This window comes from Alosa alosa, chromosome 10 (genome assembly GCF_017589495.1).
Source record: "Alosa alosa isolate M-15738 ecotype Scorff River chromosome 10, AALO_Geno_1.1, whole genome shotgun sequence".
NCBI classification, from domain to species: Eukaryota; Metazoa; Chordata; class Actinopteri; order Clupeiformes; family Clupeidae; genus Alosa; species Alosa alosa.
The window spans coordinates 20186362-20237638 of NC_063198.1; the positions used below are offsets into that span (position 1 = coordinate 20186362).

The following is a 51277-nucleotide window of genomic DNA, read 5'->3' on the forward strand; positions in this document are numbered from 1 at the left end:
AGAGCTCCCTCTGTTGGTGGGAAGTGGTAGCGCAGCAGAAGCAGAGCAGCAAAGACAATCCAGAAAACACCGAACTGAGGCCAAATCCCTGTCCCCCTCCACCCCCAGTGCCTCGGTCCTCAGTCTCTGCTCTTTGCAGCACTTTGCTGTGGGCTCACTGATCGAGCTGAGTGGGGGGCGGTGCAAGAGGGTGGAGGACCTGCAGACGGAGGACTTCCTGCTCAGCGCAGACACTTGCCCGGAGGTCCGCCTGCGCAGCTGTACCGTCAGGCACATCGCCCCCTCCCCAAGCAGCCCCGACCTCGCACAAGTGGTCATACTGCTGGACGACCAACATACTCAGGTATGCACACAGAGATATACACACACACACACACACACACACACACACACACACACACACACACAATTATACATAGGTCCAAACACATTCATAACCCAGTGGACATTTTTGGAATGCTTAATTACCATTAGGTTGGTACACTCTCCCTCTCTTACACGTAAACAGATGATTACAGTATGCACGCACATACAAATTCACACACAGATGAAAAACACTCACTACCAGAGACCCCCTCAAAAATGCTCCACACACACACACAACAGGTTCCACCAAAATACGAGGACATTTAAGCTTGCTAATGACAGTCTTACTTGTGTCTATTTTAGAAATCTCATACCATGAACACCAATCACTGGAAAAATATTTCTACTCTTGACAGCATATAATTGTCGTCAGACATGGGAAAAATTCACGGCTGAATGAAATTCAGGTCCATACAGCCTACATTCCACAGATCTGTTTGTATAGGCTGGTGGAAAGAGAAGAAGTAGGTAGTCATTTGACCCCGTCAGGAAAATGACAAATGGACAGCTATAATAATTCTGAATCCTAACTACAGAGAAGCTCTGTTGACAACAGACACATGTGAAGGACCAAACATGTTTGAATGACGCATGTAATAGTCTCTTCTACTTTGTGTGTGTGTGTGTGTGTGTGTGTGTGTGTGTGTGTGTGTTTGTCCTCTGTCTTGTGTGGCCTTGTAGGATTGTCTGGAGGTCTACGTGGGCTTTCCGTTCTTCGTCTGTGGGCGGGGCTGGGCGTCGTGCTGCCCGCAGATGACCACTCGTCTGTGCGGCCTGGGCTGCCACCAGCTGGGTGTGGGGGACGTGTGCCTGGCGCTCAGCCCGATTCCAGGCACCCGACTCCAGGCACCAGCCAAGGGCACCTCCTCAGGCCCCCAGGAGCTCCAGGAGCAGAGAGAGGGAGAGGGTGAGAAGAAGGAGATGTCCTCTCAGGGTATGGCAGAAGCGGCGGAGAAGGAACGTACCGGAAGAAAGCGGCACAGCTCTGCCCCAGAGTTATGCACCATGGACTGGTCAGAGCACCTCAAAAAGAGATGATGTATTGCACCTAATAATTTCCCTCACACACCACTTCTACTCATCAATCTCTCTCTCTCTCTCTCTCTCTCTCTCTCATTCTCTCTCTCCCTCTTTCCATTGTACATGACTGTACATCGGAACATCAGTCCTAACCAGCCCGTTCCTGTTTTGTGGGCATGCTGTAATTCCACTCAGGTTCCCTCCCTTACCACCTCACATGCCTCTCCCTGTATGACTGCCTCACCTCAGTCCTCCAGTGTCTGTCCCTCTGTGGCCCTCCAGTGGACACGTGCACACCGCAACCTCTCTCAGGGGACATTTTTAACCACCATTACCCAGGAACGTCATCAGTCAGGTCAAATTTAACAACTGATAAAAAAAAAACATCATCCATGGTCTAGAACTTGTGATGTCTATCTGATCCTTCTGAGGCAGTTTTGTTTGTGAGTGAGACATTAGACGTCAGCCTCGTGATCAGAGCTGACTAAAAATGGTGTCCATAAAGGAGTCATGATACACCGGTGTTGATTATAACTAACTGAAATATTGATCATATGTTTATAATACACATATGATAATACCAGCTCCAACACAATCATAGCGGGTAGTCTCCGCACACTGTTTGCCAGTGGAGTGTAATTCATTTGCCAAAAAAGAGACAGAACACACAGCAAAATTTTAAGATGAATTTGATATGAATTTGATGAAAATGATAGCATTACTATTATTATTTGTAAGATCTGTAGATATTGCCATGGTATTGTTACCATGAATTCTTTTGACCATAATAATTGCACAGTGGAAATCTAATATCAAGACAGCCCTGCCCAGCTCAACTGTGACAACTTTGATGAGGCATGACAGACTTGAGAATTTCAGTGTCTCGAGAAGCTTAGTCACTTTGTCTTTAAATAACTGTTGCTTTTTTGTAATGTTTTGACTAGTTATTGTATAAATAAATGCTGTGTGATTTTTAAGACTATATTATTATTATGAGACATAAGTTATAACCTACAAGTTTGAGTGTGTGTAGGTTAATGACTTGCAGTGTAGATACAGATGGACAGCCTGATGAATTCTGGTTCAGATGTAGCTATGCAAAGAATGTTCAGAGGTTGATCAGAATAAGCATAAACCAGATTTAACACCGTAATTTCCCAACTATTAGCCGAGGTTTATACATTGATTTTGCAAAATGTCTTCAGATATGAGGTTAATACACAGGGGCAGTTAATATGGTATTAATATGGTTTTGTTTTTTTAACTTGCATAAAACACCCTGTGGTTTGTACACAATGCGGCTAATACGCAGGAATACTGTATACCAAATATGTGCAATTATTCTCCAGTAGGAGCTGTATGGTGTTTTAGATGTATTGTGTTGGGGTTTTTTTATGCAAAAATAAGCCATTCATTATTGAATAGGTACCAAATAGGACAGGAAAGAGTAATATCACTGCAACAGTTTGCACCAACATAAAGTTTTATGTCAATTCAAATGATTTTATATACACAGTGCATTGTTCTACAATTACAATCCATTAAAGACAAAGTTTCCACATAAAATATGTTACCTCATATAAAATTATGTATAATTATTGGTTGGCAGAAGATTATGTAACATTTTTACATTTTCAGGAGAATAAATTTCAAGTTTACCTTGGTTGTCTGAATACTTGTGATAACTGAACAGAGTTAATTTACTATGGGATGATCCCAGAGAGTACACCTTCAACAGTGTTTACCACATCCAGCACTGATCATGTCCTTTCACTGTTTACTGTACTGGCCGTGCTTATTCATGAATGAGATAAAAATGTCTAGACTCTGGACTAGCCAATCTTGATCTACTACACCTGCAAACCGTTGGACGCCTTTTTTTATCTATCCATTTCTGCTTTCTCCTGATTTTGGTTTCTTCTGACATTTCGGCTCACGACCAAATGTTCTGTTCGTTCCACCACCATCTGCTATCCTGGAGTCGAATCAAAAGCGGGCTGACAGTGAGCGATCACTCACTACCTGGTCAGAACACAGATACTGGCCCTGTGCTGAGACTGTTAGCAGCATGCCTACCGGCAAACCGGTTACAGGAGAAACCGCTAACTGAGGACGTAAATGACTTAAATCCTCTGTTCTTATCGGTTCTCCAGGGACAGTCAGTACGCACAGAAAAAAAGCATAAGGCCTTCCATCCTGGAGATCCCTTTTGTGGTTGAGTTCACCCAACTTGCCTGAGTTTGCCAACTCCGCATTGCGTTGGTTGGCTCATGTTAGTGATCACATGATCCCTGTCTGACGCACAGTGACAATAAAACACTTTTTTAATTGTGTGTTTTTTTCTGTGTGTGTGTGTGTGCAACAGGATGCATTGTTTAATTATCGACATTCCTTCCAAAACAACGTTAAGCAAACTAACAAGAAGCAGCAGTCCCACCCTACTGCTCCTAACCCCCCACCGCCCACCCCCCCAATACACACACAACCCCCAAATCCCCCTCCCAGCATCAGCCTTTCCAGTCCATGGCCCAAACAAGCCTCCTAAAATAATCAGGGACAGCTGTTCCTTCTGGGATGAGAGATTCCCTTTCAGGGCAGTACTAATGCATCAGCAGGAGTGTACAGAAGGGTCCAGGAGAACAGGGCCAGCACTGGACCACCACTGTCCAAAAAAATTGCGCCACTGCGGTTATACGTCCGCATCCAACTTATAACAGACGGACTCCACTTTCTTCTGTGGGAACCACAGCACAATGCACATCCTGTTCAATACCCTGTTGTGCTCATCTTTGTAGGCTGGTACTCGATGTGCAGCATGTTGTTGGGTTTTTTTTTTTTTTTTTTTTTTTAAACTACACAGAGTTCATCAAAAAATGGCACCTGAAAAAATCCTCTCCTGTTCCAGACACCGGTGTCCCTCTTGCCACCTATCTGGCAATGATGCATCATGGGAAAGAGGAAGAAGAGGAGGAAGTGGTGGTGTCAGTGACATCCACAGGCCCTGACCACCATGTTGCGGTACTTCTTGAGGATGACGTTGGAGCTGTCGTCAAAGTAGAGCACGGAGATACCGTGGAGCTGGGTAGGAGCACAGCAGGGTTTCGGCACTGTGTCTGGGTTTATAAAGTGAACCTAAAACAGGATGGAGAGAGAGAGAGAGAGAGAGAGAGAGAGAGAGAGAGAGAGAATCTTGGGTTAGTGGTTGTGGAAACATACTGAAATCTCAAAACATAATCAAGTCTCAAATATTTATTAGAGCCAATGTAAGACTGCAAATCCATGTCTTGCCAGTGAGCCCTGTAGGTTGCTTATTAGATTCCATTCATATCATCGAATCAATGATACACAAAGACTATCAATAAAAAACCTTAGTATCTAACACTGCTGCATCTGCTAGAGTTTGCCTGCCAAAGCACTAAGCACAATTCTAAATAAGAGATAAGCTGTAGATGGGTAGACTAAAATGTTCCAGTGGTTCTCACCAGTGTTTGCACTATGGCGTGATTTGTGGCGTTCATGTAGGAGTTGAGGGGGAATGCGCACTCTCCATCGCAGTAATACGCTGCGTAGCCCTCTGGAGCGATGATCCAGTCCTGCAAGGCCAGCAAAGGAGACAGCTGTGTTAATAACTTACCATCACTAGCTTTTATTAGAGAAAATACAGCATTGAGAATGACATGCTTCATCTTTAGCAAGCTGGACATATGAAATAGTTAACAATCAATCAAATGTTTGAGAGGGAAAAACTTAAAAATAACTCTAATGACATTGTGTTCTCCTCACCTGCCACCCCAGGTCTCTGAAACTGACATAGAGCTCGTGCTTCTTGCAGCCCTGTTTCTGATCAGGACTCAGGCTCTCTGTGGAGAGGGGAAAGAGAGTATTATTAAAAACGTGGATTAAAAACAGATACCTCTGTCTCCTAGAAATCCGTTTATCACTTCAGATATGTGCTGATGTGTGGTGGACTAGAGTGGAGTAGTGCCATTGGCCTCTATGGACACCAGCTGCATCGCAGCATTGAAATTGACTGAGACAGGTACTGAGGAAAACACAGCTCTTCTCATGGCCTCTATGTGTTTCATCATGCAAAACAATCCTACAACTTGTTTTTACCTCCTGATTAAAGCACAAGGGATCATTCAGGGCTGTATGTATAGTGTGGCTAATTTGGCTTAGATGTAGCACTAACCATGAGAGTGCAGTATGGTCTGACAAATGGTATCAACAAATTCAAAACAGAGAATTGAAGCATTGCCATGAATGCTTTCAATTACTTAGTTATGTTATATGGCTATACTGCAACATTACATACACATATGGCATATGGCACATACGACAAATGTATTTGTATGTACCCGCTGCGGCAGCCTCGGCGAGTCTCAGAGCCTCCTGGCTGCCACTGGCACTGGAGCCAGAGCTGGAGCTGGAGGTCGAGGCCTTGTGGCCCTTGGAGCGGTTGCCGTGGCGCTGCTTGTGGCCTGAGGTGGAGCGCACACCCCGGAGGTGCACCTCTGTGGCCTTGAAGAAGGCCACCATGAAGGGCTGCTTGTTGCGGGGTCCGCTGCTGCCCACAAGGCCTGCACTGCGCAAGTTCACATTCTGGCCTGCAGGGGGAGACAGAGAGGCATCATTGTCAAATTTGTCCGCTTCTCTGTGTTCTTTTTTCTTGACAGTGGAAGCATTTTTTACTGATGTAATTTCTCGTCATGGTAAAAACTACAGCTTAAAAAAACACTGCCAGAACATTTGATTAATAACTCATTACTCATTGTTCAGTGACTCACACCATTTGAAATGACCAATTCATTATCAACATGGAAAAGTGTAGCTCCATGTAGCTTCTTTAAGACCCATGAAGCTCAGTTCTCTTGAGTGCTCTGTATAGGTCAATTCGACTCACCCTCCATCCCCTCTAAGACCAGCTGCAGGCCCAGATTCTGGCCTGGGTGCAGGACCCATAGGTTGCTGGTCACGGTGACGTCAAACACCAGCCACCCCTCCTCCGCTGCCCAAACCACCCGCGAGTCCAGCATGAAGAGATCCACCTCACTGTATGATAACAAAACAAATGTCACTCTGTTACCCTCACATTACAGACAGTGACCGAGGGCATGGCCTCTGTACTAGAGGACTAGGTTTACCTCCGGTTAATGCTGTTATACATAATATAAATGAACTTAATTTAGTATTACTGGGATAGCATGTCAAGTCACAAAAAAGAAATTCAAATGATCATGTGTTGCCGGGTTTCAAATTGCTGCAATCTGTGTCACTGTGTCATAGCCTAATCAGACAGGGTTTGTTTGGGACTATACCGCCATGATCTCAAGACCATCAAGATGAAACTTGTCACACGGAGGAGATTGGAAGGAGTTTGTCTGAGACACATATGATGTAAGAGTCACACACACACACACACACATACACACACACACACACACACACACACACACACACAGACCACCAGCCACAGGAGTGGAGTTGAGCAAGCAACAACTCGCACGGCTCCCAAAACAGATTGCCCTTATTAAATGCGCCGTCTCTTATCACAGATTAAAATTCCGGGGCAGATTCGAGGGCGATAGAACCCCTCGGGGGCAGATGTGGCAAACAATGAGTTGGTTTACAGGTTGAATTACAGGCCCCGGGGCCGTGGCGCTCAGACTGGGTCATTGTCTCCCGCCGTCTCATCGTCTGCGTCTCTGTGACAGGAGCATGGGTGTCTCTGAATGACAAAGGTGTCAGTGTGGGGTAGGCAGACGAATTGAGCGGGGTTGTTATGACAGGGTGTGTGTTACCTGTGTGTGTGTGTGTGTGTGTGTGTGTGGGTGTGAGTGATCTTGGGATGGGGTGGCATAAACTAATATAAACAAACAGATACTGATAAAAAGACTACAGAGAAATGAAATGCTAAAATAAATCAAATCAGTAGGGGGTCTAGCCTTAACCTCAAGCCCAAGAAATAATGATTTGAACATACTTAAATTGAGAGCACAAAGTTATGTTTTAAGAGGATCCTCCGACAGACTGTTCCAGAGTTGAGGACTCTTAGGTTGAGTAACAGGAAGTAAGAGTCTCTCTCTCCCTTCATCTCTCTTTCTCTCTCTCTCTATCCTTTCATGTCTCTCTCTCCAGTTTCCTTTCCCTCCCTCCCTCTCTCCCTCTCTCTCTCCCATGTGTGTGTGTGTGTGTGTGTGTGTGTGTGTGTGTGTGTGTGTGTGTGTGGTAGTGTTAATGGTGATGAAGTTTGGGGCTGTAAGTGAGAAGATGTGGGTAGTCTTCACAGATGGTGGAGACCTGAGTCTGCCTGCAGGAGCGCGTAGGCAGCACTTTGTCCTGGTAATTGACGGTAATGACTTCATAAAAACGCTGCTCGCCGTACGGAGAGACCACACTGTAAACCAGAGGCGGGAAGTCCAGGGGAGTGACGGGGGCTGTCAGCACACTGACGGCCAGTTCCGTCACTAAACGCACATCCCGTCCACCTCCAGACAAAACACTCAGCATGGGTGGCTCTGCTCTCTTAAACACTCCATTACACCAGTTTAAACAGCTTAAGTCCACAACGAGTGCCAAAAATATGAGATATATAGCATAAGAAAACAAAAAGAACCGGTGAGTGAGTGCTGGTTAAACCAAAATGGCACGAAACAGCTCTTTCAAAAAAAAATGAAATGATCAGATTACTGAAAGTTTACCTGTCTGGGTGTCGGTGTAACACCTGATAGACACTGACGTGGAAGGTCTCGTTCTCGTAGCGTTCCTGGACGAAATTCTTATAGATGCGGAACTCAGCTGCTGTGACGGCCTCGCCTTCAGGGATGCGGGACAGGTCAAAACGGAACTCCCTCTGGTGCCTTGGGCCAGGGAGGACCTCCAGATCAGGCTCCACTGAAACAGAGAAGAGAACAGAGAGAGAGAGAGAGAGAGAGAGATGTTATGAAACCACTGGTGAAAAACCAACATTTAAAACCAATCTAATCAGGCCATATCATCAGTTATAAAGTCACAATATGCCAGGAACACAACAGAGAGGGGCAAGGAAGAGAAGGCAACATGAAGAGAGGAGGAAAGAGTAAAGAGAAGAGAAGGGGTCTGGAGAAAAAGAGAGGCATAAAAGGTTGGGGAAAAAAGAGAAAATGAAACCACATTAGAGGAAGAAACAGAAAAGGGGAGCAAAAGTGTTCAAAAAAATAACAGAATGAGTATGTGGTGAGCAGGTGAGGAGAGTGAGTGAGTGAGGAGGGGTGATGAATGGATACAAGAAGAGAAACAATGTGGAGTGAAACTGCAGAAGAGAGCCATGAACATCACCATGAACATCACCATGAACATCACCATGATCATCACCATGAACATCACCATGATCATCACCATGAACATCACCATGAACATCACCATGATCATCACCATGAACATCACCATGAACATCACCATGAACATCACCATGAACATCACCATGATCATCACCATGATCATCACCATGAACATCACCATGAACATCACCATGAACATCACCATGAACATCACCATGAACATCACCATGATCATCACCATGAACATCACCATGATCATCACCATGATCATCACCATGATCATCACCATGAACATCACCATGAACATCACCATGAACATCACCATGAACATCACCATGATCATCACCATGAACATCACCATGATCATCACCATGAACATCACCATGATCATTTTCATCATTTTGATCATTTTCAAACAGCTGGCATAGACAAACTGGGAGGCCATGTGGAAAACAAAACACATCCTATTTCCACAGCACAGAACACTGTTCTCATAACGGATATAGCAGAGGACTGTGGGGAGCCTCTGGTCCTGTTCTGGCCCTTATTCGGGTCAGATCCGGGCTCAATCGGATTCTCTCTAGGAAGTCTCCTCTGTAATACTGCATCTCGATTCTTACAGACATTCCACTGCCTGAAACTGTTGAGCTGCTGTGCCCATTTTAACAATTCTCTGACACTGATTACTGTAGCCACATCAATGTGTTGAAAAAAGAAATGTTTGCCTCCACAAGAGCCTGATTGATCCCAGTAGCAGGGGACCCCCGTCCACATGAAGTAGGGCTCCAGTTGTGGGTGGAAACCGCACCCCCGGCTCAAACCGGGCCTGGACTTAAATCGCACACATGTGTTGACCACAAGAAAAGCTCTATTAAAACACTTGCCCGGAAGCTCCTGGTACTCTGCGCACAGACACATTGAATCGCTATGTTTGTGGCGGGTGAGGTGAAACGATGTGGGTTACAGTATAGTAGACTCAATAGAAGTCATGTGTGTGTGTGTGTGTGTGTTTAAGTGTGTAAAGGACTAGGCTTGCCTGCTCCCCCTTATATTTTGCGTTTTGGCCTAAACTGCACTCAACATAATTGCCGCTCTTTAAGTTGTGCTTGGGGAAAGAAAAACTCTGGGCTGACATCTCAATTGTCAGACCCCCGCATCTCCCCTGGTCACCAAGGAAATTAAGACCAACACTGAGTTTTCAGTTGCCTCACTCTCACTTCGCAATTTTCACCGCATATATATTACCAATCCTCGCTATTTACCTAATTAAGCCTTTAGATTGACTGGACCACCCAGCAAGAGCGCCGAGAATATACATTGTTTTGGACAGGACATGTGTGCCAAGGCTAAAGTGATATGCTTTGTGGTTTACAGCAGTGAGTTACAGAGCGAATGCAACAAATAAAAACATGATGTCAGATGAGCGTTCGGCAGACGCCCCGTCCCAGTGTGAGCGCTGGCACCTCGGCCTTCCCCTCCAAACAACCTGGAGCTCCTCGCGCACCCCGCGCGCTCTCAGACTTTCCACAGAGATGGCGACGCGAGCCTGAAACGTTTCCTGCATTTTTCCAGCGATGATGTTTTTATAGCGTTACCCAATCTGTTTGTCCTTGGAAAGCTCGCTGAGGTCTCCAACGCAACGGGGGTGACTTCCCACACCAGAGGTGTTCGAAGAAGGCCGATGATTACCCTCCCCCCTCGCTCATCCTGCCCACGAGTGGCCACCCATGACATCATATCCCGGTGATGCCACTGATGCGAGCATGTTGTTGCCCCGAGCTTCGGGGAGCACCCTGGCAATGAGGTGGAAGCGGGGGCTGGGGGAACCTACCATTCTGAGCTAAGTGCATTCTGAAGCCCGCGAGTCATTTGTTTGACCGCAATTAAACACTGGAAAGAAGGCATGGGGAGTTTTATGAAGGCAATAATTGCTTGTAAGGATTGGGAATGTTTATGTTGAGGACCATTAGCAGCAGAGATCAGCCTTCAGATATGCAAACATCATCCAGACGTAACGTTTCAATAAATTTCCTTCTACTCCGAACTTGGACCAGTGTGCATGTCGGAGATATAACGTAGGAGAGTGTCATCACTCACTTGCGGTAAGTCGCAATTGTTTCAGCAATGCGCCAGGTGGTTCGTTTTGTTGTTATCCGCCTTTACAGGGAGCAGCGCAATGACGCAATGACTGTGAGACTAGATAATAAAGGTGGAACATTTTAGGCCTGCATGATAGAAAACTTCTGTCCGTGTCCTCAGTAATTATTAGATATCAGTGAATAATTCAATGGGACATAAAATATCGTAATGACCGAAATGCACTTGGCCTTTATATACACACTGGCATTAAGCAAAATGCATACATTGTCTTAATTTTAATATAGGCCTATAATATAGGATAGCCTACTATATTATACCGTGCGCGTTGAAGAGCATAATTATTTGTATGAAAGTCTCTTAACCACATTGGACATGAAAAATGTGAGTTTTAACAGATCTTTTCTATATTGGGGAGGCTAACTGCATAGCCTGTAGCACGTGTTTAGCTGAAAACTGACTCAAGATTCTGTGCAGTCATGATGTTGGATGCAATAGATAACAAATAATTCTATTTTAAAAGACATTGTTGAGACAAAATGTAGTCGTTTTAGAGATGGAACATTTGGTGACCACAAAGTCCCTCAGTTTTGTCCTGCAAATGTAAAAATGTCACCCTCTCATTCAGACAGGCTAAGCACCATGTACACACTGAAACTGAATATTTATAAGTATATTTTGACAATGCTTGAGTGGATTTCTACAACATTACACACTTCCATCATAAACTAATTTAATCCAGGAGAAGTTAAGCCTTGTAGAGTAAACTTTGCACTTCCTTTTGCGTAAATCTCCCCCAGTATGTTCATTTAGCCAATTAAAGCCTACTGACGGAAAAATGGACAAATGCGCTCTCAGGAGAGGTTGGGAAAATAATTGGAGGATTAATCTGGGTTTAAAGAAGGAGGAGAAAATCTCCAGGGAGATCTCCTTAAACTCTGCTCAATCAGCTTAGCATCACAAACAGGTGGATTTTCGCATTGTTTACTCTTACACATGCTTTTCCATAACCAAGCAATAATGAACGTTGGTCTACATTTTCATTCAAAACACTCATCTCATACATCATTACAAATAAACTTGGAGCAGGAGATGGACAATTCTATCAAGACTGTTTCAACATCCCAAGTACAGTAGGCACTGCTATAGAGGAACAGGACATCAAGGAAGTACCGGTGGTGGCCTGGTATCCTACCTGACTGAGGTATACCATACCTAATGGACATACTTGGGATTTTAATAGCCAAATAATCAACAGAGAGCTACAATGTGTCACTTATGTCACTGTAGCACAGACTGCCATGCTCTAAAACTGCAGATGTAATCAAGGTTAAATCCAGGTCACAAAGCCACACTACTCAGGTTATATGACAGTCGGATCGCAGCAACCACAGCTATGTCTCCATGAACCCATTTATTACTGGGCACTGATCATTTTGCCTAGCAAGAGCAAGCAGTATGTGTGCATAAGTCAACATCTCATCCCCTCAAGAGGAAAATGAAATGAGGAAACGAGGTGGGTTGCAGCCCACACGGGTGTGACATATACCCCTAAAAACAAGAGCACAAACACAGCCAGACTTCAGGAAAGCAAAGAATGTGAGTACTGAGAGACCTAGAGGAAGTCTTTCGACGTTCCCTTCTGGAAGTTATGATGGCTAAGGAGGGAAATACCTTTAGTCAGTGTGGTCACTTCCAAGGCCTGTCAGCACTGTACAGTATACACTATACAGGCTTCAGTATAGCTGACACAGGGCCGTCAATCGAAACGGATGAACTCTCCAAAACCACTAACACTGCATAGCAACGGTTCGGTTTTTCCTCGCTCTGTTTGCCATCATTGTGACTGGTGGTTCACCATCACTGCAACATCTCTGCTGCCACTGCAGCTGAGGGGCAGAAGCTCATAAAGGAGCAGAGTCTACCACTGACCCAGGATCAGCTCAGAGCTAGTGGATTGGCACCAGACAAGGCCATGGATCTGTTTCAGAGTCAGCAGCCTTACGTGGGGTTGACAGTGGAAGAGGAGCCCCAGCTCACCTCGGTGTCTTGAGGTTAGTGCGAGTGAAACCAGGCCCGAGGGGTGGTTTCCAAGGGAAACAAAGGCAGGATTTGGGTTTAATAAACCTAATAATGTCCGAGGAAGTCCCTGTTCGCTCACGCCCCTATGGACGCAAAAGCACACTCAAACACCCCAGACACATACACACACACAGTCAGAAGCACACTATGTGACACTATACACTAAAGATTGCACTTTCTATGCGCTCTCCCTGTCACTTATGCACACACACACAAGCCCTCACTTCCACACTTTTCTCTACCCATCACTTTTTCTCTCCCTCTCATACAGATACTAAGCTATCTGAAGTAATAAAGTGGGTGTTTAGATGGAGTATCTGTGTCTCTATCTCTCGGTCAGCTTGTCCTGCCCTCCAAGGGGTTCAGAAATGCCTCTCCAAATCCTAGTCATGCGAAGCAAAGCCACACTAAACCCCATCTCGCACAGCTTTGAAGGGATTCCCAAGAAATCGGATACAGGCTTGTTGTCATAACATTTGCTACAAGGAATGTTGAACAGGTCAATTTGAAGGAAAAAAGAAAGTCATATTTCTTTAGCCTTAAAACACCCCCACTATATTGATTAGTAATTCCCAAGTTAAATGAGCCTACATGTCCGATGAAATGGTACAAGAAGGATGGAAGAAAAGTCATTGTGTGCACTATATTCACTGTGGCCATCCTTGATACCAGGGGTTTTCTTATCTCATAACGGGACAATAACATTAGTCTTCATAGTGCTTACAGAGCTCTGAATTTAATCAGTGGAGACCTACTAAAGTAAACTGCTGAAGAGACTTCGAGGAACAATTACAGTTAGGGTTAATAAAAACTCTAAGCAGAACCAATGTTATTTCTCTAAAGGAAATGTAGTAAAATGTTTACGGAAGTCTGAAATATGCGACAAAATACCAACGACTGCATTGCATTTTTCCCGTGATGGACCAACTGCGTAATCACATAAGGATTGCTTATTGTTTCTTTGAAACAAATATAATTGTTTCGTTTGCTCGTTACACGGAGAACCCCATTACACATAAACACACGAAAATAAATTCAATGCAATAAAAAAAACAGGTAATTCTGAGAAACTTACCCAAGTTGACAAAACTCATAACCATGTCAGCATCGTTGAGAAAGCGGCTGTCTTGAGGAGTCTGTCTGGGAGGATCTGGTGTCGTGAAGACGGGGCCGTATGGGTACGAGAAGCCACCAAGCTCGTCCTCGCCTGTCGAAATCGCCTTGTACAAATCCAACATGAACATTGGGGCAGCGGTGTGCTTCTCGTAGAGGTTTGGCCGGGGTCGGTGCGGTAACCCAAGGATGGAGAGAATCTCCCGCTGCATGTCTTTGCGCTCGTGGCTCCGCAGACGGCGCTGGATGAAACTTGAATGAATTTCGTTGTCAACCGTAAAATTGGCCGACATAGCATCAACCACGATGAAGCACCTCCACAAGAGCATCAATAATTGTGCGCATCCACACAGTAACGGAGACATCTTAGAAATGTTTTGTTAGAGGCAGGTTATTATCTGTAAATTATCCACGAGCTTTCGAGAGCGCACACCACTGGTGCCAAGTTCAACCTGTTGCTTCAGACTACAATCCCCTCATTATTCACGATGTTTTGCAAGTGGTGTATTCAAATGCACCTTGCGTTTGGGCATGTGTACCTTTCCTTGGAGTATGTTGTCGCTATCACGCGTCCTGGACACTAATACCGTTGTAAGGACAGCTTTCTGGTGCTGACAGTCCTATTTTAAAGAGGAGGGTCGGTAGCCTACCGCGTGGGTGGGGCACAATGCCTTCAGTGCGAGAGTGATGCCATTCTGAGTGGTCGTGGAGTGGTCGGGGCGGAGGTGAGAAATCACTGGATCCTTAATTGTTGGACCGATTACCGTTTTTGTAGTGCACACTGTAACGTTTTATTTTATACAACTTACAGAATCTCTGGGAAAAGCCTACATCAGAATTAACGTTAGGAAATAAACATGTAAAAAATAGGCTAAAAAGTAAAAAAAAAAAGGAATAAAAAGCTGTTTGTTTTAAATTCTTCATGCATACGGCCCATTTTGAGTATTTTGCCCGGCATTGTATATCATCTACTTAGGAGATTATTGCTCCCACATATTTTGGCCTATAATCAAATGCCTGACCTCTTTGGAAAGCTTAGACACTGTAGTTTCTTGGACAACAATCAGAATAGCTGTGTGAAGTACTGGCACAGAGGTACAGAGGCTAGAATACTGTTTTATATTTCTGCCGGATAACAAATATCTCTGAACTGACCACCATTTCAGCCCTCTAGGTCACTTGAGATGACTTAGAAACTGAGCCCTAGCACCAGGTCTTGTGAAGCTGTGTGCAAAAGTAGATCAATATAGAATAAAAAATGACTGCTTTGGACCATTATTTGCCACGGTATGCTCACGAGTTTTGTAAAATGCCCTATGGAAACACCCTGGACTTTTGGGTTCCCAAAATGCACACTGACAATAAAAGGCTTACTGTGTGGCAACCTCTTGGTGTAGAAGCATAATCCTGGTCTCAAATGAAAGGTATCACTTTGAGGTTTCTTGTGGACTATTTAAATTGTATGTCAGGTGTTCTGATATAGACCGACTACACAAAATTTGGAATAATTACAAAAAAGTCTCTATTTTTGCATTTACTTTGTTTGTTCAATGGTTGTGTATAAGATAAACTATACATCTGTACAACTAATATTAGATAATACAACATGAAGATTACATTTCTATGGATTCTTGTGAATATTTCAGTACCCAATATGTTGCATCTACATATGGTGCTGCAGCTACACATCAGCCAGAAGTCAGAGTAGCACCAAAAGCGGAGGAGGGGGGCATTTTGGATTACATTTAATTGAGACATAATAAGATTAATCTGAAAATGTACAGCACTATACAGATTGTACATCAAAAAAGTTGGAGTTTTTGGATTCCCAAGAGTCAAAGCTTTGAAATGGTTTATAACATTACTATGCTACATAGCAATATGGTTCATACAATTGATTTAGAATGTTGGGGGGAGGGGGGTAAATGACCCGGTACTGGAACATGTTATGCATAAGTAAGGAACTTACAAACCAACCAAGTGAACACTTTACTGTGTTCCTCATACCATCAATAAGACTTCAATAAGATCACCAGCGGTCTGTCCTCTAAGACCCTCTGTCCTGCTGTGATGTCTCACTGCATCTCCGGGTCCCTGTCCAGTGGTCACCCATGACCTCTGCACCAGCTTGCCAAAGCAGACCCCATGAATGGTGACCGGACGTCTCTCCATTTGTCTATCAATTAGACCGCTCTGTCCGAAAAGTTCATCTCACCAGAACAATAGAGTTGGAAGGCAAATCTTTCTCATCTGAGGCTATTGAACTCCATTAAAGACTATGATTGACGCTAATGAGACAGAGACTGAAGGATGTGGCCATAACATGGAGGAAAATGTCAAACAAGTGGATAATGGTCAGACTATACAACCAATATTTGAAACATAAAAAATGCACTATTTCCGTTGACATAAGTTCAAAGGTGAGGGGTTGACAATTAATAATAACTGTGAGGAAGGGAGGGGGTGTATAGCCAAAGACTCACCTTCATCAACAAATAGACAAAACATTCCTAACATTAAAATGGTTAGGAATACATCAGCAGTGGTGCGTGCACTCATATTACTGTAATAGCTCAGATTGATCCTGAAGTGTGTGAAACCGCCATCAACAACAAACATTAGGCTCTTAGCCCGCAATCATCAGGCTGATCTCATGATCGACACACTGCGGCCATGATGAGTTTAGCCTTTATTGTTTGGATGTTTTGACATGGCTGAGGAGAAAGGCCTTCTAATTGTCCTTAATCCTATCACTCACAGTGCAGTGGTCAGAGCACTGACCTTCCTCTGCCCCACCCCCAAACACTTTGACACCTGTGTGCCCCCTCCCTATCAACCACCCTCCTTCTCAAACCTTCCCAAGTCGCATTCTTGAGAATAAGGTCTGCTCCAAGGAAGGGACCTTGGCAATAGTCTGTGCAGAGCTGAATCTGCAAAACAATCAAAATGGTAACGAAAATAATACAATAAATATTGTACAATATGACAGGGAACATAGTGTCTCTAATTTGGAATTGCTTTATAACATAAGGCCTGCTCTGAAAACTATTTCAAGGACAATTTTATGTTCTCTGAAAATAACAGAATATCCTTTAATGAAATAGGGAAGAATGTAAATGTGTTGCTAAACTGAAAGGACAGTTTATACCACAAACAAATTCATATCTTTTGACATGGAGATAAGTCCTTGCATGCCTTTCAAACTTGTCCCTCAATGCCTCATATGCAAATGCCAACATTTTGACGAGGGTGAACTGCCACAATCTGGGTTGTTCTCATTTCCATTACAATTGTTACTAGCATCTATCACAAGCTAATAGGGGGGATCAATCCTCATCAACAGCGGAATCTACAGACCACAAACAAAGACCTTATGGTTCTTCACAGCTAGAATGGGCCATCCTCAGGTGCACTGTTTACCAGTGGAGTACATGACCAGAGAGGTGCGAACTGCACACTGATTGCAGCGACCTGTGACCAAATCATACCATCAAAGGTGAACATATTATTAAAGGCATATTTGCTGTGGGTGTTTGGATGTTGATGATCTAGTTTCTGACCTGAAGTGAAAAGATTACGCTTGATGTGGTGCATTAGATTATTCCATGCATAATATAGCAGTATACGTTATATGGGCGTGTGTGTTTCAGAATGTTTATATTTACATTTCACCTTGTAGAAATGTTTTTATCCAAATTGTGTTTGACGAAACAGTGAATCTATTCATGCTTGAGCTTGCTCACCCTGGGATAAGACCCCATGACCTCATTTTTTTTCTCTCATTTTTTCCTGTTTTAGTCCCAGCCGTCTAATTTGTGGGTGAGTTAGTTTAGTCTGTTGATGTGGTTCATTGCCACGATGCCATGAATAATGCAGTGGTATGGGCCTACGTGATGCACAGAGGGCAGTCAGTGGCCGTGTGTTTGCCAGTGCTTCCTTTGGAAAAAGTGGTGCCGTATTGGGTGTTAGTTGGAGCTACAGAAGGCCCTGTGTGGTGATTCAGAATACACTGGCACAGAAAATGCCTCTGTTTAAAAATCTTGGACCGCAAAGCTGAAATAACTTGATGACTATATTTAGATGTAAGGATATATTTTTGTATATCTATATTAAAAAAAAACCTCACTCTCTCTCTCTCAGACACACACACATGGACAGACACACTTTCTCTCTCATCTTATTTGGTGGATGTCATCTGTGCAGTCTGAGTTTAGACCTCACTATTAGTCAGGTGGAATCCACATCAAACTTCTGGACATTGAAAACTACATTCCATCTATACAGACCATGAATTCCAGGACTCAAGGGTACATTTAGGACTACAGCCTACATTTAATCTAGGCTACTATATACTATATGCCACCAGCTAAGAAAGCCAGAAGAAGGAAATTATACAGCCAGTCCTACCATTAGTTGTATTTGTGTCAGTCATAGAGGTGCCCTTGATTGACTGCATTTAAAGTCTTCAAAAAACATTAAAATGTTCCTGAATATCAATGTATCTGAATTTGTTAAATGTCTAAAAAAAGAAAAAAAGTTCTGGCTAACAGGTGAAAGATTTTTCCAAATAAAAACATTATTTTGGGGCTACTTTTTAAATGACCCATAGCCATGCCATTGTTTTGCCCGTGTTTTCTCATCCACTGTTTTGTGCCTATATGGCTCTTATAAGGGTATTCCATGTGGTTTAGTGACAAACCTGGGTAAGTTAACACAGAGTAAGTGGTAAACCTCCTAAGAGCTGTATGGCTTCATTCTCCTAACAAAACAATGCCATAGGACTCTTGTTGTGTGAGGTTAACTTACCCAGGTTTGTCAATAAAACACGTAGACTACTTGGAATATACCCCAGATCTCTTGGATTTGGCAATGGGATTTTTTTTACATGGCACTGCCCTCTACAGGATATTGCGAGTTATAGCCAACGTTATCAGACAGACGTAGGATGTTAACTCTTTTGCCCCCTCCAGAATCAATGCCCATGCTTTGCAGGAGGCTGGAGACTATGCATTATTCAGAACCTGAAAACAAATTCCTAGCTAACCTGAATTGATTGCAGAAAATAGGCTAATGTAGCTGAACTGTCACCATGGAAAGCAACAGAGCATCAACAGAATTCTTCAACTCACCATGTAAAGATCAGTAGCCTAAACAGTTGTGTTTCTGGTCATAAAGTATTAAGCAACTATGCTGATTAACAATTCAATTAACCTGAAACCGGGTTGAAGTATGACATTTCCTCAGAAACTACAAGTCCCTTGTATGAGGAAGGAGCACGCATGCGCAAAGACTACAACGCGTGGTTTAAAAGGGGCAACTTCCCTCCATGAGTCTCTTCTCCAGTCGAAATCTGGAACACGATGGTGAGCAGTCTAGCAATAGTATATATTCAGCTTTTTTAGAGGACAATAAATTGCTTGGAAAACATTTACATAGACCCACACACACCACCAGGATTGATGAAATAGAAATGTAGTTGCATTTTTCGTTGTGCTGTGTTGCATTTTGTGGCATTCGAAGAATCTCCTAGGTAAGCGTAAACGTGGCTTGAAGTTAACCTTAGCACCTAATGTAATTTGTGACGTTATCGTTCAATAAACTTAACTCCACGTAACAAGCTTCCTGAGACACATTAGGCTATTGAGTCTTAATAACGTTATGTACCGTAGAGTGTGGAACGCCTATCAAACTTGCCAATTTGTATTTTCCAGTGTTAAAACGTGTGGTTGCTAAGTTAGCATAGAGTGTTTTCTAAAGCTGTAACGTTACCCTCTTTGGCTAGCAGGCCATTAACGTTATTTATTGGAGTTGATTTTTGACGTACACAGGCGACGGTAGACATCTGAAAATACACTTAAGTACGTATGTTGCCCCAGTGTACTTAATTCACCTATGATTAGCGATGTTTACAGATGTTTTTTTCCCCCCAGCACATGGTCCGGTATCCAGCTATGTCTTTCAAGGGTGCATCTAGCTAGAAGGAAGTTACAAGCTACATGAAGAGGGTAAGTGCTCAACAAGAATAATTTGTCATAACTTCACAAATCTAGGTTGGTGATAATGATGACCAAACTTTTTTCCCCATCTGACCGACTGTGTAGATTACTTTGAAAAACTAAGCCAAATTTCCTGATATCACCATAGAGCATAGATAAAAGGTGTTTTAAAAACGGTAATGGGATCTTGACTGAATGTTCCCCATTTTTTTTTCTCCTCAGGTGTACCCAGTCTTTGTAGAGTGCTGTATGAAGACCTGATCTGCCACTTGCACAACCCTGGATTTTCAGGATCTTGAGATGGTATGCTCTGATATGAAGGCATTATTTGTGAAGTAAGCCATGTTAATCATTTATAGACACTGGGGCAGTAGTGTTCCCCTACTGTGGTTGTGAGATGGTGATATGATGACTTAATCTTTTTTCCCCAGCAGATCGACTATGTTGACCATAGCTAAACTTTAAGCCAATTTTGTCTGATTCACCAGTTGATGTCTTATGTGGGTCATCAAGGCTGATGCTTGAAGTCTAATGCATCTCCATCCTCTTTATTTTATTTTAGTGTGGTCTGCTGACAAGAGCATCACAGGCAGGAAGTGGCATGCCTCACCCGGCATGTGCTCAAGGTAAGATGGAGATGGTATGGAGTTGATGGCCCTTAGAAATTGGTGTTTCAGTGATGGTTTTTATGCCTTTAGTTTTGATCAACCATTTGAAATTAAACCAAGAGTTTTCTGAGAATCACAGATGGACTAATGATTGTGTGTATGTAGTGGTATTCCTTTTGTATAACACAATTATTTCTCCTATACAGTGGAGGACTCAGACTGTTTAAAGGACGGATGAAAAAACAAAGGGCGCTTATCTCAACATGGCACCCCACCTAAAAAGCTACATGTGTCAAGTATGACTATAGTTTTCAACCTTAATGAAAATAACACTTATTAGGCAATTCCAACTAAAAATGACCTGACTTAGAAAGAGGTATTGATGGGTCAGATCTGGAGAATGGTCTGGTGGACCTCCCCCTGGAAAATGTATGACTAGTAGCTAAATGTAAAATGTGTGTAGTTTGAAACAGTGAGGCTAAGGAGAGTCTGACTACCTAGAGATATTGAAATAAAGACCATGAGTACCGGTACATCAAAATGCCACCTAAATATTAGCTTAACTTATCTGCCCCTTGCAGAAGCTTGTTAAAGTATTTGGTGGCACCCTAGACTGTTAACATGGCACTGGCTTTGGGAAAACCTTCCCTACAGGGCACATGGTAAGGATGACTGCTGGTCACGAAGAGTCATTTTTTACTGGGATCTGTTTCTTTCCATTGCAAGGGCACTTGATGGTGTAACAGTGCTATCTAAGAAAGCCCTGCCCCTCCTATCAGAAAGGCAGTTGTAGGGAACCAAGTTTATTCCATTGTAAGGGCACCCATCACGTGTCCCTCCTTGCATACATGGATGCAAGGAGGGACACCCTTCATTTCCCTGCAGCACATTTTATCTATTAATGGAGCACCTACGTTGACTGACCGACTATGTAGAATGCTATGTAAAACTAAGCCTAATTTCCTGATCACCATAGTAAAGCATGGATGACCTTTTTTTTTTTTTTTTTTATAAACTGTAATGGATTTTCACTACACGTTCCCTTTTTTCCCCACAGGTGCCCAGTCTTTCTAGGGTCCTGTATGAAGACTTGCCCTGGATTTCCAGCTGTGCTTCCAGATCCATGATCTGAGATGGGATGCTTTGATATGGAGGCACTACTTGTGACGTAAGCCATGTTAATCATTCATAGACACTGGGGTAGTAGTGTTCCCCTACTGTGGTTGTGAGATGGTGATGTGATGACTTAATCTTTTTTCCCCAGCAGATCGACTATGTTGACCATAGCTAAACGTTAAGCCAATTTTGTCTGATTCACCAGTTGATGTCTTATGTGGGTCATCAAGGCTGATGCTTGAAGTCTAATGCATCTCCACCCTCTTTATTTTAGTGTGGTCTGCTGACAAGAGCATCACAGGCTGGAAGTGGCATGCCTCACCCGGCATGTGCTCAAGGTAAGATGGAGATGGTATGGAGTTGATGGCCCTTAAAAATTAGTGGTTCAGTGATGGTTTTTATGCCTTTAGTTTTGATCAACCATTTGAAATTAAACCAAAAGTTTTCTGAGAATCACAGATGGACTAATGAATGTGTGTGTAGTGGTATTCCTTTGTATAACACAATTATTTCTCCTATACAGTGGAGGACTCGGACTGTTTGAAAGACGGGTGAAAAAACAAAGGGCACCTATCACTCAACATGGGGCCCCCAACCCCACCTAAAAAGCTACATGTGTCAAGTATGACTAGTTTTCAACCTCAATGAAAATAACACTTTTATTAGGCAATCCCAACTAAAAATGACATGCCCTGAAAACCCAGTTAACTAATGCTCTTAAGTTTTTAACTTTCTGCAAACGAACAAGTTTAGCTGAACATGATGTAATGGGACTTTAAAGACAGATGTATTAGATCAGATGTGGAGGATGGTCTGGACCTCCCCAGGGAATTATTTTGACATTCTTTCAGCTAAATGTACCATTTTTGTGACATTTGAAACCGTAAGGCTAAAGAGAGTCTATGACTAGCGAGATATATTAAACTTAAGACTAAATGGTTCAGTTCAATTCCTTTTACCTTGCTCTTGCAAATGATTAGAAACAGGGTAACTCTTATTGGTACTCTTGCCCTTGATACAAAAGGTAGGGTCTTGTAATTTGTTCTGTGTCCACTTTGCTCTATTGGTCTTAATTCACTTTGGGCTTCCAGACAAGGTAGAGGGTCACTATATCAGTCCTTCTACATGATTATTTGGATACAGATCAGGATGCAGATTTTGGAATTTGGTTTCACTTCCTTACCATTGTGAGATGGGGGTCTCTAGTGAGTCACTGCTCATGTTGTAATGCCCTGGCCTAAAGTGCCTATTGAAAAATTAAAACCTGCACACGAGTACATCAAAATGCCACCTATATATTATCCAGACTCAGTGCAATCTAAGAATTCACTTCATGATTTATTTATTTATTTTTTTATCAGAAAAGCACCTGTAGGGAACCTCAAGTTTAGCCCATTGTAAGGGCACCTACCATATATTTCCCACTGCTGGGGCATGAATTAGGAAACTCGCATGAACTGATGCAAGGAGGGACATCCTTTATTTCACTGTTGCACATTTTATCCACTAGAGGAGCAGCTACATTGGTACTTAATCCTTTCTCAAATGGTGTGCCATATACTGGGTTGCATTCCAATACATTCTGTATTGGAAATGAACCCCTTTGGAACACTGTAGGGACCATAAAGAGGGTACTCCATAATGGTACTTTTCCAATGGAAGGGTACACATATTTTAAGGGACACCTTTGAGGGTATTGCATTACATTTTCAACACTATAAAGGCTGTCATTAAGACATGATCATGAATTTTACTTGTTCTAGGCTACATAAACACTAGGTAAGCGCTCAATGAGAATAATGGCCAAAATTCGTGTATATATATATATATATATCTAGATTGGTCATGATGCCAGCTTTTTTTTTCTCCAGCTGACCAACTATGTAGACTGCTGTGAAAAACTAAGCCAAATTACCTGATATTACCATAGTAAAGCATGGATAAAAGGTGTTTAAAAAATGGTAATTGGTCTTAGCTAAATTTGTTTGTTTTTTTTTCAGGTGCACCTAGTCTTTGTAGGGTCCTGTGTTAAGACTTTACCTGCCACTTGTTTTGAACTGCTTCAGGATCTATGATTACCATCTGAGATGGGATGCTCAAATATGGAGGCCTTATTTGTGACGTAAGCCATGTTAATCATTCCCTCATAAATGCTCGGGCAGTACTGCTCTCCTGTGTTTGTGAGATGGTGATGTGATGACTTAATCTTTTTTTCCCCAGCAGATCGACTATGTTGACCATAGCTAAACTTTAAGCCAATTTTGTCTGATCCACCAGTTGATGTCTTATGTGGGTCATCAAGGCTGATGCTTGAAGTCTAATGCATCTCCACTCTCTTTATTTTAGTGTGGTCTGCTGACGAGAGCATCACAGGCTGGAAGTGGTATGCCGCACCTGGCATGTGCTCAAGGTAAGTTGGAAGATGGTGTGGAGTTGATGGCCCTTAAAAATTGGTGTTTCAGTGATGGTTTTTATGCCTTTAGTTTTGATCAACAATTTGAAATTAAACCAAATGTTTTCTGAGAATCACAGATGGACTAATGAATGTGTGCATGTAGTGGTATTCCTTTGTATAACACAATTATTTCTCCTATACAGCAAAGGACTCAGACTGTTTGAAGGACAGGGGTGAAAAAACCAACCCCACCTAAAAAGCTACATGTGTGAAGTATGACCATAGTTTTCAACCTCAATGAAAATGACACCTAGGCAATCCCATCTTAAAATGACAAGCCCTCAGATAAAAGAATTGGTGAACTATAATGCTTTACATTTTTAACTTTCTGCAAACAAACGTCTTTAGCTGAACATGAAGAACCTCCACGTTGGGTTATTGGTAGGTCAGATCTGGAGGATGGTCTGGTGGACATTTTTTAAATTCTGACTGCTAAATGTACCATTTTTGTGTAGTTCGATACAGCAAGGCTAAAGAGAGCCTATGACTGGGTGAGGATATTGAAATAAACACTAAATGGTTTTCATAGTTTTAATTCCATTTACTTTGCTCTTGCCAAATGATCAGAAACAGGATGGGTATTATTGGTACTCTTTGCCCATGAATGGGAGGGTAATTTGTTTTTGTCTGTGTGCACTACTGGTCCAATTTTATTTTGGACTTTCAAACAAGGTACGGTTCACCTTCTCAGTCCTCCTACATGATTGTTGATGCAGATTTTGGAATTTTGGTTTCACTTTCTACACCATGGGGGGTCGGGATCTGCTGTGACCTGACTGCACTTGTTACTTGACTCTGAATCTGCCCTGGCCTAAAGTGGCCATTGGGAAAAATGAAAACATGGACAGTGCAGATGAGATGTCAAAAACCCAGCTAGATATTTGCTTATGCCTATCTGCCCCTTGCAAAAACTTCTTAAAAAGTATTTGGTACCCTAAAATGTCATGGTAGCCTCTTTGGGAAAACCTTCCCTATGGCCACATGGTAAGGAAGACTGTAGTGCACTGAGCCTCGTCTTATTGGGATTTTCTTTCCACTGCAAGGGCACTTGATTGTGTCACAGTGCTATCCAACATGGCACTTTTATTTACTTTTTCCCCAACTGACTGACTAGACTGCTGTGACATTAAGCCAAATTACCTGGTCACCATAATGTTAAAGCTAAGGTGTTTTAAAATTGTAATGGGCCTGGACTAAATGTTCCTTTTTCTCCTCAGGTGTACCCAGTCTTTGTAGGGTCCTGTATGAAGACTTGATCTGCCACTTGCAAATCTGTGGATTTCAAGATGTGCTTTGAATTGCTTCAGGATCTATGATTACCGTCTGAGATGGGATGCTCAGATATGGAGGCCTTATTTGTGACGTAAGCCATGTTAATCATTCCCTCATAAATGCTCGGGCAGTAGTGCTCCCCTACTGTGTTTGTGATGGTGATGTGATGACTTAATCTTTTTTCCCCAGCAGATCGACTATGTTGACCATAGCTAAACTTTAAGCCAATTTTGTCTGAGTCACCAGTTGATGTCTTATGTGAGTCATCAAGGTTGATGCTTGAAGTCTAATGCATCATTCTCCACCCTGTATTTATTTTAGGGTGCTCTGCTGACAAGAGCATCACAGGCTGCAAAGGGCTGTGGTCTGGATTGGGGTATCTGGATACCAGTCTTTGTGTGGTGGCCAGATGACCTGGAGTAATTTTCATCTAAGATTTTCTACAAGTCGTCAAGTTATTTTTTGAATGTGTCTGCTTGGATTCATGTGTGCTAGATTGTATACAAATGGACAATTGTGTTTGGTTACTGACATTTTCAGAACTATAGCCATATCAATCTTCGTTGCTTTTATTGCATGCTTTGGATAACATGATTAAATTATAAAAATAATAAATGTTTGAAAAAATCAAGGTTTCTTGTGTTCTCTTTTTAAATATATCTGTAGCACTAGACTGAGCTCACGTTTGAATAAAAGCCAGCTGAACACGCACCTTATCAGTCGATGGCAGAATTATTGAAAAGCCATAATATAAGAGTTGAGCAATCTTTCAGCCATATGCTTCTCTGTTAGGGACAGCCGGTCAAGGCTTTAGGGCCAACATAAATTATGTAACGGAAAACAATCTGTGACTGAATTTGCGCAAACTGTCTAGACTAGAGCTATACATTGTATTTTTATGATGTTTGGCTATCCCCTGCTCCAGACTCTCCACCCTGGGTGGCAGGTCCTTCAGTGCCTTGGCCCCCAAACTCTGGAACAACCAACCCCTTCGTGCCGGTCCTTCTCTTCCTTTCTTCAATCTCAAGACCTTTGTTTAATCACTTCTCCACACCCAACACATAGTTCCTACAGATAACTTGTTTTTGTTTGTTATTGTGTTTCCCTGCCTTCCTACTATGTAAAGCGACCTTGGGTTTGAGAAAGGCGCTATATAAAATAAACTTATTATTATTTAGGGAATGAAATTAATCGGTGCTCCGTAACGCGCTCACAAAGCAGTCTCAATGGAAGATGTTATATGAACATGTATTTTTGTCTACGGCGTCACTTATAATCCTACCCTGGGAATTAGTCGTTCAGTATTTTAAATTATGATGCCTATGTGCACACGAGTTAGTCAGGCCTGCGATAATCTGATGCTCTGCCATTGGCGGCATCACATACTCCAGGCCATAATCCCTTTCAAAGGTTATATAAAGTTGCCAAACTGAGCAACAGCAGCTGGGTAGTCTATACGCGCAGCATCATCCTTCCCACAGCGCCTCGTGGATGCACAGCCGTCATCCATCCTTGATAAAAGATTCGGAGGAAAAATAGGAAGATCGGCGAACAGAATGTTGGTGATTGTTGACCTTGTGCTGATGTTAATAGATTTAACCATTTCTATTCTGAATGCAGTAGTGCGCACTGTCGTGCGACCGCGTCTGAAACCCATTGATGGAGAGCTGTGTCTCATCACGGGGGCAGGTGGTGGACTGGGACGCCTCTTTGCATTAGAATTTGCAAAAGAGGGAGCCGAACTTGTGTTGTGGGATTGCAACGCAGAGGCAAACGAGCAGACAGCCAAACTGGTACGGGAATTGGGGATCAAGGCGCACACGTACACAATCGATCTCTCCAAACGCGAGAGCATCTACCAAACAGCTGACCGTGTGCGGCGCGAGGTGGGTGACGTCACGATGTTGGTAAACAACGCGGGAGTAGTGGCTGGGCAAAAGTTCCTAGAGTGTCCGGATGTGCTCTTGGAGAGGACCCTGCTGGTCAACTGCCATGCTCTCTTTTGGGTAAGACATGCAACCCCTATGATCTCGGTAGCTAAACCCACATTATATCATTGATGTATGGAGCCTACAATATTATTTATGAAATTATATATTCTCCTTAATGAAACTGTTCACTGTTTTTATTTGTAAGTCGCTTTGGACAAAAGTGTCTGCCAAATCACATAACCATAAATCTCGATTCCAAAACCCTACTGCTATTCTGTTATATACACGAGTTTCCCGTTTACCAACAAAACTAGATGCGCGCGCAGCCGTGAGGCAGAAGACGCTTGGTGGCCGTCCACAACGTTATAAACTTAACCTAAATAGTCGGCTGCTGTAAGCTACAGTCGCTGTTGTCTCAATGATAATAACATCTCATTTCAGACTATATTTCAAAGTTTGACGTTCATTTGGATTATTAATATAACATTGTATTTTGTCATTTTTTGGCAAAGACATGCATTCCGTTAGGGATATTGAACATGTTTAACATTCTCTAACCATCGTGATTTCGAATTAGTGCAGTTTTCAGCACAAAAACTCATTTTATTCTTTTGCTCTTTTGCATTGCTCTATGCTGTTCTATGGTGCTTTCTGCTACTTGGTTGCGCACGCATGTTTTCGTGACGTTCCATAGAAATCCATGTATAGGTTTTTGAGATTTTAATTTATTGTCTAGTGACTAGTCTGTGGATACACATTCATGATACCTGGTACATTACCTCTATACACAATAAAAACTGAATTATGTAGGGCCTACTTGATGCATGAGAAGACTCCATTGCTAACATGACTCAGAATGCCTGAATGATAGGCTATTGTTGCTGAATCTACATCCCTACAATATTGTTCCCCACTGCATTATCAGGTTTTAAAGAATACGGCCCTTAAAAGCACGTCTGCAAATCTGACTAAAGAACTCATAACTGAAAATCCTTTGACTAGACATTAAGTGTAGGCCTATTCAATGTGGTGAGAAACACAGCAATTATGTAGGAATGTGATTCACAGTGTTATCCTCTTACTGTAACTAAAGTCGCATGTTTGTAGTGGATAAGCTGTGTCAGAAAAAACATCAGTTACTAAAGCTTTTGTGGTGTTTTTATAAAAAAGGACTTCTTTAGTTTGTGGTCTTATGAAAGTCTTCTATTTGTGAAATGTCAAATGTCAGAATCAGCTTGCTTTGCGAACCAATGCTGTTGAATGAATTAAAGCTAAAGTTTTTTGAGTTTTTTGAGTCACTTTGAGTTTTAATCAGTTAATCAGACAGAATTAGACACCATACTTTCCCCCACTGACATGCTTTCCACCTTCAGGAGACGGAAACACCGATCCCTACATTCTAGGGACACATTACGTAACTCTTGAATGTCCTCTTTCACACAGATGACAAAGGCTTTCCTTCCTCACATGAAGGCCACAAACCATGGTCACATTGTCACTGTCGCTAGTACACTCGGACTGTTCACTACAGCTTGTGTGGAGGTAAGGGCTGCTACTTAATAAAAAAAAGCTGTTTTAGGAAAAACAAGCAAGTAATTGTGCATCTGTTCATCTGTGAACACAAGTCAGGCCAGGGCACAAATGGCGACGTCAGTGTTGCTTGTTTTAGCCCTTTGATGTTGGCCATTCATGCTGTTCCCCTTTTTAATGGCATTTGAGGTCCACTCAAGCGTACCAAATCAGCTACAGAATTCAGATCAGCCCTCACCACGGACCTGTCTCTGACGTTATTGCTCTCTCTGTGCCCACACAGGACTATTGTGCCAGTAAGTTTGGGGCAGTGGGTTTTCACGAGTCCTTAGCTCACTCTCTCTTGGCAGAGGGTGGTCTGGATGGCATCAAGACCACACTGGTTTGCCCCTACATTGTCAACACTGGCATGTTTGCTGGATGCCAAATCAGGTGGGGATATAAGGCATTATGTACTTGAGAACACCCAGAGGTAAACACATAGGATGTATAAAAACAGAAATCCCTGTGCACTGCTACTTCAGGTTACCAAGTGCTGGTGGGTTGCAGGAACATTAAAGACAAAAAGTCAAAGTAGCCACCACACACTGGAATAATCTACTGATTGTACTATTGTTAGGATGGTACAATACACACAAAAAGGGTATGGCCCAACAAATGGGGACCAAAAGTGAAATGTGAGTTTGGCTTTTGGATTGGATCAAATTTTGAAAATGGAATCTGGATCAGATTTTCAGTCTGTGTTGAAAACCTTTATCAGGATTATCCTGATTCCAACTGCAGGGTGGATTCAGGATGAATTTCAGAATGTAATAGAACATCAAAATCTGTCAAATAACCGTACTATCATATATTTTTACTTAATTTCTGTCTCTTCAGATAAAACAATTAAAGCAACCCCACCTAGGCTAAATTGTGATATGTAGTCTCATTTAGAGGCAATGATAATGCAGATTTCGTAATCCGGAAAAGATTGTGTTTGGATCAGGGAGATCCAATCCAAATTTGCTTTAAACAACAGCATATAAATCAAATGGATTATCTGATTCTGGATTGTAAAATGTGGAATTACCAAATCTGGATTATTCTGATCCAGATTACATTTTTACAACTGGGCCCTTGTTTAAAACTACATAGAGGAATAGACCCTCTACTTGACACCCACTGTGAAAACATATTATCCAAAGAATGATGTATAACAGGGATGTAAAGAAAAGTTTGTTTGTCCAGCTTCTCCCTATTTATATTTCCTGTTGTGTGTTAATAATATGCTAATATGCTTTTAAAGTGTGCAAGGAGGGAAAAGAGTGGGATGAACAATGCCTATTAATGCTCCCAACAGACCGGAGTTCCGTAACCTGGTCCCTCCACTGGAGCCTTTGGACTGTGTCCAGCGGTCCATGAGGGCCATCCTGGGCGACGAGATGATGGTGTGCATTCCCAGCATCATGAGCGTGGCCGCCTTGTCTCGAGCGTGAGTATCATCCCTCAAAACCTTCTGCTGGTGCCCCTAAAATGTGGATTGCACAGGAAGTGAGAGTCACTTCTCTTCTTATGACTGCCACTTCACGGTCAACGATTCCCGGGACACTAAAAGACCGCACGCACGCACACATCCACATGCATACAAACACACACATTAACACACACAGGTAGGTAGGCACGCACAGTACACATTCACACATAACTAAAAAAAACAAGCATTAAGTCAGCAAGAATGCAAAAGGAAGCATATTGCTTGAAAGAATGCATTTTTTGTACTGTATGTCCAATAGGTTGCTTCCTTGGGAAGCCAACATTGTCACGTACCGCTTCCTGGGAGCCGATAAATGCATGTATCCCTTCATCAAGACCAAGCAGCAGCAGCAGAGTCCTGTGGCCAATGGGCATGTGAAATCTGGATAAAGTCTTGCAATCATCGCTGGACCATGTAATCGCTGGAATACTGTGTGGTGTTAGGGGCCTGTGCCATAGTAATAAGTGGTCACTAAAGGTCTCACACCAACAAGTCTATTTATTGTCAGGTGGTGTACTACAAAAATCAATCATGGCAAGGGACATGTTAGCTGCCAAACTGACTGGTAAGGAAACTCAATACCAGAACTTACCGGATATTGTTCTGTCTGAATGCCTTTAAAATTTGGAATTTCCTGTATGTTCGGCCAACTGGGAATCCTTTTGATTATTTACTAAAAGAAGTGCATTCTCATTTCTGAAAGGGGACCATTAATTGTTGCATTTTTGTTGTTCTTCTGGTAACTGTTAAGATCTAGTGTTAATGTGTCAAAAGTGTATCAGTCCTTCATCAACCGTTTTCTGACTTTGTCTATGACAGTATGTATATCAAAGTCATTTTACATAATAAAATTTGCATAATTCAGGTTTGTGGTCTTCCAGCAACATTACCCACCACATTATTGGCGGCTAGATATAAGAATGTTATGCACATGTTGCTTGAAGGTCTAATCCTAGAGGTCAGTCAGCGTCATTGCCTTTAGATGCACCATCACGTTTCAGATTACATGCATGTAAACTCCTTTTAAATCACTGTGACCAATACCGAAGGGTATTACACAAGTGCTTCTCTTTATTACCATTTTTAGAAACAAAGCCATGGAAACTAAGAGCTGACATTGAAACAAAATAAATGGGACAAAACAAAACATGCAACAAAAAAAGGAAGAGCAAACATACAAGGGCTTAATTTTTGAGTCTCCAAAGTCCTCTCCTGTACAGTAAAAACTACAGTAAAGGAAAACAAATGCTTCCCAATGATTGTAAAGACCTCCAATTCATCACAATTCACACCCACAGCAAAGTGGGGTCGGTCAAATCGGTTAGTCATTAGCAAGCCTGTTAGTTCAATTCCGGACAACTTTCTTTGTTTAGTTTTTTTTTTTTTTGCCAGAAGGGGTCGAGATTCCTTTCCCCCTAATGAATGATGTGATACAGAACAACTGATGTAAAACCCAGCAGCTAGACAAATCAGATTAACACATGTTCTAACAGCATTCCATGTAACTGATGTGGTCCTGGTTCCAATCGTCGGAGCAGAGCAGCAAGCTGATTGGCCCAAAGACAGGAAAGAAAAGGAAAAAAAAAAAAGAAAAAGCACACCACTCATGTAAGGCTGTAACTCCTGATCATCATTAGTGGTCCTCTTGTTCATTCCCCTTTTGTTTTTTGTTTTGCTCTAAAAGCGCTTAAAACTCCCTGGGCCATCAAAGGGCTGTGGTAAGAGTCAGCTTCCCAATGTCTCCATTCAATGAAATGTCAAAAAGTCAGCGCAAAGTGTCCAGTTGGGTTAAGTCCAGTCCAGTTCAGGTCCGTCTGTCTGTCTGTCTGGTTCCAGGAAGTCGATCTGCTGGAGACAAGCGTTCCACGCCCTTTAGCTGCTCCCCTCACACCTGTGCCCTTCTGCGGGCAGAGAAGGGCCAAGCCACCGGGCTCCTCACACCAGCTGTACGGTGGCAGCCTGGAGGTAGCCCTGCAGGTACTGGAGTGCCTCCGCATTCAGGTTAGAGCTCAGCATGGACGGAACCTGCCGGACAAGAGAAGAGGGCATTCGTTGACTTTACTCAAGCATACAGTTCAAAGATGTTGGAAGACCTGCGTTGTGTTTGTGTGTGTGTGTGTGTCTGACAAATGTCCTGTCAAAGTGCTGGGCACACACTAAATAATTCACACAAAGATATGTTTTAAGGAATTAAAGTTAGGAAGACCCAACATAGTGGGATATCTGATCATAATGCCTCAACTATCACAATGCCACTTAAGGGGTGGCTTGCTTTTTTGCTTTATCAAAACCTGTGATATTGGAAGGTTTCCATCAGGCCTTTCCCTGTCTGAGAATGGTTTTCAATTTCATAGCTCCTTATACAAATGTCTAAGCAGCTTGTTCATCTTTTCTGCCTGCCATCTGACTCAGTCATGGTAATTACAGTAATCTATAATCTCAGCAATCTAATCCTCGTCCTAGGACACTCGCTCTTACTAAGAATGGTTCATTTAGCATGTCACAAAGTCCCTTATAACACTGAATAAATGAATGAATGAATTAATGAATGTATGTAAGTAATGGTCATAACAAAAGGGTAGGGTCAGAATCTTCAGCTTATATCACACCCCATATTTTTATGCATGCATACAATTACCTACATATATACATACACGCCTACATATACCCATAAGGGTCAGTAGATATATACAGTACATTGCCACCATAAGATGAATAATATCCTAAATAATAATGGTAACCATTATGATAACAATAATCATCGTCAACATTATCAATATTCTCATAGAATAATACTACTCAAGGGCTGTACTTATATGGAGTCATGTCTTTGAACCCTTTTTTTAAATTTGGAGACATTCCTACTATGTTTTAATTAATCTGGTAATGCATTCCAATTCTAACTGAAGCATTCCTAAAGCTACAGTAAACTAGATGTACCGCATAGCGGTACAAAATATGACCGCCGCTCAGTCCTGTACATCCGTTCCGCGAAAATAAATCACACTTCAATTTGTCTCCATATTTTACTCCATCCCCCACTCTTGCTGCACAGAAAGTAGCCTACTGGTGCTGAAAAGGTGAATAGATTGTAGAATAGCCAAAGATGTAGCATTGTTATAAAACCTTTAAAATCTCTAAACAATCAGGGCAAAAAGTAGGGCAATTCATCCCAGTTCATCCATTGCAACTGGATTGATGAAAGGTCACTTACACCTGTAGGCTACATTGTATTTGGGAAAAGCAAAAGGTATCAGCATAATGTTATTTATTTATTTATTTTTTATGTATTTATAAACAAAAACATCTCTGTCAGTTCCATGCCGTTTTCAACAGCTATCAAAAACAAAGGTCATTTTTGGATGGATGGATTTTTTGTGAATGTTTCTTCTTCTACATAAGATTTTAGTCATCTTTAGTTCATGTAATACTTTATTGTCAATGCACAAATTAAGTAACAGTAGTCTGAAACGTTATTGTTAATGCACAAATTAAGTAACAGTAGCCTAGTCTGAAACGAAATGCTGTTTTACATCTAACCAGTGGTGCAAATAACGGACATGTCCAAATGGGCCTTGATGAAATGCGTCGCTAGACTGTTCATACACATTTTAACGGGCCAAAGTTGAAGAGCTTTTGTCCGTTATTGTTCGTGCAAATATAGGCTGATTCATGTTCCCTTGCATTGTTTAACTGAGGTCCATGGCTAGTCTGGATTTCATCAGACCAAGCTCAATCTTTTAAGAAATCAAAAAATAAATAGCGGGCAGATCAGGCTGGGTTCACCCAGCCTAGTCCATAGGCACCCGATATTGTTTAATTTTCGATTGAGATATACACGCTCTGGCTATTCTAAATGCAAAATGCATCAGGGAGTTATGACAAAACGGTAACTAACAAACTAGATCCTAATAGAAAGCTGTTAGCTTCCATAAGCTACAGGTAGGATTATAAGGTAGGCCTATTTACAACATAAATTGTCAATAGGCTATGCTGGCGACACAAATAAAGTCTCCTTTGAAACCAATGGCTTACATGCCTTACAGTATCAAGTGGACTTAAACTGTCATATCGTGGCGAAAAGTTGTAATAACATTCACGCAGCTCCATGAGTCAAGGAAAGCGAAACTGAAGTAGCCACTTCTAAATGGGACCCACTACACAGTAGCTTAAGGTGTTTTGCTAAAGCAGCCATAATGAAATGAAGGTGTCATTGTTTGGATACTTCACACACCGCGTGCTTTTAATTTCACAGACTACAACTACCAAGCTGTAATCAAAGCACATCGATTCCCCTCTCACACCCTGCACGCACTTAAAACAAAATAAACAGGCGTCTCAGTCTCACGCATGTATAGGCAAAACTGTATCAGACCGGTGTAACGTTGGTAAATCTTCCATTGCACAGAATGATTTTGTAGCACGTGCAATAAATGACAGTCGAAAGATACAAACAGTGCTGCTATACATTTGCTTGGTATAACCGCATTTATAGTTTTCTACAAATGCAATCAATCAAATGCCTCCATCACTCAACCAACGCTTAACGGTAACATTACCTAGGTCCTTATTGATATTACAAGATTAACGCATCTGCAGTAAAACCAAGCATGTCCGATAAACATCCTCAGATTTATTTCGGCTTCAAGAAAGAATGAAAGAAAGAAATGGGAATTACACTTCATGTGAACATCGTCCCTATCCTTATTAGATGTTAAGCTCGCGATAAATTACAGTCCTTGTAGGAAGCGTCCATTGTTTTTTCCAACCCACTTTTAACTTCCAACAAAATTACGTCTCACTGCAACGATGCGCCATCTAGTGGACAAACGACTACTTATCGCCAATACTGAAAATGCAGCCATGATGATGATGATGAATATTTATTTTGGCTTTCTTTTAATCCTACTGAATTTGTAATTATGTATCGGCCGCTTCTAATACCGATAGTATGTGGGTGCCTGTGTGTGTGCATGTGTATATGTGTGCACCGCCATTTACAGGCCAATGAGGGTACAGTCACTAAATGTACACATAACCTAATTTGTTTAGACCCCCATGGATGAAATTCTACCTAAACTTGGCATACCCCCAGAGAATGCCAGGTCAATCATACACATACAATTTGGTGCAGTTCTGAACATCTTAACTGAAGATAGGGGCGATTAAAGCAGAATAATATTGCATTTTCATTTTTTTTATCGGGGTGCAAATCACAAATGAGTGATTATGAGCCAGGTTGATGTGGGCCCCTTGAGACCAACATACCATAAAAGATTCTTCATCCTCAGTGCCACGGTTCAGGTAGTTATTTAGGAAAAACAGTTTTTTTTTTTTTTTTTTTAGGGGGCCCAGCACGAGGGGAGGGGGTCATTCATTCATTCATTTATTCAGTGTTATAAGGGACTTTGTGACATGCTAAATGAACCATTCTTAGTAAGAGCGAAGTGTCATAGGACGAGGATTAGATTGCTGAGATTATAGATTACTGTAATTACCATGACTGAGTCAGATGGCAGGCAGAAAAGATGAACAAGCTGCTTAGACATTTGTATAAGGAGCTATGAAATTCGTCGGGGACGAAATGAAATTTTTCGTAAAAGTCTAGTGGGGCTACATACCCACCAAATTTCATGTACCCGGTGGTTCGGTGTCCCGTATCAATGACCAAAAATTCAGGGGAGTAGATGACGGGGAAAAATTCTTGAATTGTGTGCATGTGTGCGTGTACAAATTTATGTTTATGTGTGTGGGTGTGTGTGTGTGTGTGTGTGTGTGTATGTGCATGCTTGTGTGTTTGCCTCATGTATGTGTGTTTGTGCATGTGCATGCATGCGTATATATGTCTACTGTGTGAGTATGTGTCATACACATATGATTATTGTAAAATGTATGTGTGTGCGTGTGTATCTGTTTATGCACATGTGTGCACATGGAATGGGTTAACATGACCCCTGGAGGCAAACATACGGAAAAAATTGGTCATCCTAGGCCCTACAGTTCTCAAGATATTCACATAAAACTGTGTCTGCCCTACCCTCCTTTCGGGGTCCAGTCCAGCGAGGGGCTACAGATCAAAACGAAGAATGACGGTTCCATGCTATCCATGTGGGGGTACATGCCCACCAAGTTCGTGTAATCTTTCAGTGTTTCAGGAATCCTTTGTTGGTGTGCGTCACTAAATGTACACATAAATTATTTTATTGTAAGGCCCCCCATGAACGAAAGTACTCAAAACTTGGCATGCATTCGGAGGGTGTCATAATGATCCTACACTTTTAATTTCGTGCAGTTTTGACCTTGTCAGCCAGAGATATTGTGATGACACCAAATTTTTGCTTTTAATTTTTAACTAGGTGGCTATACATGAAATAAGTGGTAATGGGATGGGTTGACATGCCTCCTTAAGACCAACATACATAAAAAGGTGGACCTCCTAGGCCCTACGGTTCTCGAGATATTCACAGAAAACTGTCTCCGCCACCTACAGGCCAGTTGGTGTATAGTAACATAAATTAATTTATTGTGTGGCCCCCATGAACGGAATTCCACGAAACTTGGCGCATACAGAGGGTGTCATAATGATCCTACACTTCCAATTTCGTGCAGTTTTGACTATGTTAGGTCACAGATACACCTCATTTTTACTTTTTTGTGTTTAACTAGGTGGCGCTATACATGAAATGAGTGGTTATGGAATGGGTTGACATGGCCCCTACAAAAAAAAAAAATGGTCCTCCTAAACCCTACGGTTTTCGAGATATTCACAGAAAACTGTGTCTGCCCTACCCTCCTTTCGGGGGGTCCAGTCCAGCGGGGGGGCTACAGATCAAAACGAAAAACGATGGTTCCATGCTATCCATGTGGGGTTACATGCCCACCAAGTTTCGTGGTACCCGGTCTTTCAGTGTCCCGGACTCATTGGACGGAAATTTGGGCATGCTAAAAAGAAAAAAAAAAAAAAAAAAATCTGACTAAACCTATATGCGCAAGGGCTCTGGGCGGTCATAATTAGGGGAGAATGCAAGTTCCTTACTAAAGTTAGATTAGATCCACATCTTGCGCTACTGGTGTCTGCCCAACACTAAGCCAACAGCAGGATACACAATCCTCTTATTACTACAGCTGACCATTATAGAGTAGACCATCAGTACAAAGTCACCAGTGTATCTCCTTGACTTTTGTTACTGTGGCAGTGCTGTTGTGGTCATGAGCATGAGACCATGGTTTTCTTTCATAGCATGTCATTACTTCTTATTGAGCAGAGCACTATGCACCAAAATAAATGCAGTTGTGCTCATAAGTTTACATACACTGGCTGAATTTATGAAATATTGGGCAATTTGTGGAAAATATGAATGAAAACTTTTTATTTAGGGATAATAGTTTTAGGGATAAAGTGAAGCAATTGTATGCGCCCTTTTTAAATAATAACTGAAATCACCCTGATCAAAATGTTGCATAATACTTGAGCGTTTGGACTGATAATATACACAAAAGTTGATACGCTCAGGTTTAATTGTATAAAAAAAAAGTGTAATTTTAAACATCTATGACATGTTTGATTGTAATTAGTGCCTGTGTTCTGTGAGACCTCTGCACATACACTCAGGTTTAATTGTATAAAAAAAGTGTAATTTTAAACATCTATGACATGTTTGATTGTAATTAGTGCCTGTGTTCTGTGAGACCTCTGCACATTTTATCAAGGGCGGCACTAATTTTGCTGGTTACTGAGCCATGGCAAAGTCCTTTTAGGCAAGTCCCTCCACTCGGCTGCCATATTGCAACGCTTTTTGGGCACTCATTGGGCAGAAATGCACGTGCGCAAGGCTTCACGACACCAATCTTGTTCTAGCGGCGAGTTCACAACACATGATTGGCATGATGTCTTCACAACACACCATTTGATTGGCTCAATGTATTCACATGTCGACGTTTTACAGAGGAAGGGGTGGGATATGTGTAGACAACGGTCATATTGGCGTTACAAACAAGCCCTATGCATTTCTATGGAGGATAGTCTCCACATTAGAAAGTCTCTGGCCATGGGGAAAGCAAAAGAGCTGCTAAAAGTTTTGTGAGAAAATAACTGTATAAATCAGGAAAAGGATAGAAAAAGATAGCAATATTCTGTGATGCCTTATGGTTTAATTTGAATCCTTTAAAATGAAAAAAGTACCAGTAATGTGCTTTGCCTGATCACTTGTGTTTTCTGAAGAGAATAGCACTTATTTCACAGATTTTGCCAGGGTATGTAACCTTATGAGCACAACTCTACTGCATAGTACTCAATGTCTCACTTCACTTCTGGCTGTTATTACTTGCCCAGAAGATTACACCTACAGCATTACTAGATCACTTTAGCTTGCTAATGTATGACCTGGCAACCTTGAAGAATTTTTTTGAGTAGCACCTTGAGAAAAAAAAAAAATTGCTCACATCGGCCTTTATGCATGCAGCCAAAAACAGACATAGCCATGCTCATGAGCACTAGACACATTTAGGATAGCGACCCATCTTTAATGTCGGATATCTAACTAAATGTGATCCAATGCAAACTGAATCTTTTATAGTAGCTCTATAATGTTATGAAAAACACTTGTTTTGATAGGGACTGATGTGGATATGTTGTCCATTTTATATGAGGTCTCAATTTAAATCACGCCTGGTCTATTATTACCTCTTTTCAATCCATTATTATTAGCTATTTATTTTGTAAAGTAATATATCTATCCCTCATGTCATGCCAACATATTTAATTCACCTGAATATAGGCTACAGTAGATAGAGACTAAATGGACATCTGCTGTCAGTGTGCAATCTATCCCTTAACACACAATAGCCTACATGTTTGTTTTCTTTTTTCCTTTTTTTTTACATTCAATGTTAAATTATTACCTGCTGACTAATGCAAATTACTGATTGCTTTTAAAGAAATGCAATTGCACATGCTCTCAGTTTCAGATGGCGGTGCCTTTCTGCAATCTGTGAGGCTGCAATGATTACATTATCCCAACTAAAGCGATAGGTGCGCAATCTCAGTGGAAGCCTATTATTTGTTCTCGCTTGTTTTCGTGCTAAACCAAAACAACAATGCTCCAAAGAAAAAACAAATTGAACACTCATCAATGAGATGCTCAAAATATTTAGCCAAGGTCCACTTTCAGACTAATGTCTGCATTTGGCCTTGGAAAAGTTTGCATTCCCTTAGCGCCTTTTAGTTATGAAAACGTTAACCATCAGTGACACATGGAAAATGTAATGCTAACTGAAACAACTGATGAACAAGTAATAACTTTCCAAGACTACATCAAACTATTCGGCTTTGGTGAATTCAAAATCTCACTCAGTTGAGATGTTCTAGTTTAGCAAAACGACACCTGGGAGAACGCGAATTTGAGAGTGAACACTTGTTAAAGCAACACCAAAGAGTTTTTTATACCTTAAAATAATGTTTCCAAAATCGTTTCAGTGGTTCATCAACTCGTAACAGGGTGAACAGCAATTCTGCATTGGCGTCGCGGCCCTTTATCGGCTATAACCGCACTATGTAAGTTTGCCAGATCGGGTAGCGGATCTGTAGTTCGATGGAATGAGACATAAGAAACTACAAATTTGCTTAAAAATGCGTACAGGTTGGCAGGTCTGTGAATGATACAATGTCTTGCTACTTAATTAGCAATGGTAGTGCACCTCTGCTGAATGCAAAGGCTACAGAATCAATACTGGTCATCGATTTCCATTCAAACATGTCTCTTCTCTTGTGGAACTCACCCGTCCTGGGCAGGCGGTGGACAGCTTGTGCAGGGACTGAGCCAGCAGAATCTTCGGGTTGCTGACGGCCTCGCCGATGGGGTCGTGCTCCTTCTTCCCAGCGAAGGCCAGCTGCGAGAAAGCCGTCTGGTACCCGGGCGTGTCCTCGATGTCGATGAAGTGCTCGTCGTCAGGGACGCTGTCGTCCTCCGGTAACTCAAACAAACCAATCAGGGCCTGCAGCAGAGGTGTCCTACCAAAAGAGAGTAGAGTCAATGTACAGAACAAGTGCTATGAAAGTGGCAGAGAGGGTCTGTACCTGCCCTGCCCTACCCTCCCATCATCACATAGGTGCTGAAATTGGCATAAATGTATTACATTCCTTGAACTTCTTTAGAGTTTTTTTAAGTGTTCAGCATTTTCCATTATACTAAGCCAGTCAAACAAGGCCAAACAAAACGATCTCCGAATGTGCTCTCTCTCTGGATGTAGCATTCCTACCAGAGTTTGGTGTACTCTGTGTCCATCATGGCAGGGCATTCAGTCAGGACCTTTGTGATGCCAACAGCGCAGATCTTTTTCTCCACCGGGCCTGAGACTTTCTGCACCTCCGGAATGACAATCTTCTCCAGGACCATGCCGAACATCCTGAGAAGGATCAAGTATTAGCACTGGTGTGCGGCCCATGGAAAAGGACAACTTTGAAAGGGAGTGAGATGATATGGAAGCATAAAATGTTACTGCACGACTTACTTTGGCTGGATGCTATCAAATATTTCCTGCAAAGCAATGGCTCCATACTTGACAGAGTAAAGGTTGATGAAGACCAAAAAGCCTGTGACGACAAACAACTCCTTCAGATTACACATTTCCTAACTGGTACTTCCCTCACTGCCAATAGGCCTGAAGATGAAATGAACACTAGAGGGGTTGAGACAAACAAGTCTCTTTATTGTAGCACTAAACACCCAGAGGACTCACTCTTGATGAACTTGGTGGTTTTGGAGCTCTGCAGCCTCTGGAAGAGAAGGATGAAGATCTGCTTCCTATACTGAGTGATGGACTCCCTGAGGGCACACAAGAGAACTGCAGTGAGTAAACGGTGGCATCTGCTGGGGTCTGTGCCATCATTCCAACCAACCCATTCTACTAATGGTGTCCATTCATTTGTCCTATACTTTTGGGACAATCGGAACGCTGCTGAATTCATAACACATATTTTTTACATGACTCAAACCTACAATGTAAAGTTGCTTTTAACTGTAGAATGCTCATTACACTGGCAAATGGATAGTTACTAATAAATACTAACATGTGTTTTGTGTGCAGGGTTCATCTATTCATCCTCTTAACTCTTCAGTTATGAAATCCCACTATGCTTAACATTGGTGTGAGCTTGTGATTGTAAATCCAGTCTCTCTAGCGCTAGAGTAAGGGAGGAGTGCCTTACGGGGGCATGTGCTCGATGATGCTGTTGAGCAGGTAGAAGCCTTGGTGGTCGTTGGCCTTGGAAGCAATCAGTTTCTGAAACACTCCCAGCAGCCCGGGCTAAACAGGAGGAAGACAACAGGAGTCAGAATTAAACTACAAACCCAGGCAGCTTGCACCAACACACATGTAGAAACAAGGGGAAACCATTTGTAGCACCAAAAATGTTTTGTCTTACTAAGCGGTGCCATAATTGGCTAGGCTGTGGATGAGCTGTTCAGATAATTACAGTGATGTTATAATTGTTATGAAGCCAACTATTTTCACAAAATAAAAGTCTGCTCATGGTACAAGACAAGTGCATGCGCAACATTTCTGCAGTATAATTGAGCGTTTCCATGGCTGTTCAATCGGATTCTAAAAAGGAATACACCACTCCTTTCAATCCAATTGGTATTCCATTCAGATCGGATATCATTTTTAAAATTCCGATTCCCACATAAACTCACCTATTGTCTTCATTTAACTTAACCACCTCCACAATGTCATAAAGCACATATATTAAACAAGGAGCCACTGATAAGGCCTTCTTTACTTAAAGCCTGACTTACGATCTTGTCGGCGGCACTGCTGGCGATGGTGGCGCCTCCCTTTTGCAGGTAGGCCTGGAGCAGCCGCACCAGAGGGGGGATGTTGCCCGTGCGCTCCCACAGTGCGGGCTGCAGCAGATGGGGGAACAGCGCCATGTAGGAGGAGGGGATGGAGTTGGAGTGGATCTCCAACAGCAGAGACATCACCTGGAACACATACGGCACAAACTCTGGTGGGAGGGAGAGAGGGGGAAAGAGTCATCATAACATCCAACATCAGGGTATGAACGTTTTTATTTCGAGAATAAAGTTGAAATATCATGCCAACTTTAAGACATTTCATCTTGACATGCCCATTAAAACTAGTTTGAAGAGAGCAATCGCTCCAAAAAAGTTGCCACTGAATCCGGACAGTCAGTCTCAGACTCAATCAGTTGGCCAACGACTCAACTAAATGCCTAGTGTAGTCTAGATGATTTGGTGAAATTGTGCTTCAGAATTGGGTTTAGCAATAAGTATACTAACAAATTGACATGATATATTTAATTTGATCATGGCAAAAAAAATTTTTTGTTCTTCATGTGTGGCCCTAATACTCCGTCGTGGTTTTAAGATGATAAACTTTGCAAGCTGCCTTCAAACACATAGATGATATATCTATAACAAAAGGTGGGAGCCTGATAGACATGATTCAACATCTGGGAACTAATACATCAATAATATTCTGCGTTAATTAGGCCTCAAGTCCCTCACCTTGCACATCATTCTGCAGGATCTCTGTGAAGACGGGGAAGAGGGCCTCTTCAAAGCTGCCCACGGTGGTGGGGTTGGCCTTGCAGGTGATCCTTATGGACAGACACAGGGACTCAAACAGGTAGTGGTTGAAGTGGGGCTTGCTGGGATTCTGTGGGGCACAAGAGAACAGACACACTTAATAGCTATAGACAGATAGATAAATAGACAAGTCTGACATTTTTCTTCTATACTGGGAAGTGCCTTCACATGGCAGTACAGGCACAGCAGCAGCAGATGCTTTAATTTAGTGACCATGAACAAGTGGAGAGTTTCACCATAGTGGACAGGAAAGAGAGGATGACATGCTGGTTGAACTTACCTTGCTGACAAGGAGGAGCTTATGTGTAAGCTGTCCAATCAGAGTGGGGACATAGGGCACAATAGCTTCCTGTAAGAGGGAAAAACTGCGCATGATGGCTAGAGAGAGAGGAGAGAGAGAGAGAGAAAGAAAAAAAGAACTTTTAGCACAAACAATAACACATGAATAAAACAACTCCAATCTCATTATTGGTCAACAGGACTGAAAATAGGGCTTACAAAAGGGATGATATGCTAGAGCATGGGTTCCCAAACTCCATCAATGTGGGCCTCCCCTCTGAAAACAGTGACACCTCCGCACCCCCCCTCCCCGACAATCATTTTTAAATAATGATATTCACTTCAGTTAAGCCACTTTAATAGGTGCTATATTATGCAATGCAATGCAATGAGTTCATCATATCTTCGACGTTTGGCTTTGTTGCCCATTTCAGGCTCGGGCCGTGCAGCGATAAAATGTGACAAATCTGTCCATTTTAAGTTAGCTATCGGAACGTCACATATTACCGTCATGCATGTCCAACATCTTACGTGCATCTGTCACTTAATATTCATTTCTATACAAACCAAGGCGGCGGATTCCTAAAGAAATGCAAGCACCCACACCATAAGTTTATCTAAATTAGCTATGTACCAAAAAATACATTTTACCGTGACTCGAAGAGCTGTAAACAGTGTTGTAAGGCTGCGTGTACAAATACGCTTGGAGCTCAAGCTCCAAGCTGGAAGTTCACTGGTAACTTGCAGTTAGCTCGGCTGGCGGCACTGTACCTAAATTACGTTATGAAGTTTGGCACAATACATTCTCACTCAGGATAGGGATCAACAATACTTTCCACTATCCCAAAGATTTAGTATACATCTCTTCTGTGATTTATTTCGATTTTATAATGTTGACAATTACATAATCATTAAAAAAAAAAAAAAAAAAACAGATAGTTCTAACGTGAAATAAACATTTTTCCTTCTTTTTTGAATCAACCTTCCGTGCCTCCCCTCAAATTATTTGGCGCCCCCCAGGGGAGGCGCGCCTCACAGTTTGGGAACCTCTGTGCTAGAGGCTCACTGTATACCACTCAGGAAAGAGAAAATGAAGCGAAGTGCATCGGACCCTTCATTATGTACTCGTTCTCTGATGAGCCAGGAATGGCGAGGGCCTTGAACAGATGATTGAGCAGCTGTTCTGTGAAGGGAGCCATCTCTGCTGGAGTGATGCTACAACAAGCACAAGCAGGAGTTACAACTCTTGTCAGCAGCGCATACAGAAGTCAGACCACAAACTATTGATTTGCACTATGAGGATGCAGACATGCCGCTTCAGATTACATACACTATACTTTGCAGATAACACTTTCCTAAAACACCTTACTAGATGTCATACCAGGTAAACACTGTTTGACTATAAAATGGCCCAGAGACAAAGCACTGCAAAAATCCAAGTATTGCTATTGGTAGAAATGGTAATGAACACTACAGCTAAACTACAGTTTAAATATTTTGAGTACACTAAGAATTTGACCTGACCCAACTCTTAGTAGCTTGCCATTACTGCAGTATTCAGCATTTTAACAGTGACACCAGACGGTCATGGTTTAAGAGTGACACCAGACTGACATGGTCTAGAATATGATTACAAAGTTCATCTTACAGTGTGGAGTTGTTGGGCCCCCTCATGGTGAAAAGCCTCTCGAGGGCGTGAGCGGCGTAGGTGTGCTCCACGATGCTCTCGGCCTGCAGGTGGGCCACCAGCAGAGGGATGGCCTGCAGGAGCTGCTCCTTGGGGAGCTACAAGCAGAGGAAGAGTAGAGGAGGATCAGATCAGAGGATGAGTGGAGAGGAGGATCAGAGGAAGAGTGAAGAGGAGGATCAGATCAGAGGAAGAGTGGAGAGGAGGATCAGATCAGAGGAAGAGTAGAGAGGAGGATCAGAGGAAGAGTGGAGAGGAGGATCAGAGGATGAGTGGAGAGGAGGATCAGATCAGAGGATGAGTGGAGAGGAGGATCAGATCAGAGGATGAGTAGAGAGGAGGATCAGATCAGAGGATGAGTGGAGAGGAGAATCAGAGGATGAGTGGAGAGGAGGATCAGATCAGAGGATGAGTGGAGAGGAGGATCAGAGGATGAGTGGAGAGGAGGATCAGATCAGAGAAAGAGTGGAGAGGAGGATCAGAGGAATGGAGAACTATTAGTGACTGAAATCATACAGCCTCTAATGTTTTTTGTGTTTTTTAACAGCTCGAGAAAAAATCATTTCCATTCTGTAGATATTGTATATCTGTTACATATTAAACGAATGTGAAAATAATATATGTATTCTTGATCATCTTCAATCCAATTTACCTGACTCCTGAAGATCATGACATACTTGATGGCATCAGCTTTTAGTACTGGAAACTCGTTCACTGTAGATATGTAACACAAAATTATAGGTAGCTAATGTCAAAGCATATACAAAAGAAGAGCAAACTGATCAGGTCAGGCGAGGTTTTTACCATTTTGAGATTTCAGATCTGGAAGAATGTGGTTGACGAAGAACTCCGTCAAGTTCACCAACTCGTTGGCCTGTGTAATTCCATGCTACAAGCAAAAAGAGACCCACATCATACACTCATAAACAACGTACATCAGCAGAGTATGGTCTCACATCAAAAATAGAGAAACTGAACTGGTAGTACCTTCTGTGTCTGGGCCTTGGAGGCGAGCGACGTGACCAAGTAGATGGCAACGTCCTTGTGCTTCCAGTTGGCTCCTGGGTTCTTGGCGTGCTCTGCCAGCATGGAGTTCACATAGCCCGAGAAGATGGCCGTCACTGGGGCCTCAAAGAACTTGCACAGGCCTCGCACTAAATCACAGGCTGCCCTTCGCCGCGTGTCAATATCTGTAAGGCAGGGAATACAGTTGTGATAATGAATACAGTGAGTATTTAGTGGTCAATGCCTCTGCACTTGCGTGGTCAACAAACAAGATTTCTGAAAATCGGCAGCACTTCAAAAAGCTTTGATACAACAAATACATGGTTACACACCAGCTTTGTTTCACTAAAAGTAAATAAGTAAGCTCAACAGTGTGTAAATATCAGCGTTTGAAACAAGACAGATGCCAGTGAAAGGCTACTATCTATGGCTTACAACCACTTTGTAATGTGAATGGCATGAAGAATATTATTAGAAGAGAGAAGTGAAGAGAGAGCAGTGAGAATGTATAATTTATTACCTGAGCCTTCCAGGTCTCTTCTGATGTACTCCTCTGAGTTATCTTCAAAAGCCTCTTCATCGGCACCTACAGAAGAGAACAGACCACTGAAGTTACACAGAATATTGCTGCCTAGCCTGGTGCGCTTCCTTACAAAAGTATGATGCACTGATACATTTAATTGTATTCAACAATTACACAGACTATCTAGGTCATATATTGTGCGTAATATAACCCTTGTAATGGAAGAGATAAGAGAAAGAAAAACAAACATAAAAAATGAATTCAGGGGGTTCTTAAACTCACTTCTGAACTCCATGTTGGGGAGGATGACCTTCTCACAAATGCTGGTGAGCGTGTTCTGGTCCTCAAACAGATGCTTGTAGTGTGGCCGCTCACAGACCGATGCCAGGAACTGGATGGCATTGCTCACCAGCTGTGACAAAAAGCAGATATGGTAAGCACATTCATTAACATATTCAGCACAAACACCAAAGGTAAACACAAAGTCAAACTGGCAAAAAAGGCTACGGTTTCTATTGGTTTTCAGTCTTACTGACACAACATTAACGCCTTTCTAGATTTGCATAAAAGTTGCCTTCAGCCATGCAGCCGTGTCCAACTGGTTAGGGCTTCGGGCTTGTAACTGAAGGGTTGCCAGTTCGATTCCCGACCAGTGGGAAAAATGTGGGTGGGGAAAGTGGTTGAGCACTGCTCTACTATATGCCCACATACACGGCTGAAGTGCCCTTGAGCAAGGCACCTAACCCCTCACTGCTCCCCGAGCGCCGCTGTAGCAGGCAGCTCACTGCTGCGGGTTAGTGTGCTTCACCTCACTGTGTGTTCACTGTGTGCTGTGTGTGTTTCACTAATTCACGGATTGGGATAAATGCAGAGACCAAATTTCCCTCACGGGATTAAAAGAATATATATACTTATACTATACTCAGCTTGTATTTGACTATCAGCACTAGGCTACTTCCAATGCAGCACCAACCTGGGAAAAAAACATCTTATTTAAGTCCTAAGTTCCTGTAATGTGAAAGAAGTGACTTCCTCTTGTCACTACACTACTTTAGTCAGTGCCAGTGTGTTTACACATTCCTACTCACCAGATCATACTTGACCTCCTGGCCCGTGGTAACTAGAAGGTTCCAGATGGCTGTGACAAAGCGAGGTAGGTAGGGCTGGAATTCCTCGTCATACTTCTGAGCGTAGAGCGCTGCGTTGTCACAGATCTGAGACTTGAGCAGCTCCAGGAGGCCAGCTTCTTCTTCATCCTACAGATAACAATGCAACCAACATGTCAGACATTGGATTTCAGCTTTGCTTATTGGCAACCTACAGATAACAATCCTACAGATAACAATGCAACCAACATGTCAGACATTGGATTTCAGCTATGCTTATTGGCAACCTCCTTATGACATGGAAAAGACTGAAGGAGTATAGAGATTCCCAAGACCCCACTTCATATTACTCACATCGGTCTGGAGAAGCTTATTATCCAAAGTCAGCAGGTTATGGAAATTTGACATCCAGGTCTCCATGTTGTCCTCAAAGAACTCGGGTAGATCCTGTTTAAATACCCGATTTGATGGCCTTAATATTGCACTAACTAATTACAATACAGACTATTCCGCCCACACACAAACATATATATTTTTTTTTATCTCCAGAGGGCACAGACAATTTGACCAATTGCACTGACTATTACATTAGAGAAAAGAAAACGCCTACCTGAAAATTAAGACTGTAAAAGAGCTTGGAGATCAGTGTTAGGGAGGAAAAGAGGACCTTCAGGGCATTGACGTCTGTGGCGTGGGTCTGACAAAGTTCAATTGTGGCCTTAAATAGAAACAGGATAAATGACTCACACAGTGAAGGAGCAGCACAACCATATTTGAACTCAATTAAAACCCACAGAACCCTAACAATTACGTCACATCAGTGAGGAACAGTCCCAAGGAAGTTTTTGTAAAAGCTGCAGTAGCCAATTACATACCTTGAAGAGTTCTGTCAAGGGCTGTGCGAATGTGTCCAGTACCAGCTTGATCTCAGTCCACAGCTCATTGGACTTGAACTCATGACGATACCTGTGGCCATATTATTGAATTAGAAGAACATATTATCCTGCAGTTGCAAGGATTGTATACACGGAGTTCACACGGTGTATGGTAGTCTCTATGTGTTCTTTGCTACATTCTTGCAGAGAACACACAATATGCCTCACCAGTACAACATCTCACCTTTTGAAGAGTGAATGTGCAGTTCGGAGAATACCGTTGATAATGTGAAAGTCTCCGCTCTGAAAGCGGGTCACCATCTCGGTCAGCAGGTCTGGCCATTTCTGAGGGAAGTCCTCTCGGCCAATGATGCTGATTGCATCACTCAACTGCATGATGCAGAAAATGGCATTATAAATAAATACAATAATAACAGACTGCACTACTGCTTTTATACAACGCATACAAGACAGTGTCAGTACAGATAATTTCAGCATACCTGTTTCTGAATCTGTTCAGGGCTACTGAGCATCAAATTTACAATGTTTGCCTTTATAGCTGTCCGGTCAACATCAGAGATTTTGTTGGGTTCATCTTCAATCTAAGGGGAAAGAGACAAAATACAAAGACCCTGACATAACTCAGGACATGTTGGGCTTCCTCGAGGCTAAGAATTCAGCACAATCACATCCTTGATTGATCTAACCCTCGTGGACAATCAATCGTGTGCACTTTGAGTAGAAAAAGAAAATGCCAACTCACTATACGCCAGTTCCTCTTAATGTAGTTTTTAAAGGTGACTGCTGCACACACACAAATTACATTGTCTTGAGACTTCTCTAGTAATGTGAGGAGCAGAATGGGATAGTTCTGGCTTCCTTCCACAGATTCAAGGAACTTCTCAGCTGTGGAAGAAATGCACTGGTCAGTCATTCCATAACATAAATAACTTACACTGGAATAGGACAACGAATCCAGCTATTTTAAAAGCTGACAACTTGGGTGAATTTTGGCACATTGTACCTGGTCGTCTGACAGCTGGATCTGGGTCCAACGTCTTCCTCAGAAAATCGGTTAGGGTGTTGAGATTCGCGTCGTTCAGATCCATGGTGCCCTGCAATTAAAATACAAATTTATGCATACTGACGGGACAAATTTACATCAGCACTATCTCATTGAAACAACTGTCACAGCCATGGCTGTTCTGATTACAAAACGGCCCCCTTTTCAAAATTAGAAGTGTGGAGTGCCTGTCAAGCCAACCGATCTGACAATTGAAGATTATGCTACCTTTGTATTTCCATCTCAGCATGCAAAAACTGATCTGGAAAGTACTGTTGCTTATTTTCGTCAGCTTAGGTCATTGATAAGGGGTGTTGCACCAGATATCTACCGCCAGGTAGCCTAGCCACAACTGTGTAACCAGCTAGCAAGCAATATTAGCGTTAACTATATTTGATCCGCTTATGGATCAAACTTTACGGATCATTATCTAGTGAAAGTTACCAACCCAATCAATCGTCGCGGTTATACATGAGCGAAAAAACCATTGCATATTAATGTACTAGATGCTACCTAGCCCACGTTTGTATAACATCACGTTAGGAGCCGGACTCTAAGAATGCTAGTCGTAAAGCTAATAAAGTTAGACATTAGCTGGCCGAGTTCATAACGTATGAATGGATGCGAGAAAGTAGTTTGCTGTCATTAGCGAACACAAGTGGATTGAGGTTAGCAACACATTTATGATGTTACCTTTCAACACCTTGCAATTATAACGTCACCAAAAGTGTTATTATAATTTAATCAGCAAATATGGGATATATTAACCCTTCAACAACAAAACGGGTTTGTATGTTTAATGACGTACAACTGCACAGAGAACACCTTCATGGAGCTAGTTAGCCAACAGTTGATGCTAACTAGCTAGCTAGCTTCCCATGAACTGGATATCATGTGGGATGGGTCGTAGAACTCAATACTACCAACAGCTAACACAATCTGGCCATGCTATCCCCGACATGCTGCTGGATCACGAATTAGCGTGTTAATGTCGCCTCTACGGATTACTTTGGCGAAATGGTGACGGTGTTACCAAAACAGAGTACACAACCATGTACACAATCCAAGTAACTTCAACGTTAGCTAGCGGACTACTAATTTCTGCATCATAGCTGGAAATAACGTTAACGTTAGCCACTTCGCCACCAAGAAACGTTAGTTACCACGCTAACCCTACATTGTGTACATCTTGAGACGTGAACAATGTAATATAGTGTATCTGCTATAGTGGCAAAATATCAAAAACCGTGCCACTGAAAAATATGTTAAAAGTTAAACAGTTAAAGCTTACCCTGTTTTTCAATCCAGTGGCCTAACCGGCTAGCAATGACAGCGCAGGAGTTTGCCCAGCTTTCAAATGTCTCAAACAACTACGCGGTCACGACTTGAAGCATGCGCAAAACCGACTACAATACCCCGCGCATTCGCAAAGCTGACTTAACAAAAGCACCCACTGAAGTGAGAGATCGTCCAAAATAACCGTTTGAAGTCTTCGACCATGCCGTCTCAATCACATTCCACATTTAGTCAGGGGGCTTATGTGGTTTCTGTGGGATTGAAATGTTAATTTTTGGAGAGTGGTTGGACTGTCTTTAGAGGTCATTGAACATGCAGAAAAATGATGTCTCCATTTTTTTTTAACCTGTTTTAACCCTATTTTTGTGAAATTGTATATTTCACTAGGGTAGGGTGGGGGAAAACGCCCCCCTT

At 42.3% G+C, this 51277-nt stretch overlaps 3 protein-coding genes, 1 long non-coding RNA gene and 5 other non-coding genes across 15 annotated transcripts; 7 read left to right on the forward strand and 2 right to left on the reverse strand.

Moving 5' to 3' along the window:
- Positions 1-4232: 4232 nt before the first annotated feature.
- On the reverse strand, positions 4233-14362 carry LOC125301573 (bone morphogenetic protein 7-like). Of its 2 annotated transcripts, XM_048254165.1 has the most exons (7): positions 13960-14362; positions 8088-8280; positions 6290-6438; positions 5745-5993; positions 5170-5246; positions 4869-4979; positions 4233-4518 (listed from the first exon to the last, which is right to left on the reverse strand). In XM_048254165.1, exons 1-7 carry the CDS (start codon positions 14360-14362, stop codon positions 4369-4371), a joined length of 1332 nt encoding a protein of 443 aa, XP_048110122.1. In that variant the 3' UTR covers positions 4233-4368. The 2 variants fall into 2 exon arrangements, with proteins under 2 accessions (XP_048110122.1, XP_048110123.1); XM_048254166.1 differs by lacking the exon at positions 4869-4979 and having other exon boundaries at positions 5796-5993; positions 13960-14290.
- Positions 14363-19294: 4932 nt separating this feature from the next.
- LOC125301575 lies at positions 19295-26071 on the forward strand. Of its 6 annotated transcripts, XR_007194765.1 has the most exons (13): positions 19295-19360; positions 19928-20002; positions 20216-20296; positions 20556-20619; positions 20808-20897; positions 21659-21769; positions 21992-22055; positions 22241-22339; positions 23718-23839; positions 24064-24127; positions 24316-24385; positions 25390-25535; positions 25766-26071. It is a non-coding gene; the product is annotated as an uncharacterized LOC125301575 (long non-coding RNA). The 6 variants fall into 6 exon arrangements; XR_007194767.1 differs by having other exon boundaries at positions 20216-20328; positions 24316-25535; XR_007194764.1 differs by having other exon boundaries at positions 24316-25535.
- LOC125302740 lies at positions 20049-20139 on the forward strand. Its single transcript, XR_007194969.1, has one exon. It is a non-coding gene; the product is annotated as a small nucleolar SNORD12/SNORD106 (small nucleolar RNA).
- On the forward strand, positions 20390-20482 carry LOC125302736. The gene has a single exon (XR_007194965.1). It is a non-coding gene; the product is annotated as a small nucleolar SNORD12/SNORD106 (small nucleolar RNA).
- Positions 21831-21923, forward strand: LOC125302738. Its single transcript, XR_007194967.1, has one exon. It is a non-coding gene; the product is annotated as a small nucleolar SNORD12/SNORD106 (small nucleolar RNA).
- On the forward strand, positions 23902-23995 carry LOC125302739. The gene has a single exon (XR_007194968.1). It is a non-coding gene; the product is annotated as a small nucleolar SNORD12/SNORD106 (small nucleolar RNA).
- LOC125302737 lies at positions 25599-25691 on the forward strand. Its single transcript, XR_007194966.1, has one exon. It is a non-coding gene; the product is annotated as a small nucleolar SNORD12/SNORD106 (small nucleolar RNA).
- Positions 26072-26903: 832 nt separating the features above from the next.
- LOC125301574 (retinol dehydrogenase 10-like) lies at positions 26904-31313 on the forward strand. The gene is made up of 5 exons (XM_048254167.1): positions 26904-27450; positions 28819-28917; positions 29189-29337; positions 30248-30379; positions 30681-31313. Exons 1-5 carry the CDS (start codon positions 27001-27003, stop codon positions 30808-30810), a joined length of 960 nt encoding a protein of 319 aa, XP_048110124.1. The 5' UTR covers positions 26904-27000; the 3' UTR covers positions 30811-31313.
- A 159-nt stretch (positions 31314-31472) lies between these two features.
- On the reverse strand, positions 31473-50992 carry cse1l (CSE1 chromosome segregation 1-like (yeast)). The gene is made up of 25 exons (XM_048255468.1): positions 50859-50992; positions 49529-49619; positions 49268-49410; positions 49005-49106; positions 48749-48894; positions 48505-48595; positions 48240-48347; positions 47984-48076; positions 47612-47779; positions 46806-46935; positions 46521-46586; positions 45983-46185; positions 45800-45884; positions 45648-45709; positions 44957-45093; positions 44420-44523; positions 43310-43407; positions 42949-43099; positions 42217-42425; positions 41628-41725; positions 41159-41244; positions 40931-41012; positions 40679-40825; positions 40199-40430; positions 31473-32446 (listed from the first exon to the last, which is right to left on the reverse strand). Exons 2-25 carry the CDS (start codon positions 49611-49613, stop codon positions 32357-32359), a joined length of 2916 nt encoding a protein of 971 aa, XP_048111425.1. The 5' UTR covers positions 49614-49619; positions 50859-50992; the 3' UTR covers positions 31473-32356.
- Positions 50993-51277: the final 285 nt, after the last annotated feature.

What these genes read in the sequence shown, in the direction of transcription:
- LOC125301574 (XM_048254167.1), top strand. Translation starts at nt 27,001, where the DNA reads ATGTTGGTGATTGTTGACCTTGTGCTGATGTTAATAGATTTAACCATT. An exon ending in TTTGCTGGATGCCAAATCAG is followed by an intron (nt 29,338 to 30,247) that starts GTGGGGATATAA and finishes TGCTCCCAACAG; the next exon opens with ACCGGAGTTCCGTAACCTGG. An exon ending in GTGGCCGCCTTGTCTCGAGC is followed by an intron (nt 30,380 to 30,680) that starts GTGAGTATCATC and finishes TATGTCCAATAG; the next exon opens with GTTGCTTCCTTGGGAAGCCA.
- LOC125301573 (XM_048254165.1), bottom strand. Translation starts at nt 14,362, where the DNA reads ATGTCTCCGTTACTGTGTGGATGCGCACAATTATTGATGCTCTTGTGG. An exon ending in TTACACCGACACCCAGACAG is followed by an intron (nt 6,439 to 8,087) that starts GTAAACTTTCAG and finishes GTTATCATACAG; the next exon opens with TGAGGTGGATCTCTTCATGC. An exon ending in GGTCTTAGAGGGGATGGAGG is followed by an intron (nt 5,994 to 6,289) that starts GTGAGTCGAATT and finishes CTCCCCCTGCAG; the next exon opens with GCCAGAATGTGAACTTGCGC.
- cse1l (XM_048255468.1), bottom strand. Translation starts at nt 49,613, where the DNA reads ATGGATCTGAACGACGCGAATCTCAACACCCTAACCGATTTTCTGAGG. An exon ending in AGGAGGTCAAGTATGATCTG is followed by an intron (nt 46,936 to 47,611) that starts GTGAGTAGGAAT and finishes TTTTTGTCACAG; the next exon opens with CTGGTGAGCAATGCCATCCA. An exon ending in AACCACCAAGTTCATCAAGA is followed by an intron (nt 41,013 to 41,158) that starts GTGAGTCCTCTG and finishes TTGTCGTCACAG; the next exon opens with GCTTTTTGGTCTTCATCAAC.